We start from the raw sequence: 59,122 nt of genomic DNA on the forward strand, positions 1-59,122 counted from the left end.
AGCTGGGAGGCACCCCCAGAGAGCCCCACAGGGAGGGGCTGTGGTTGTCGAGGCCCTGGAGTAACTTTACCTGGGTTCCAGAACCTTCTGGAACCTTCCCGCCCCCCCCCACACATGAGACAGTCCTGGAAAATTTCTAAGCCTCCTCCCCGAAATGTGGCCCCAGGCTGCAGCTGAGGTTGGGTGAGCGTGAAGTGGACCACAGGGGCCTGCAGCCCCGCGTGAAACTGACTAAACCACAGAGACAAGCCGCTCAGAGAAACGTACAGAAGCTAGGAAAGCGCACAGCGAGAAGGGTGACCCAAAAGTCGAGGCCGGGGAAGCTGGGGTGCCTAGGGAGTGAGCAGAGGAGCTGGGGAAGCTCGGGGAGCAGCCACTCCTGGGAACGGCAGGGACTCGGGAAGAGCTTCTGCGGAGCCGGTGGGTGACGGGTGTCAGGGTCCCTCTGAAGCCACAGCACGGGACGCGTGGTCTCCATTACTTCCCTCCCTCTCAGGGTCCACGGGAAGAAACCCCACCTCCGGAGCCCACCCGAGCAGAGTGGACACACCGCCCGTCGCTAAGTTCTTACCGCAGACCCGAGGCTGTACGGGTGAAATAAACGACTTAACACAGCTAACTCGCCGGGAAGCAGCGTCCACGCATGCTGGGGGCTGGGTTTCCACTCCTATTAGCGGTTTTCCCTCCGCAAGACAAGACAGGCTAAGGATATAGGAAGAGAGGTGAGAAGGAGGAGGGAGGGAAGCCAAAGGAGCCAGAGCGATGGAAACCTGTTTCACAGAACCTCCATCACCGTCCCTAAAACATGCAATTTAAAGTAATAGGAAAACTTGAAGGAATGGGGATGTTCAGCACGACCTGAAGCATGGATCGTCATTCAGGAATGTGTGGCCCTGTAAGAGATGAGAATCTTGCCGAGGTGAGGCTGTTTATGTAAGTATATTCAAGGTTACAGTATTATCTTTAATTGATATATGGGGGGGAACCTTTAATTTTTTTTACAAGCTTCAAGAAAGATGGGATCAAACCTTAGCTGACGAAGACATGCAGCAAGTTGAGTGAATTCCAGGCAGGCATCCCTAAGAATCTCTGGGACAAGAAGGGAGGATGTAAGTGTAGGGTTTTCATGTTAATCAAAAGAGACGGGAGTTTATCCTCTTTGATTTCTTCAGTGATCTCTTGGTTATTTAGTAGTGTGTTGTTTAGCCTCCATATGTTTGTCGTTTTTTTTACCGATTTTTTCCTGTAATTGATATCTAGTCTCATAGCGTTGTGGTTGGAAAAGATACTTGATACAATTTCAATTTTCTTAAATTTACCAAGGCTTGATTTGTGACCCAAGATACGATCTATCCTGGAGAATGTTCCATGAGCACTTGAGAAGAATGTGTATTCTGTTGTTTTTGGATGGAATGTCCTATAAATATCAATTAAGTCCATCTTGTTTAATGTATCATTTAAAGCTTGTGTTTCCTTATTTATTTTCATTTTGGATGATCTGTCCATACAATGGAATATTACTCAGCCATAAAAAGAAACAAAATTGAGTTATTTGTAGTGAGGTGGATGGACCTAGAGTGGGTCATACAGAGTGAAGTAAGTCACAAAGAGAAAAACAAATACCATATGGTAACACATATATATGGAATCTAAAAAAAAAAAAAAAAGAATTGGTTCTGAAGAACCTAGGGGCAGGACAGGAATAAAGACACAGACATAGAGAATGGACTTGAGGACACAGGGAGGGGGAACAGTAAGCTGGGATGAAGTGAGAGAGTGGCATGGACATACATACACTACCAAATGTAAAATAGATGGCTAGTGGGAAGCAGCCGCATAGCACAGGGAGATCAGCTCGGTGCTTTGTGACCACCTAGGCGGGTGGGATAGGGAGGGTGGGAGGGAGACGCAAAAGGGAGGGGATATGGGGATATATGTATATGTATAGGTGATTCACTTTGTTATACAGCAGAAACTAATACACCATTGTAAAGCAATTATACTCCAATAAAGATGTTAAAAAAAAAAAAAAAAGGGACAGGAGTTTTTTTAAGGCTCCAGAGTACAAGAGAGCGGAAGGCGATCCCCAGGAGGTGGAGTGTGTGCAGGTCTCCGTCCGACCACTAGAGGGCGACAGCATGCCCCATCCTGCGCCAGGACCGTCAGCCAGCGCAGCTTGTTTGCTTGTGGAAATGGTCCTTCTAGGCACCCCGCCAGGGATTCCAGGTTTCTACCACCACAACCTTTTTAAAGAGAAAGCGATTTCAGAGAAAACAAAGAAATCCAAATCCCAGAAAGAAAGCTAAGTTGGCCAAAATGTGCCCACGGAGCTGGCAGCCCCGCTCCATCTGCCTAGCCATCAGAACCCGGGTTCTGCCCATCACCTCCCCTCCGGATCATCACATCCTTAAGAGCTGTGCTTCCCAAACGCTCCCTGGAGAAAACTTCTATTGTTTGTGTATGCCGACTGTCATTTTTTAAAAGGCGTACAAATAATCAGTCTTATTTTTATTGTTCGATTCAACAAACATAAAATTGCATTCCAATAAGGATGATCAGAACAAACATCACCCAGAAAAAAAGGAAAATGATCTCCGCACGCATTGTCCATTGGAAGTGTGCCTACAGGCACTGAACACAGACAGTCACTGTTCTGTTTGTGTGTTCTGTCCTTCCTTAATTGAGATTCAACAAAAATTACGTGTGAAATGCTGATTACCCATAGTGAAGGCCTATGAACATTCTGAAAGAACACTGTCTCCCTCCAGGGTTAAAGTCTGCTTTGTGCTTGTTAGTGTATCCAAGTCAGGGTGAGGACTGTGCTACCTGCAGGGAATACTAGGTACTTAAACTATGTCTGTGCTTTGCTTCGAGAACACCTATAAGGCAACACAGTCTCACCAGGATATCCACAGAAATGAAAGAAGAAAGGTTACAAACAAACTCGTCAACAAACTCAGAATCTTCTTTTTTAGCTTTTATACAAAATGAAGAAAGTAACTCTATATTTTTAGATTTTGTCTTCATCACTTCCTCAGTTCCATCAAGCAGTGGTTTCATGGGAATTACCCTTCCATGAAAGAAACAGACTCTGGATCTGCATTTCCTATGCACGGATTGTATTTGAAGGAATTTAAAATTCGAACAGTCTACCCACGACAGAAGCTGTTCAGTGATCACTTTTTGCTGCTGTGCAGTTAATTTAGGAAACATGCTGTCAGGGTCTGCAGAACTCTGTCTTCCAAGTGTTTAACTGCCCTTTGTTCTCATGACTGTATCGCCGGAAAGTATGAAGATCATTAAGAACATGGCCTGTAGCAGGAATAAGCAGTTCTGGCTGGTCAGTGGCAGTTTTAGAATACTGTGACTAACCTTGTTTTTTAACTTACAGAAAAGTGAAGCGTTTTGTTGGTTAAACATTTTTGACAGAACTTTTCCTGTGGTTCACATGCAGTGACAGTTGTTTATGATCTTTGAGATTCTCACATTGTAAAAATAACCATTTCAAATTTACCTCATTAGTCTTGACATAGCTGCATCTCTAGTGAAATAATGTAAATTTTCCTGAAGGGAGAGGGGATTCCACTTCCCTTCAGAGAGGCGGAACGAACAGGTCCTTCTGCCGCTTCAGATGGGACAGCATCACGTCCCAGGGAATGGAAAGAGAGACTGTGACTCAGGTCCATTGAGAAAAAAAAGAACCGTTAATTTTTTTTTTTTTTTTTTGCGGTACGCGGGCCTCTCACCGCTGTGGCCTCTCCCTTTGCGGAGCACAGGCTCCGGACGGGCAGGCTCAGCAGCCACGGCTGACGGGCCCAGCCGCTCCGCGGCGTGTGGGATCTTCCCAGACCGGGGCACGAACCCGTGTCCCCTGCATCGGCAGGCGGACTCTCAACCACCGCGTCACCAGGGAAGCCCAAGAATCGTTAATTTAATGCAAGAAAAATGACATTATTAACTTTGGAAAGTGACATCAGGTTGACTTGCTTCTCTGATTGGACTGATATGAGAACGATACACAAAAACAAACACACACGATTCCAGAGCACGAGGCAGACTTCTTCACTAAATAACCTTTCTTGGAAGTTTCTAGGCTCTGTCTTTTTTCGTTCTTTAACAAGAAAATTTTAAACTATATCATCATTTTGCTTTTGCACCAGCCTGCGTAAGATCCATAAGACGGGTCTTTTGTTTGTTTGCTAAGCAAAGTTTTCTCAATCACTGAGTTTATTTGACCTTGATGTGGCCTTTAAGCCATCGGCGAGTCTGAAGTCTGCTGGAAAGTCCTTCACATGTTGAAGGTGAAGAAGGTGGCAGAGCTGCTTCTGAAACCGTGTCCCTGCCCCCTGAGACACCTACGCTCTGTGACCAACTCTCAGGCGTGTCATGGGAGTTTAGAAAACACCATTCAACGTCTACCAGAGGGCTTCCCTGGTGGCTCAGTGGTTAAGAATCCACCTGCCGATGCAGGGGACACGGGTTCGAGCCCCGTTCCGGGAAGATCCCACATGCCGCAGAGCAACTAAGCCCGTGCGCCACAACTACTGAGCCTACGCTCTAGAGCCTGCGAGCCACAACTACTGAGCCCACGTGCCACAACTACTGAGCCCTCGTGCCATAACTACTGAAGCCTGTGCACCTAGAGCCCGTGCTCTGCTACAAGAGAAGCCATTGCAATGAGCAGCCCGTGCACCACAACGAAGAGTAGCCCCGCTCGCCGCAACTAGAGAAAGCCTGCGCACAGCAATGAAGACACAACACAGCCAAAAATAAATAAATTAATTAATTAAAAAACAAAAAAACAAAGTCTACCAGAAATATTCACATAGTAACAGTCTTGACAATTTTATTTCTACCTGTCATGAAATCGTATGTATGTGTGGTATATGTCTGTGTGGCATGCACACGTGTGCACATGCATGCATGCATGTAGCTGTGTGCACACAGGAGCAGGTTTGGGAAGCAGCAGTGAGACGACTCTCGCTCCAAAGCCCGCACAGAGCTCGCGCCCTCGTCCTGTCCACAACTCAGCTCACGGGCTCCCTCCTCAGAGATGCTTGCCCTGACCCACCCTCGAAACTACCTCCGTCATGCTTTCTGCTGCCTCGGTTTTCTCACACACTGATTCTTTCCTGCACACGCGCACACACACACACACACACACACACACACACACAGGTGTGCACCATTTGTGTCTGCTGTCCATCTCTCCCTCTAGGTTAATCTCATCCACTACAGTAAGTGTTCCAGTATCAAGGGGCCCTGGTTGTCCTCGAATTGTCTGAGTCGGATCAGAGACAGAGCCACCACTTGTCCAAACAGGGGGGCCCTGCAGGAGTATCGCCGGCTGGGCTGCAGCCCTTGACCACAGCCTCGTGCCCCCTGCAGCCTGGACCCCGGGGGAGCAGTGAGAGGCCTCGCTCGTGGGCATCTGAGAAACCTCTCCAGTCTCGCCAGTCACGGCCTCCAGACCGAGGATCCCGCATCTCACAGCAGTTCCCCATGTTGGCAAATGGACCCAGGCCCACGCGTGAAGCGGACGGCGTGATGGTGCCAGGGGGCAGCCCCGCACCCCTGCTCATGACCGACCCTGGGGCGAGCAGGGTCCCAGACACACAGCAGACGGTCAACGGACGTCGTGGGATGAATGGACCAACCAGTGATACTTCGATTCAAAGGAAATGGTTGACGTCCAAGAACGAAAAACTGTGTTGGCTGTTTAAGAGTAATTCACGCACATTTATTCAATCAGAAAGGCTCCTTGTTAACGCTGTTTGTGCCCCCCGCCCTGGTTTCCGTAGCTGTGACCCACCCCCAGGATTGTTTGTAAAGCCCGGTGATGGCTCAGAACCTCAGAGCAGGGCGGGGACATCTCCCATCTCACCTCCCCGGCCCTTATGTCACACGCTCCTGCCCAGCCCCTGTTTCCTGTGCCCGCTGCCCGCGTGTCCTGGCTGGTGAGAGGGCAGGCCTGGGCCACAGCACGGCCGCCGTGGGCTAGGAGCTCCGCAACTGTTTGCCCGTGAGTAAAGGGAAACAGATCCGTGCGTGGCTGGCTCTCCTGCTAATTATCTTGGATAGGATCAAGCCCACAACATCCAGGTTGCTTCCACTGACCTCACAATGAATCCTCGTTCCTGGAACCCAGGCACGCCGTGGCACCGTGGCAGGCGACATGGTCACAGCATGAATCGGAACAGGATAATAAGCGGCAGAGCTGAAAGATGTGACCTGTCTTTCACCTGGGGCTTCTCAACCTCAGCACTGTTGTCACTCTGAGCAGATGGTCCTTGGTCCCGAGGGCTGTTCCCTGCACCGTACGATGCTTAGACGCTTAACAGTATCCTCGGCCTCGTGCACCAGATGCTACTAACACCTCCCCCTGGCTTATGACAAAAATGTCTCCAGAAATTTCCAAATGTCCCCTGGGAGGCAAAGTCAGCCCGCGTTGAAAACTCCTCTTCTAACTCAGTCTTAGAAGTAAGGGTTAATGTATTAAAAATGGGAAATTTGCATTATTTCACTAGAGGTGCAGCTCTACAAAGACTAATGCGGTACATTTGAGATGATTATTTTTACCATCCAAGAACCTCGGAGACCGTAAACAACTGTCACTGCGCGTGAATCACAGGGTCATCAAGAGGAAAAGTTCCGTCAAAAACAAACGACTGTGCCGCCATTCGGCCCGTCTTTCCACTGCTCCACTGGCCACAGGGGAGGATGGGCACATCCAGAAAAACCGAGGTCCGCGTTCTGACTAGGTGTCCAACAGCTGTTGACGACTAATAATGTATTTTCACACCTTGACCCGAAACAGGACCCGTTGCTTCTTCTGCCAACACGTGCTGCACCCACTTCGCGATGCACAACGGTGGTTGTGAGCGCTAGGGGCCTCCTGCCTCAGTTACCCGGACAGCATATGTCTTGAAGCTCCTTCTAGCCCAGGGCCCTTGAGGAACGCTTTCTTTTCCAGAGCCTGAGTGCCATACAGATGGTCCAGAACCAATGTATACTGTCATCTCTGAGACGTCGCTTCTCAGAAAACACCCTCCCTCCCTAACTGCTAGTAAACTCTTGGGTTTCTTAGAGGTTGAAAAAGGCCTTTCCTTCAGAACAAAGGAGCAAGAAAGATCTGGACCAAGGGGAAAAAAGGGAACAAAACGAAGCCCATTTTAGATAAGGGGACAGATAGCCTTCAAGCTTTGGCTTGAATACCTCCTCGAAAGGAGGTCTCACTACCCTCTGAATGGCCACCCGAGTGTTGAAACATTTTACTTACTAGAGCTTATGTCTCACTAAAATCTGCCCCTTGCTTCAAGTCTGGCCACCCACAATAATAAAGAACGCGTTCCATTTACCTTCTGATAATAATGGTGACTTACATGCGTGGAGCAGTACCATAGCCTCTCATTTATCCTACACTATCCTGTGAGCTGGACTTTGTCACTCTCCACAGCCTTGAACGGTGGGAAACTGAGGCTCAGAACGTTTGAATGACCGCCTTGTCCAGGATCTCACAGCTGGTGGGCGGTCAGGCAAGGACTTAAACCCAATCCTAGACTTTACTGAGGACACCACGCAGCCTCCTTCGCTCAGCAAACCCTCCCAGCACTGGACGGATGTCTGTGTGCAGCTCCTGAGCAGCTGCTCCCCTGGGACAAGCACCCCCCAACCCAGGAACTTCAGATCCTCCTGCGAGCTGCGGTCTCAACCAGGAGAGATTCTGTCTGGAGACAGAACGTCTGGAGACATTTTCAACTTCCACGATGGAGGGTGCGATCGGCATCCAGCGGGTCGGGGCCAGACGTGCCCTGAACACCTCCTGCTACAAGGCACAGGGCATCTCCCGCAGCAAAGAACTACCCAGTCCATCTAGCTTTTTCTGGAAGCAGAACCCCTGAGGGCAAAGAAGAAACACGAGGGCTGCCTGGAGAAAAGCCACAGCACACTCAGCCAGCCTTAATCTGGGGGAAAACGCCGGGGCTTCTCCCAGGGGAAGGCTGAATAGTGGCTCTCCACGTGCATGGCTGTCCCTCCAGCCCTCCACACTCTTGTTCAGAAAGTGGATTTTGTACGGGACTGCGTCCTTTCTGCGGCACAGGTACGGCAGTCGATCTAGAAGGCCCTTGGAACGTTGCGACGAGCTCTGTAAGCTTATGAGCACACCTGCCTTTCCAGCCCCTCCCAAACCCTGCCACAGCCAATTCCCTCCAGAGACCCGGGTCCTTCCTGTGCAGCCGTGGGCTGGGTCAGGGGCCGTAGAGACGCTTATTACCACCATTTTACAAATGGGGAAACGGAGGCATGGAAAGTTACTTGCCCGAGGCCACCTGGTTCCTCTGGGAGGATAACCAGGACAGCAGGTCCACCATGCTATACCGGACTGCCTGGTCCCGTAACCCAGCCTGGATGCAACGAAGGCTTCCTCGGCGCATAAATTCCCCGCGAAGGAGAGGCTTCATCCCACGTTACAGACGAAAACGCAAAAAGATAAAGGACCTTAGAGATTGTATGGGCCAAACTCATTCTTTAAAAAAAAAATTTTTTTATTGAAGTATAGTTGATTTAACATGTTGTGTTAGTTTCAGGTGTACAGCAAAGTGATTCAGTTATATATGTATGTATATATATTCTTTTTCAGATTCTTTTCCATTATAGGTTATTACAAGATACTGAATAGTTCCCTGTGCTATACAAAAGGTCCTTGTTGTTTATCTATTTTATAAACTCTTTTTTTTTTTTGGCAGTACGCGGGCCTCTCACTGTTGTGGCCTCTCCCGTTGCGGAGCACAGGCTCCGGACGCGCAGGCTCAGCGGCCATGGCTCACGGGCCCAGCCGCTCTGCGGCATGTGGGATCTTCCCGGACCGGGACACGAACCCGCGTCCCCTGCATCGGCAGGCGGACTCTCAACCACTGCGCCACCAGGGAAGCCCTATAAACTCATTAAAAAAATTTTTTTTATTGAAATATAGCTGATTTACAATGTTGTGTTAGTTTCAGGTGTACGGTAAAGTGATTCTGTTATATATACATATATATATTCTTTTTTTACATTCTCTTCCATTATAGGTTATTATAAGATATTGAGTATAGTTCCCTGTGCTATACAGTAGGTCCTCGTTGGTTATCTATTTTATATATAGTAGTTTGTATACGTTAATCCCCAAATCCTACTTTATTCCTCCCCCACTCCCCTTTGGTAACCGTAAGTTTGTTTTCTGTTTTGTAAACTCATTCCTTATTTTTTAATAAATTTATTTATTCATTCATTCATTCATTTTTGGCTGCATTGGGTCTTCGTTGCTGCGCGTGGGCTTTCTCTAGTTGCGGCGAGCGGGGGCTGCTCTTCGTTGCGGTGCGCGGGCTTCTCACTGCGGTGGCTTCTCTTGTTGCAGAGCACGGGCTCTAGGCACGCAGCCTTCAGTAGTTGTGGCACGCGGGCTCAGTAGTTGTGTCTCACGGGCTCTAGAGCGCAGGCTTAGTAGTTGTGGCGCACGGGCTTAGTTGCTCCGCGGCGTGTGGGATCTTCCCGGAACAGGGCTCGAACCCGTGTCCCCTGCACCGGCAGGCGGATTCTTAACCACTGCGCCACCAGGGAAGCCCTATAAACTCATTCTTAATAAGCAGGAAACCAGGGCCCAGGGAGGGACTTGCTGAGGATTCTGGTTGCGCCCTTGTTGGAGAATCTGGCTTGGTTTTCTACCATGTGGGTAAGCGCCCAGCAGCACCTGTCTGGAGACAGTACAAGCAGTTTCCCACGATGAGAAAGCCTGGCTCGTGGATAACAAGCAGGTGGTGTGCAAGGGGTTTGGAAAAATAGATCCAAATGGCAAGAATTGTGTAGTTTTTCCAGCTCTGCTTACAAATGACCAACACGTAATATGATCGCTGTTAGGAGTGTTCCCAGAAAGGTGTTGCTTATTCTCAGACATAATGTCTGGCACAAATATTTGTCTGCGATAAATATTTGTTAAATAACAAGAAAAAAAGAAAACAAAAACAACCCAAAGTCTGGCTCAGAGCCAGTGTGTTTACTGCAGGCATGTAATAATTTACTGGGGACCCAGCACCCAGCATTCACACTGACCCTGGCCTTCCATGGGCTTCACCAAGGGGACGCAGCTCTGGGGGGAGGAGGGGAAGGCAGGGGTGCCGGGTAGGCAGCATCCCCTTTTGTCCTGCTAAGACAGCTGCTCCAGGACTGTTCGGACACACTCCGCTCTCAACACTGTTAAAAAATCATACCTGCTTTAGTGCTGGACACGTTGCAAGGAAGTTGGATTTTCAAGTCCACAGGTGGCGGCGGAGTGGGACTGTGTAGACCCGGGGCCAGGACGACCTGTCTCCTGCCTGGTCCTGATGCCCAGCACAGGGGGGCTCGCCTGCCCAGTAGCCAACCTGAGGCGCTCTGAGCTCCATGGCTTGAGAGCAAACGCCACCTTCACCTTGCCAGCCTGGTGGGAACTCCAGAAGCCACGTGGCCTGCGGGGAGATCTTGGATTCTTTCTTCTCTCCCCGGTGTTCCCGGACACCTCTTTCAGACTTCCGTGTCCTGGCCCTGCCCTACTTAGGCCTTCACCTTGTCCTCCTATCCTTCCTGCCCTCGTGGGACTATACCTGGAGCAAACACCAGAAGAGGTCAGCACCCTTCCGACCGAGGAACCGTGAGGTCCGACAGCTCATCGGAAGCATCACACACCATGCAAACGTGCCAGCCGTTAAGCGGCACCCAGAAGAAACAAGTGGCTATTTGATGGGACATTTCTTCCAAGCCAGAGTCAGTGAAATATCGTATTCATTGTTGTAACATTACCCCTAGCATGAGACCTTGCACAGACCCTAACAATCAGGTACTGGATGGATGAGTGCACGCACAAGCCCGAGACCAGTTAAGGATGGATGCGTTTCAAGCAGCCGCTGAGCCTCCGTTATGTGCCAGCTATTGTCATGGGCTCAGCGTGTAGGACATTCAAAGACTCACTGTTCTAATACGAAGGTGGTAAACAGACAGATGACGCTCGCTCAAGGCAGACAAACATAAAACCCTGAGAGCAGTATGAAATACAGTAAAGACCCCGAAGGAGGAAAATGTCACAGCTATTAGGAGATCAAGAAAGGGTCACGGGCCTTGACGGATGGACAGAATTTCAACTGTGTGTGTCCCGAGAAAAGGGTCTCCCAGGCCCAAGTAAGTAGCCCAAAGGTCTAAAAAGCAGGAAAAGCAGGATCCAGAGGGGGTCAGTGAGACTAGAGCAGAGAAATAATGGGATTCGGGGAGAAATGGAATATAAACCAGGAAATTTGATTACATCAAGGAATGGGTGTCTCTGAATATCAGGTTAGATTTACTTCCAAGACAGGAGAGAATATTGGGGGTTCCTGCAGGCAGCGGCCTACTCCACTGATTCCTTTTGCAGGAGAAGCAAGTGGTCCCTTACGGCTTAAAGTCATGATTCCTGCCCAAACATACCTTACTGCCGCCTGGAACAAACGTTATCTCTCCTGCTTGGGCAAGTCATTGGCCGCTGAGACTTAGGTATCATCCTCTCTTCAATGGGACTAACGGTACCCAGATCACAGAGTTGTTTTGGAAGTTAACTGTGACTATAGCTAGGCACGTACTTGGCTTTTTGCAGAAGCATCTTTTCGTCCAAGGGAGCACAACAACCTTCTCTGGTAGGGACCTCTTTGTAATACAAACACACCAGCAGTGAGGAATGCATTCCATAATTTTCTAGCTGGCGAAGCCTCCATCTCACAGATAAGAACTCTGCAGGTGGAGAGCAGTGGCATGCCAAGGTCGCACGGCCAGTAACCCCCAGAGCTCAGACCAAAGCCCGGTCTCCTTTCTCCTCCACTGGCTTCCCAGAAACCAAACACCAGAGATATTTGTCTGCAGCAGAAGAGGCTGGCCCTCTATGTTCACTCCCAATCCCCCATCCCTTTAAAGACCCGAGTACAGGTGTTGAGAACGACACTCGCCAACTCCTCAAGATGCCTCTTTTGTTGTCTTGCTATGGATCGGGGAAAGGGGGGAGTCAGCCACCAGGTCAAGGTCACCTGCTGCTCCTGGGACCCTGCCTCAGCTTGGGAGGTAGCGACATCCCCTCAACCAACCTCCGGTAGGTAGGGTCCCTACCACCCGAGTGCACGGCTGTAATGAGTTGTTGGGAGTCTTTTGAGCATCCACTACTCACCATTTTGCAGATTCAGAAATAAAGGCTCAGAGAGGTTAAACAACTAGACCAAGGACACACAGCTGGTAACCTCCCTTGTATCAGTGTCCTTGGTTTCTCCATCCACCCCTGTCTGGTGTGTGTCGCACACATGTAAGTTGCCTTCACCCACGTAACCAATTACTTCTGTGCTGCTGAAATCAATGGACATGTTTGGTCTTCCCTTAACTAAACTCCTTCTTCCTGGAAGCCCTTCTTCTTCCCCGGCTTTCATGACAGCACACTCCTCTGGTTCTGTACCCTCTGAATGTTCTAGCTCACCATTCTTGGTCAGATGGTCCAACTCAACTAGACCTTAAACATCACAGTCGCCCAGGGATATCCCCCTGGACCTCTCTGCTTTCACTCTGCGCCCTCGCCCTGGGGAATGACATGCACCCCTCAGCTTCAATGGCTACTTTGACTGTGATCTCGACTGCTGATGACTTTCCCATCTGAACCTCCCGCTTAGACTGAACTCCAGATTTATAAATCCGCGCTCGGATGGCCCCGTGCTTCCGAAACGCCACATACCCCAAGCTCAACCCCTCACCTGCACCTCCTCCTTGAAAATGGCAGCCCCATCCCCTAGGGGTAATACGCGCTTGACTCTCCCTCGCTCCCCACACCCAAATAAACCTTTTGATGAATCTTTTGATTCCCCCTCCTAGCTGGGAGACCTAAATGGGACTGTTACTTTCTGCCTTAAAACCTTGTAATAGGTGTCCACCAACCAATGACTGGATAAGCAAAATGTGGTCTATACATGTGATGGAATGCTGTGAAGGCTTAAAGAGGAAGGAAACTCTGATGACGCTACGATACGGATGAACCTGACAACACTGTGCTCTGTGAAATAAGCCCGGCACAATAGGGCGAATGCTGTGTGGCGCCTCTTGCAGGAAGGACCTGAGGCAGTCAAATTCATGGAGGCAGGTCACAGGGCCGGGAAGGGGGAGACTGGGGCGTCACTGTTTAATTTCACTTCGGGACGATGACGTTCTGGAGATGGATGGCGGTGATGGCCGCACAACGGTATGGATGTACTTAAAGCCACTGAACTGTGCACTTAAACATGGTTAAAATGCTGACATTTATGCGATGTATATTTCACCACAGTAAGTACTTTTAAAAGACACAAACCTTTCGCTGGTTTCCCATTGTCCTGGAGGGAGGTCCCAAATTCTCAGCAGGCCTCTAAGCCCTTCCCCCTGCCGCCCTCATCCCTTCCCGTCACCCTGTCACCTCCCAGCTCTTGCTGTAAGGCACCTCTGTCGCCTCCTAAATGCAATAATGCCGGTCTGTCCCGTTCCCTATTCCCGCTCTTCCCCTCTCTCTCCCTGTACCACTCCTTCTGCCTGGACAACCTCTGCTCATCTTTTCAATCTCAGCGTCAAAATCCCAAGCTCTAAAGGGACTAACCTCACACCCAAATGAGGCCCGAGACCCTGGTCTCCCATGGATGCTACAATATGTTCCTCTTGCAGAGAATTTAATACGTGCAAAATTATTTAATATTTGTGTGTCAGGCTAAGAAAGAAGGCTCGTGTCTGTCTTGTCCATCTTTTTTTTTTTTTTTGGTGCTGGGCTCCACATTGATAAAAAAGCCTTCCAAGCGTCTGTTGGATGAATAAAGTGGTAACATGCAGATTATAACCAGAGTCCAAGCTCTTTCCTCCACATGGCATTGACTCTGATAAGTCCCTTGGGTGCGTGAGGGCCATAGAGCGAAAGTGGGAAGGAGGGGAAGTGGGTCCACTACTAACCCCCAGGTCAGAGCTAATCACTCTTTCCCCACGGCTCCCATGGGCCCTTCTGGCGCCGCTATTTGAACCAGCCATGGGTACAGCTATGTCCCCACGAGCCTCTGAGCTCCTTGAGATGGAAACCAGTTCCTTGTTCATCTCTGCACCCCCAAACCTAACCCAGCACCTCTCATGGGGAAGATGCTTATTATTAATACTGACTGAATCAATACATCAATATCCTGCCCAACCTACTCGAGTCTGCTTCTACTGGGAAGAGGGGATAAATACTTCCCCAACACCTGCTTTGTAAGGTTGCTGTAAACATAGAAATGAGATGAGGTGGTGTTGCCTTAATTTAGAAATACCACTGAATGCAACATTCACAATTCTTTAACCACTTTTTTTTGATGGGGGGAGGGAAGAGTCCTTACATTCATTGCTATCATTATTATATTATAATTTATTATATTTATGTTGTTATTAATGATCAATTGTAAGATTCACCCCAACTTCAAAATGTTAAATGGAAAACTGTGCATTGGTGAGTCTAAGGACTATGGCAGGTGTGTGAGAGCACAGAGCACGTGGTATTGCCTGAGCCTCGGTTATCTGGGGAGCGTGTTAAAAAGATAGACTCTAGAGTCTCACTGTGGGCAATTCTCATTCAGGAGCTATTTTGTGAAGGTGTCCCAGGTGATTCTGATGGGCTGCCTAGTTTGGAAACTGGTCCCTAAAAAAAAAAACCCATATAATTCACCCTCTTCTTTTACCAGATGGGAAACCGAGGATGGCGGATGGCCTGTAACATATGAGATCCTCCACGCCCAGATGTACCTGAGCCCTGATTCAGGAGGGTCCCCGCCTCTTCATCCAGGGGGGCCTCCCCCCAGAACACCCTGCCTCCTTACGGCTCCAGCACAGGCTTTCCCAGATCCTGATGACTTTGGCAGCTCCAGATTTCTGACGTCATTAAGCATTCTTATGTCTGGAAGGTCAGCGCACCAATTACCCGTGGGAAGAGCTGGTTACAGCAGGAAACGATGTGGGGGAAACGTCTGATGGGAATGGATAGTTGCACACACAAAACTGGTTCTACTCCCTTTACGGTCTGGCAGGTCTTTTGCTCCACACCCAGAATAAACTGGATGGACCAATCAGCCCCCGCAGTTTCTGGGATGCGTCCAACAGCCTTTGTTCTCAACAATGGTAACGCTAAAAATCAACCTGGCAGGTGTTCGGCAACCGGCAGGTATTGTTCGCTGTCGTGTGAAACAAAAGCAGGTCCCATATATCAAGGACATTGGCGAGCCCTGTGGGCTCACCTTCAAGGGTGAAAAGACTGTATGGCCTCCCTGGGCGGCACGGCCCTCCCTAGCTAGACCGGAGAGCCAGACCCAAGTGCCAGGCGGACACACACGTGGTCAGCGAAACGCTCCTACCCCCCAAAAACCCCCATTTCCACGGGATGCAGACATTCTCCAGAGTCAGCGCTGGAGTCCCTTCCAGCTCAGATATCGGGAGGCTACAGCTGTAACTGGTAGCAAGCGGCCGTTCTGGGCTTCCTCGTGAAAAGGGGACACCTGTGACTGACCAGCAGGCTCTGCCCTCAGTCCCACGTGTCAGAGCACGTCTGCCCCTGCCTGAGGGGAGCACGAGGGTTATGACCTTAAATGGTACCTTTATCGTGTTTATATCCAGTGAGGGACACTGTCCCACACTCAATTCTGGAAAAGAAGCCAGAGGCATCGTAGCACATCCCAGGAGGATTACTAGGCAGGTGGGGTGGGAGTTAAGAGCATCTATTCACGACACCGCCATCTCTGAGGTTTGCCCTACTCAGTAGAGGAAGAGGGTGTGAGTGCAGAAAAGACAGGAGGTCGTTTACTAGAGATTTTTCTGGATTGTAGCATCACTCCCAGGGAACTCTACTCAATATCCTACGATAAACCATAAAGGAAAAGACTATTTTAAAAAAAGAACGTATAGATGTACAACTGAGTCACCTTGCTGCACAGCAGTCATTAACACAACATTGTAAATCAACTCTACTGCAATTTTTAAAAATGCCTTAAACAAAAAAGAATTACTACCCGTCTTGTGTTTCTTCAAAGTGCTCCGAAATATTATTCAGCCTTCAAAAGGGGGGAGATTATGACACATGCTACAACGCGGGTGAACCTCGAAGAATTACGCTAAGTGAAATAAGCCAGTTGCAAAAGGACGACTACTGTACGATTCCACCTACATGAAGTCACTCATAGGAAGTGCTTAGAGTCCTCACGGAGGGACCAGATTCACAGAGACGGAAGGTGGAAGGGTGGCTACCTGAGGCGAAGGGCAAGGAGGAGGCGGCGTTCCTGTTTCCTGGGCACAGAGTTTCCCTTTGGAGGGATGAGCCGTTCTGGAGATGGACTGTGGGGACGTTTGCACTACAGTGTGGATGTACTTAAGGGCCCTGAGCTGGGCACTTAAAAACGGCTACATCGGTCAACTTTATCTTATGTATGTCTTACCAGAACTTTCAAACGTAAGTCAATTTTCCAGAAGTATTCCACTGTCCGTGGAATTCACACATATTGTACATGTGTTATAAAAATGAAGTTGATCCAATGATACAGAAAGAGGTCCAAATGAAAAGTGGGAATCAAGCATGCTGCAGACCTGTGTTACAGTATGTTTCCTTTAAGATATATACGTATGCATAGAGGCCTGGTGGAGAGATACCTCCGTGTGTACACAGGACAATGGCATGGACTGAGAGAAACCAAATTGTTAGCCATCCTTCCTTCTGAGGGAGGTAGAATTCCAGGCCGCTTTCATTTTCTGTTGATACGCATCAGTGTTGTTTTAGCTTTTTGCCACGTGTGTATTGTTTTTGTAAATAAAACCAACATCGGGGATGACCTCCAAGAAAACACTCAGCACGGGCAGCTTCTGCCTGGGGTCTGAGTTCAGTCAGGACGGCTGTGCTACACCGATGCTCTGGGTTCGATCCAGGACCTACTGCCCATGAGCCGTTTCTTACTCTCTGCCCGTCCAGGTGTGTCATCCAGGCAAGTGGGGATAACGATGCTTCATAATGTTAGAAAGAACAGAAACAGGAGCTGTAAGAACAGCACTTACTAAACCCTCCCGCCTGTCAATTACTTTCTAGGCACAAACGTATTAAAGCCACACAACCCTCTGGTCTATCTTTCCTGCGGAGCAGAAGGGCAGCTAAATGCCATGTCCGGTTGGCCCGGCCTCTAGGTGGAGGTACAGAACTGAAATCCAGTCCGTCTGACTCGGGGTCTGATCCAGCTCCCCTCCAGACCCCTCGTGGTTCGCTGCCGGCGCAAGGGTGGGAGGCCCCGCGGCGAACCTGGCCTGGGGTCGGGGGCTCCGTCCGGTTCTGCCCGTCAGGCTAGCCAGCTCTAGCATCCACAGCTGAGACCGGCTCCAGAAGGGTCCCCAAGGTGGGCCTGAAACGAGCTCAGCCGCACGGAGTCGGGTTCGATCTTCAGCAGGTAGGGCCCAAGGCAGGTGCTGCCATCAGGCCCCTGTCCCACCGCCCCCCGACCGGGTCTCATGCTCCGAAGGTGTGATCAACACCTGACACAGGCAGCTCCTGCCTCTGGGAAGCGGCGGGCCACGCAGCCTGCGAGGAGACGTATCCTAGAGACCAGCCAGCCAAGGACGACGACCCCGCCAGCTGTCATCAAGGTCAGGTGACAGCTAGAGAACAGGGGCAAGTGCTGGAAATTCTGGGCCACATGCAGCCTCAAAGCAAAACGTGACATCCATCAGTGGAGTAATCAGAATGAAAATGTACAGCGGGAATACAGGTAGGAACCCCCTTTCCTTTCCCAGAAGCAAATACTGGTAACGTTTGGTGATTTTCTTCTTAGGCTCTGGACTTTTCTCCCTGCATTTACAACTGCGAATGTGCACACACACACACATAGCGTTTCTTTTTCTTTTACCCCACACAAATGTGCTTAAATCTCAAGTTTCTCCCTGAAAAGAGCCTGATATGTGCCTTTTATGGTAAACTGTGTTGATGATCGCCTTGCCCCAGAAGCAGTAAGGAATGCAGGCCCTTCAGAGGTGGCCTCAAACTGGAAACAGAGAACTTGAGTCTGTTTTCAGACACAGGAGAACAGTATGAAAATAGCTATCATGGACCCACAAAAAAAGGTAAACCAAGGCAAGCTCAAAACTGTCAAAAAGGTGAGTTTATTCAGGAATAGCAGAGGAATTGCAATTCAGGACACGTGAACTGTAGCGAGCCATAAGCGAGTGGGTTAAGGCTGTGGAGCAGGCTGTATTTACGGGCAGGAAACGTAAACAGGGGAGAGTCCAGTTAGCGTCTATTAAAATAAAAACAATTTTTAAAAAAGGGACCAGTCCTGAAAGTCCCCTGAGCAGACCAAACCAGTCCAGGCAGGCAAAGCTCAATTCAGCCCAACCCAGGTCATTTCTTTTCCAGACCTCCAGAGATCATAAGCAAACTTTCCAAGGCTGATATGAGGCAGCCCTTGACCAAGTCCCTGCTCCAATATTGTCGCTTTTCTGTAAACGGGGCATTTACGGGAGCTCTGTTTCTCAGTCCTTCAGTTTTCTTTTTCTGAGGACACATGCGTGAGCTTTTCCGTTTTATATCCTCTGGTTCCATCTTAGATTGAAATCCTGGCACGCTATTAGGATGCAAACAAATGCGGGCTGTGACGTTTAGAGAGGGAACATCATCTGGGTGCCGGGACGTTGGGGTGCTGCCAGGAGTGAGGTCCTAGGAAACGAAGGGTTAACCAAAGTGCGGACACTTGTATCAGTCAGCTATGGCTGCTGTAACAAAACACACAGGCTGGGTGCTCGAACAACAGAAGCTTATGCCTCACAGTTCTGGAGGCTGCCTTCTCCCCGTGCGCTCATCTGGCAGAGAGACGTGGTGCTCTTCCCTTCTTGCAAGACCACCCGTCCGACGGGATCAGGCCTTGTGACTTCATTTAACCGTAATTCCCCCTTAAAGGCCCCGTCTCCAAAGACAGGGCCTGAGCACAGGAATTCTGGGGGACACCTTTCAGTCCACAGCAGCACTCGTTTCATTCATTTCCTCTGGCGACTGGTTATCTATGCCGGACACCAGAGCCTGGGGGGTGGAGATGATGGGGATCCCCACTCAGCCCCTCCCTCAAACCTCACAGCAAGCATGCAGAGGACATGACAGTCACTGTGACAGGGAAGGAAGGTGCGATGGGGCAGCTCGGAAGTACCAGGCGCTTCTAGGACAAGGGGAGGAGGTCAGGGAGGGCTTCTCAGAGGAGGTGGCAGGGGACAAGGGCATGGCTCACCCACAGGAGCGACCAGCCCCCCAAGAGCAAAGCACGTTCTTCACTCCTGCTGTGCTCAGGAGTTGTTGTTGTGATGTCATAAATATTGTTGAAATGCAATCAAGTGTGACTCTGATAAGGAGTGATCCAGGTTGAATATTCATGCAGGGCATGAGGGCTGGCCTGGCTCCCGTGAGCCGTCAGAATGTGCCTGTTTTTATTCTCACGAGCTCAACGCAACGCGAGGTCGCTGCCAGTCCCTCCAGCGATCTGTGCAAACACCACAAACGCCAGCTGCTCCGACCTGGGGGGCGCTGTCTGAATCTCCCTACTTCACAAATGGGGCAACTCGAGCCAAGAGGTTGTCCCGGCCTGTGTGGGCCAGGCCCAGCCGGTTCTGAACGGAGAACAGCAGGGAGGGAAACGAGGAGGGCCGGGCCTCCCCAGGAACCGTGATCTCGAACGTGGAAGCCTGGAGCTTCCTGATGCTGATGAGAACAGGGAGACCAAAGGTTAGAGGCTCGCGTGCAATCACAGACTCTGTGCCGTAATCCCTTTAATCCAGCCTCCTACACCCCCATTCGACCACACGCCCCGCCCCCAGCACACCCCCAAATACACAGCCAAGGGCCCAGGTTTCCGCCTTATTCTGCGGCTGAGACGTCTCATCCCCTTCAAATACACGGAACGTTCCCTTTTCTTGTGGCTCCTTTGCAGCCTAGGCGGAGGGCCGGCGCCGGGCGGCCCCTCCCCTGACCTCAGGCTCCCTGGAGCGGCGTCCCCTCATCACATCCACTTTGGAGCCGGCCGCCGGAGCTTCCGGCCGCTGCTGGACGCGGGGACGCGGCCACGCAGACCTGCCACCCAGACACGCCGTCCTAACCGCATAGAAGGACTGCGGAAAATACCGAAAGCAAATGTCACGACAGCACCAAGAGTGAAAGAGTGGAGATGAAGTCCTCCGGTGTCAGCAGTAAAGGACAAACCCAGAGCCGGAGTGGAAACAGAGAAGCAGGCGCTTTTTTGCAGGAGAAGTTTTCTGCCTCTGACAGAGGTTGCCCCTCCCTACTCTAAAGATGTTCCCTCCCCTGACTGCTACCCCCTCGTCCATGGTTTTCTCCCCTCCTTCCTCGAAAGTCAGTGTTCTCTGGGATTTTAAAAAAACTTTATTTTCCTAAGGATTTCATTCACTCCCAGGGCTTCAAGCGACCCACAGAAGCTGATAAGTTCGGAAGCCAGGTGTACCTTCCGACTCTGTCGGCAGAGAGCCAAGCCCATAGGTGTGATGCCAGCAAGACCCCCATGCGGATACCCGCGCATCTCGTAGCAGCAGACCCTTCTGGGGCTCCCGTTCCCCCAGACTCCACGCAAATCACTGCCTTCCAAAAGCCAGCCCCTGCCTCTTGGCCCCAGGCAGCTCGCCCCTTATCCTTCTGAATGTTGGGGTCACGACGCCTAGGAATTAGCATCCCGCTAAGAGCAGTTTTAACCACGGAGTAAGAGGCATTGGGGGTACAAAGCTCCTGTGGTCAACGGTGGCCTTAATAACACACTTCTATCTGCTTCCTCTTCTTCACACCGACTCTCCCCTCACCTCATCCTTTACGTCTCCCAAGTCCCCATGTTCACTCAAATTCTCGGTTCACACTCTTCTAGGGGAGCCCAACGTGAGGCACTCTTTCCGTGCAAACGTATCTGCAACTCACCATCATTTCCCTGAATCACTTCCTCTTCCTGTTTATCCTGCCTCGGTCCGTGACATCACCGAGCCAGAAGGGTCGCTCATTCTGTCTCCTTCCGTGTCTGCTGGACTTTTGCTTCTTAACGTCCCCTGAATCCACGTGTCCTTTCATCTCCCCTTCACGACCTTAGCTAAGACCCCGCACCAGCTCTTCCCTTGTCTTGCAGAGTCCAATCCTGCCCCTCTCCATCCACTTCCACACTTCCCTGAGACACTTTCTAAACCAGCAACTGCTTCATGTGTTTCCTCTGATTCAGGTCGTCCGTGGCCTCCCTACTGCTTAAGGAGAAAACCAAAACTGTTCAGATGACACTGAAAGCCTCAACTCACATACACTGCCTCAGATACTGGCCTTGGCCCGTGGTCCCCACATGCCACCCATCAGAGCACCTAGCAAGCGTCATGGCAACCGTCTGTCCCCTCATCTGTCTCCCCAACTAGACTTTTGCAGGAAACCACTAGAAAGCTTGTTCCTCACTGCACCCCAAGCCCCTAAAGATCGCCTGGTACGTAATGGGAACCGAATACATACACTTGAATCAGTGAATGAAAGAATGAATGAGTTTGAGTGTGATGAACGCTTGCATTTCTTTTGTCCACGTGACGGCTTCACCCCTTTGAGTGTTTGGGGAATTCTTCACTGTCGGAGCTTAGCGGGAGGCTGAAAGGACCCTCCGAAGATGCTGAATATGCCACATTCTTGCCTTCCCAGGCTCTCCTGCCTGGTCCTATGCCCAAGGTTCTGCCAACCAGACCCGGCAAGTGGGACTCAGACCCAGGCAGGTGGTACAGTGGCGTCAAAGGTGGGGCTCAAGGTGAAAAGGGCGGGGAAGAGACCTGATCCTGCGCTTCCTTCTCTCTGTCTCTGTACGTGTGCTTCTCTATTTCTTTATTTCTCTCATTTTATTTCTCTGCCTCTGTCTTTGTTATCTCTTGTTATTTCTCTCTCTTTTTAGTTCCCTCTAACTTTCTCCATTTCTCTCTGCCTTGATCTCTCTTTTTCTCTTTCCTTTTCTTTCTTTCTCTATCTCTCTCTGTTTCTCTCCCCCCAGCCTCCCTCCCTCCCTCCGTCTCTGTCTCTCACTGGTAGGGGTGCAGTGGAAGTGTCCGCAAGGTGCGTGGCGTTGTGGTACAGATGGCGCTCTGCTCGCGGCAGCAGCAGCTGCAAAGTCAAGCTCCTCTGTCTCACGCGCAGTGGCTGCAGCACAGTGTCCTCCTCGGACCAGTCCCTTGCAGGAGGTTGGACACTGTTTCTGGAAGCAGAGCTTATAAGCCAGGTTCTTCAGGCACCCAGTGATTCTGTGAGCTACCCCATACCCTCTTTTTTTTTTTTTTTTTGTGGTACGCGGGCCTCTCACTGTTGTGGCCTCTCCCGTTGCGGAGCACAGGCTCTGGACGCGCAGGCTCAGCGGCCATGGCTCACGGGCCCAGCCACTCTGTGGCATGTGGGATTTTCCCGGATGGGGCCACGAACCTGCATCCCCCGCATCGGCAGGCGGACTCTCAACCACTGCGCCACCAGGGAAGCCCTACCCCACATCCTCTTAACAAACTCCTCTCTTGCTCAGTCAGCCAGAGCTGCTTCTCGTGCCTGCAAATAAGAACCCTGACAGAGACATCAGGAAAGTTGCCGACAGAATTACAATGAAAATTAACGATAAAGAAAATATTTTTTAAATCTTTAGAATTGATGAGAACTTGAGAGCTGCTTAGAGATTAGCTAACACAACATCCCAGTTTGACAGTTCAAAGAATAAGTTTCAATCCAGGCAGCTCAGGAAGACTCAGCCCAGTCTGGACCCCGGGCCTCCTGACTCCAAGGGGCCACATTAGGGATTCGCCTTCTGGGAGAAGCCACAGTTGGAAGCTTCCTGGAAACACATTTCTTGGGAGAAAGAAAGGCTGGATATGAAAAGATGCTCCGTTTCATACGTCATCAGGGAAATGCAGATTAGAACAATGAGATACCACTACACATGTTTTTGAATGGCCAAGGTACAGACCACAGACAACACCAAATGCCAGTGAGGGGCTTCCCTGGTGACACAGTGGTTGAGAGTCCACCTGCCGATGCAGGGGACGCGGGTTCGTGCCCCGGTCCGGGAAGATTCCACATGCCGCGGAGCGGCTGGGCGCGTGAGCCATGGCCGCTGAGCCTGCGCGTCCGGAGCCTGTGCTCCGCAACGGGAGAGGCCACAACAGTGAGAGGCCCGCGTACCGCGAAAAAAAAAAAAAAAAAATGCCAGTGAGGATGTCGAACAACAGGAACTCTCGTCACTGCCGCTGAGAATGCAAAATGGTGCAGCCACTTCGAAAGACAGACAGTTTCTTACAAAACTAAACATACCCTTACCATACGATCTAGCCATCGCACTCCTTGGTATTTATCCAAAGGAACCGAAAACTTATGCCCAGACAAAAACTTGCACACAAATGTTTATAGCAGCTGGATTCATAACTGACCAAACTTGGAAGCCTAAGTAGGTGACTTGATAAATAAACTATATTACATCTACAATGGAATAGTAAAAGACATGAGTTATCGAGCCATGAAAAGACCTCGAGGAAATGTAAATGCATATGTTTATGTGAAGGAAGCCAATCTGAAAAGGCGAAATACTGTGTGGTTCCAACTATATGACGCTCTGGAAAAGGCAAAACAGTAGAGACAGTAAAAGGATCAGTGGTTGTCAGCAGTTGAGCACACACGGGAGAAATGAAGGACAGCACGGAGGGTTTTTAGGCCAGCGAAGCTATTCTGTAGGACGCTATAATGATGGCTACCTGTCACTGTCCATTTGTCCAAACCCACAGGATGTATAACACCAAGAGTGAACCCGAATGTCAACTCCAGACTTCGGGTGACAATGACGTGTCGGCGGAGGTTCGTTACTGTAACACACATACCATCTGGTGAGGGCTGTAGATAGCGGGGGAGTCTGTGCATGGGCAGGGATGGGGGTATATGGGACCTCTCTGTACCTTCCCCTCAATTTTGCTGTGCACTTAAAACTGCTCTAAAGAAACTGTCTTGATAAAAAAAAAAATAAATTTCAGTGATAAAAGAGGCCCATAGATTAAAAAGGATTTCAGAGATATCTCAATTTTAAAAAACACAGAAGCTCAAAAGGCTAGTATTAGTCAACCTTGGGCCTGATGAAAATTCCATCCCTAAAGGTTAAAAGAACGGGCTCGGCTTTTATAAGGGAAGAGGGTGAAGTCTGGGGTCTCATCAGCTAAAGGGCCTGACACTGGATGGCAGCCGGGCAGCCACCAGTCTCAGTGCCTCCCCGGGGCCGCCTCTCGGGGCTCCCTGAGCCATCCCAGCGACAGGGGTTCTAGCAGGAGCTCCTGTTCTGGGAACGGCAGCTGAACTGCCCAGCTGAGACTCAAAACAGAACCGGAGGACTGCCTCCACGCCTGCAGGCCAAGAGCTGGGTCCAGCTGCAGCCAGACAGAGAAAAGTGTGTCCACGTGACTCCCGGCTGACTCAGGGCTTGCCGTGAAGGGTTATTTCTTAGCGTTTCACTCTAAGGATTGCGACACCACCCTTCATCAGTATGTGCGATTGTGCAATCCTCTAGCCCTATAAATACAGTGACACTGCAGCCGCTGGAAGCCTCTGAGAGCTCAGCCTCCAAGAAGCCTCTGCCCTCCCCGGGGATCCGGGCCACCTGCCACCACCATGAGGGTCCTCTACCTGCTGCTGCTGACTCTCGGCCTCCTCTTTTCACAGCTGGCCACAGGTGAGCTGGGGACCTGCTGCAGCGCCCACCCCGGGGCTGGGACTTGGGGCTGAGTCTAAGAACAGCGGCCTCTGTGTCCCCAGGACAGATCAGCAGGAAGGCATCCTCGAGGCTGAGCGGCCTGCTGGGGGCAGAAGGCCGTGGGCAGAAGCCTACCGAGCCTGCAGGGTCTGGGCCATCCCGGCCGCTAGGGGCAAGCGCGCCTGCCTGGAGCATCCCCAGGCCGATTCTCCCCGGTGCCTGAGGGCAGCCGAGCTGCAGGAGGGCCAGACTCCCGTCTCTCTGTCTGTCCCTTAAGGCTCCCTTCCCTCTGCACTTGGCAAGGATGTGAGGTCCATGCCAGGCAGCTCCCAGCACCTCCCAGCCCTGTCTTTGTCTCGGGCATCCTGAAAGTATCCTATGGGGAAGGGGATCACCTATTCCCTCTGCAGAACGTCTCCTCACCCTGAGAGGTCAGGGTCCGAGGCAGCCGAGAGGTGCAGGCTGCCACGCCATCTCTCTCCAGGTCCCGGGGTGGGCTCTCCCAGGTGGCCTGCTGCAAGCAGATGCTTCCCGCCCCGCCCACAAGACCAGCTCAGCTGGAATCCTTGACTCACCTGTGTGCAGGCAGTCAGATCCACCTTCCTTGAGAAATCGGTTCACATCCTCCAGGGTGGGCCATTCCCCAGTGCAGAGCAGGGGAGCTCTGTGGCAGGCCCAGCTCCCCTGGGTCAAGGCAGCAGTGCCCCTGACGTAAGAGAAGGTGAGACTCTTCTGGCAGAATCGGGACACATTTTACCCCAGCCCCGTCGCTCACTCACTAAGTGATCTTGAGCGAGTCTCACATTCTGGGTTTTAGTTTCCGCATCTGCGAGTTGAGCGCGCTGGGGCAGGTGGCTCTAAAAGTGGTAGAGCTCTGGAATTCTCTGAAAGACCCACTTGTGCTTTTCTCCAGGCCATCATTTTAGTGTGCAGACGTGCCTAATTTGCTCCAGGGGTGCCTCAGTGTTCCCCTCGGACAACTGGGTTCAGAGGTATTCCAATGCAGAGTTTTAAGGTTTCCAGGTGGAATGCATAAGAGAGGTGGAGAAATTAATTTAGTGAGTTGCAACCTTGTTTTCTCAAAAGAATAGAAAATACCAGTGCATGCCACGCAGTCAGCGTCTCCTCTGTTTGATCACACTCATCTCATTGCATGTGTGTTCGTACTGAGTAGCCGTGCAAAATCTCTTACTGCAGCTCAGGTACACTCAAAATGTTTGAAAGTCACTCTGTTAACGTGAAGAGCTCTTTTCAGTCTATGACATGTAAATATGATTATGAGCATCTCATGCAGAGTTCAGAAAATGAAAGTGTCCCCAAGGGTATGTGCAGGAGCAGATAAACTTACTAATCACTCCTGAATCATCAGCTAACATCATGCAGCACTTAGTGCACGCGGGATCAGCTAAGACGCTGTCCTCCGACGCCAGGCAGGCCCTGTCTGGACAGAACTATCAGTGAATGGATTCCCAGGATGGGGACCGGGGCCCTCAGGGCCAGTTGCTGACCCCAGCTCGTCTTCTAGAAAGGCAAGATTAGCACCCACCCTCCACCTCCCAGCTCATGCTGGGAGGCTGCGAGCGGCCGAGGTCCTTGCACGGCAAGCACCACCTCTGCAGTGCCTCTACTGTCCCAAGACGTTTGCATCTTAAAAGAGGGCCACAGGCAAGGGCAAACTCGACACGAGTGTTTTCTGGGGGATGTCGTGCTGTCTGGATGCTGTTATCTGGGTGGAAAGAGCCCCAGGTGTCTTCCGCGTTGGAACACACAGATGCCCCCAGCCTGAGTCCCCAGGGGCCACAGCGCAGGTCTCTGCTTTACCCTCAGGCACCGGTTGCGCTTCTGGTCATTGCGTCCTCACAGCTGTGCAGGGGTTGTCGCAGCTGCTGCAGCTGCCCCTACCATACCCACCCTGCCCGTGGGCCGCACAGTTGCGGGGTCACTGCAGGGAGGGAGCGGGGGCTGCTCAGCAACGCTGAGCCCCTGCGCAGGTCAGTTCACTCCTTTTCTGGAAGAGCCCTTAGACCTGGTCATTTCACAGGTGGGGAAATCGAGGCCCACGTGACCCGGGGGAACCAGTGTTCTGTGGTCACTACAGGAGATCCTAAGACTTGACGTTCCCTTTAGCAGTTTTCATCTCTGTCAGAAAAAAAAAAAAAATACGGGTTGCCCACTTGTATCTTATTCAAATGGTCTTTCTGTGAATGCAGAATGATGTCACAATGACAAGGCGACCCAGGTCCCTGCATCAGCTGGATGGGACCCCAGCCGAGGTGTTGAGAAATCAAGACAGGTTGACATTGTCCCCTCACTGATTCAAGGAGTGTTTGGTTAAGAGCTGCTGTGGGCAGGTGTTGCCCAGGAACAGGGGATGCGCCAGGAAACACAGCCCTGGGTCTCATCTCTACACATTCCAGAAACAGAGCGGGACGAGAAAACCGATTACATAATTACTTAACTAATGGCAACCGTGTTGTGAAATGCTGTTAAGTGCAGGACGCTAGGAGAACACATGACAGTGAGAGCTGACCTGGCCTTGAGGAAGCTAAGGGACGGAAAATTGTAAGTCATTTTGGTGTTCATGATACTTTCACATAAATATTTCTTTTAATTTCCTCCCAACATTTAAAAGTCAGGATATGCCACCAAAAAAAAACAAAAAAGAAAAGAAAATCTGATTTTTATCTTCTCTTTTTTAAAATTTAGAAAAGTTTTAAAACTTTTAATTTTATATTGGAATATAGTTGATTAACAATGTTGTGTTAGTTTCAGGTGTACAGCAAGGTGATTCAGTTATACATATACATGTATCTATTCTTTTTCAAATTCTTTTCCCATTTAGGTTGTTACATAATATTGAGCAGAGTTCCCTGTACTACAGAGTAGGTCCTTGTTGGTTATCCAGTTTAAATACAGCAGTGTGTAAGTGTTATCTTGTCTTAAAAACACAAAAGATGTGGCAACATTCCTACATGGCAACAGTGAGCTGCTAAACTAAACAGCGGCTGTGCCTCCAGACGGGACTCCCTCCCCATGTCACTGCAGACCCCACCGGTCCCTAATGCCTCACCTCAGCCCACTTCACAGATTTGTGTTACCCGCCTGGCTGCAGTGGGCAGCTGGATTTGCAGCCCTGAATTAACTAAACCAGTGAAAGGAGAGAAGTCAAGGACAAAGCAGACGGAAAGGATAGCTGGTGTGAAAGCCTAGAGATGAAGAGAAATAGAAAACCATAGCTCTCGCTTTTAGTTTAGTCCTCCCAGTGGCCCCGTGGGGGAGGAAGAATCATTATTCCCATTTTCTGGGTAAATAACAATAATGAAGTCACATGACTGGTAGCAGAGCAGGGACTCCCAGGCCCTCAGCTGCAGCACTGCAGGCCGCTCAAGGCACAGAGCGTGCCAGGGAGCAGAGAGGAGCCAGGATGGTGATGCGGGGGCAGATCCAGTGAGCGCTGAGGCAGCAGGAAACGCATCTGGGTGCGAGTGAGCCCCGGGGGGTTTTAAACCCACGAGTGACAGAATCAGAAACGGCTTCTTTAAGAGACCAGTTTGCTGGGCTTCCCTGGTGGTTAAGAATCCGCCTGCCAATGCAGGGGATACGGGTTTGAGCCCTGGTCCGGGAAGATCCCACATGTCACAGAGCAACTAAGCCTGTGCGCCACAACTACTGAGCCTGTGCTCCAGAGCCTGTGAGCCACAACTACTGAGCCTGAACTCTAGAGCCCGCAAGCCACAGCTACTGAGCCTGCGCTCTAGAGCCCGTGCACCACAACTACTGAGCCTGCACTCTAGAGCCCACAAGCCACAACTACTGAGCCTGCATGCCACAGCTACTGAGCCTGTGCACCTACAGCCCGTGCTCCACAAGAAGAGAAGCCACCACAGTAAGAAGCCCACGCACCGCAATGAAGAGTAGCCCCGCTCGCCGCAACTAGAGAAAGCCCGTGCACAGCAACGAAGACCCAATGCAGCCGAAAATAAATAAATAAATTAATTTTTTAAAAAAAGAGACTGGTTTGCTGCCGCGTGGAGGTTGATCAGAGGAGAGGACAGTAGATACAGGGGGACAGTGAGGACGGTCTTCCTGTAAACAGGGCCCACAGCTGCGCTTTTGCCAGGTGATCAGCAAGTTAACCAAAATTAATGCCACTGATAGAGTCATGGCCCAATCCTCAGTCCTCTTCTTTCCTTTCCCTCCGGACACGGATACCACGTGCATTCCCGGGAGTCTGGGTCTCTGTTTCCTCACCTTTAAAGAGACAGATGAGGCAAAACAAGTCCCAGCCCAACGTCCTGTGACCCTGGATCTCCACCTGGCCCTGCTCACACCTGACTGTCGCAGAGTGTGTTACTCTGACCTGCTGGCCCGAATTCCTTCCACCTTGCAGAACTCTGGCAACAGCACCAGGAATGTGCCTGCTACGGCCTCGGATCCCATCCGGAAAAACAGGCTCCCTGGTGCCTCAGACACAAGCCCCTGATTCCTACGAAGCAGACCCGACAGAGGCACCCGATTAGCAATGCGGGGGAAACAGAGTCATCCTCAGAAACGCCGGCCACACGGCACCGGCTGTGGTACTTCACAGTGCCACGAGCAACTCCGAAAACATCTCACTAAGTGTCCCTAGCATCTGCATCCGTCATGCAGGGACGACTCTTATCCCCACGTTAGAGATGGTTTTTGCAGGGAATCTCAGAGAGGCTGACTTTTCAAATACTCAGCCCGTGAATACCAAGGACTCGAATCCAGCTCTGACTCGAGCTCCTATATTCTTTTCCCACACCTCCCAGAGACCTCTGGATATGTCACCAGCAAATCAATTTATCCTAAGGATAATCTAGATGGAAGTGACTTAAAGCTTTCATGACCTTAATAGGAGGCACTGCTGGTTATCAGTGGCCGGCAAGTGTTTCTAGGAACAGGGACGTCATGGGTGACCCGTCTGTGGAAGAGGGGCCCTGAGTTTTCACTTGGTTTGGAGTTCTGTTATTTGTTTTGCAGGAGTGCCTTGTATATATTTGATTTCTTCCCCAGATATCTTGAAAAGATCCACAGAGGTGAAGTCCGACCCTCTCTGGCCTCCACTGACCGCCTGAGCCACCAGCACGTCTCCTAAGTGGACAAGCGACCTCTATTGTAATGTCCGCAATGGGAGGGAACCCACTCACTCGTGGGCAACCCTTCCCCTGGCACACTGCCAACCAGCCACCTTGTCCTGACTGGGGAAAGAGCCCAGCTGACTGGCCCAGGCCCACATTCCGAGACGACCAGTCTCACGTCGCTTCCCACGGACCAGTCCGTGTATGCATCACCACAGGTGTGGGACCCCACGGCCAGCGCGGGCAAATCCGGATTTCACCCTATGGATCCTCAGACCTGTGTCTGTGTCTGCTCCTCTCACATCTCAGATCCATGGGTGCCGCCAACCCTGTTCTGGCTCCTGACTTTCTCCACGCCTGTGCTTTTCTGCTGCTTATGCGGTGCAGTCCTCCAGGGCAGGGGGTAGGGGTCCTGGCAGGGGTAGAGCTCAGGCCTCTTCTTCTCCAAAACCCTTGTCATTTCGGCACCTCACTCCGCTTTAGCCTGGTGGTCTTTTAGGACAAGAAATTTATATTTTAGTCAAAAGCTCCCCAATTTTCCCTTCTGACATTGTTCCAAAACTTCACTTGCACCTCCAACTGTATACTGTCAATCCAACTTCAGAGGAGAGTGCCGGGGAACAGGGTCCACTGCCCGTGGCCTGAGGACCACACGCCCAATCTCAGAGCTCCCCGATCCTGTCTCTCTGAAAGGCTCTTTAAGAAATTTTATTTTCGTGGCTTTTTTATATAAAGTCCAAAGATCCCCCCATGTTTCCAATGTATCTTCTTCTCTGTAGACTTTTTCACCTGCCCTTTTCCTTGAACCTCCACCATCTGACCTGCACAGGCTGTGTCCCGTCTCCGCAGCACTGACAGCTGTCCATGCCCCTCAGGCAGATATATTTCCTGATGACTCTGTAACAGTCAAGCCTCTGCTGTGTTCACTGCCGTGAACATTCTTCCTCTCATTTTCTTCTGGGACTGACCCACTGGTACTTATTTTCTAGTTAATTTCCTGCTACTTAATCACAACAGCCCTTCATTCAGCCAACACCTATTATTACAGTTGACTTAAAAAACAGTTGGTGTTGTAGTTGCACTTGGGTGGGATTATTAAGAGTCCAGCTATAATTGGCCGAATAACTGTGTAGTATTTGAGAGTCTCTCTTTTCGCTGCAAGCATAGAAGCTGGTACAAGCCTGCTTTCCTAACAGGCCTGCTCCCTTCACCCCTCCTCATCCTTCATTCTTACCTATAAGCGCGCTCCCTCTTTTCCATGTTCCTCTGGTTCACGGCGCTCCAGAGGCCGCCACATGATGTGTTGGACTGTATTTCTCAGACCAGCTGAATAAGGACCAAGATAAGAATGAGCGCAAGTCTAGAGACGTACTATCATTCTTGGAAAGGGGAGGAGAAGAGCGGGGCTGTGAGTTATCCAAGGAGCTTGCATGCCCGGGGAGTGGACGGAAACGGACCAAGGCATGATGGGAGAGGGTGTAAACAGCACATAGCCCAGGAGGCCCACAGTGCTAGGAATACACGGAAGACCTTTTCAAAAGCAACTCTTATTGTTTTAATTTTTAATTGTAAAATATAACATGTATCCAGAAAAGTACATAAAACTCGAATGTATAATTTAATGAATTATTATAAAACAAGCACTCCTGTAACCACAGTGTGAGCCAAGAACTAGAACTTGGCCAGCACCTAAGAGGCTCTCCTCCAGGCTTCTCGGTCACAAATCCCTCCTTCCCCCAAAAGCAATCATCACTTGACTTTTATGGTCATAACTTCCCATATTTCTTATAGTTTTACCATGTTAACATTCATGCTGAATAATATAGCTTGGTTTGCGCATACATTTCAACTGACTACGTGTCAAGAGGTGGTGGCATTGCTGGGTCGTAGCATGTGCTTATACTACTGAATTTTAATGAATAATGCCAAACTGTTCTCCAAAAGCGTATATATCAACTTACGCTCCTACAATCAATGAATGAAAGTGCCTGTTCTTCCATATCTATGTCAATGCTTGATAATGTCAATCACTTTAAAATTTTAGCCATCTGGTGAGGGGAGTGGCATAGCATTGGCAATTTAATGTGCATTTCCCTGATAAATAATAAGTTGAGTACTTTTGTGTATAATTACTGGCCACTTGGATATCTTTTGTGAAGTACCTGTTTGTCTTCTGCCCATATGTTCTATCAGATTATCTGTCTTTTCTTAATGATTTGTAGTAGCTCTTTATATATTCTGCACAGAAGCTCTTTGTTGGTTGTAAGTATTAGAAATATCTTCTCCTACCTTGTGCCTTAATTTTTCACTCTCTGAATGGAAACTTTCCTTAAGCAGAGGTTTTCCACATTATTTTAATGTGGTTAAACGTGTCATATCTTTTCCTTTAGGGTTAGCGTTTTTGTACCTTAAGAAATCTTTTTTTACCCCAAAGGCACAAAGAAAGTGTTCAGTGGCGTTTTCTGGGGGCTTTTACTGTTTTTCCTTTTACATTTAGGCTTATAACCATCTGGCAGTGGTTTTTAGTGTGCACGTATGGTCCGAGCTAAGAGTAAAGGGTTTTTTTTTCCACTATGAATATCCAATTGTCCCAGAACCACCCATTGAGAAGACCATTTTTCTCCACTGTTCTGTGGAGCCACTGTTGTTCTACTTCAACTCTGCACATATGCATGTATCTCTTTCTGCTGTCCTGCTTCTGTATTTGTCTGCCCTCGTATCCTCACCACACTGTCTAATTACAGTGGCTCTGTAATTAGTCTCAAAATCCAGTAAAGCAAATTCTCCCGCCTTCTTTTCTATGAGTGTCTTGGCTATTCTTGGTCCTTGGAATTTCCATATATGTTTTAGAATCAGCTCATCAAGTTTCACTGAAAGAAATCTCTTGGGATTTTATGGTATTGGGTTAAATCTGCAGCTTACTTTGGGGAAAATTAACATTTTAAAAATAATGAATCCTCCAATGCTTAAACATAGTATTTCTACTTATTTAGGGCCTCTTTAAATTCAAAAAAATACTGTATTCTTTATAGATAGAGGTATTGCACATAATTTCTTAGATTTATAACTAGGCATATTTTATGCTCTTCTATATGGTGTTTTTATTTTATCTCCTTTTTTCTGTTGGTTGCTAATATACAGAAGTAACATTCATTTTTTCTTTTTTGTATGTTGATCTCAGAAAATTTGCTAAATGTGCCTGTTCATTCCTTTTGGATTGCCTACATATAATCATAATGTCTGCAAATAGAGACAATTTTATTTCTTCCTTTCCAACCCTTGTACCTTTTTTTTTTTTTTCTCTTATCCCCCTGGCCAGTACTTCAAGTACAATGCGGAATGGTAATGACAATAGCAGTTATGCTGGTCTGATTGCCAATCTCATGGAATGTTTTCAATACTTGACCATTAACTGTACTGTATGTTGTAGGCTTCTGTAGGTACTCTTTATCAGATTAGGGAAGTTTCCTCCAGTTTCTTATTTGCTAGGAGCTTTTTTTTTTTTAATCGTGAATCAATGTTGATTTTTTTCCCAATATCTTTCTGCATCTATTAAGGTAATATAATCATTGGCTGATTAGATTATGGGAACATTGAATCTCCCTGGGCCTCAGTTTCCCTGTCTGTAAGTTAGGAAAAAGTGATACATTCCTTGGAGGATTAAATGCAACCATAAACGTGTTAGTTCCCCACCAGAGGAAAGATGACCAGCTTCAGAATCTTAGAAATAGATGAGATCACATAATCTAGTCTCCTCAATTTTAAATTTGAGAAGCTGGGGCTCAGAAAGTTTGAGTGCTTTGCTAAAAATCACACAAATTCATTCTAGAACAAGGAATGTAACCAAAGTACCCTGACATTAAATATGTTGCTATTTCTTTGGGGTCCGATAACGTACTAGATCCTCAAAGATAACGCCAGAAATGAGTTCCCGCTGAGCGTGGTGACACCATAATTCACTAGCAGAGAGGTGGAGTGAGAACTGGTGGGGGTCATGGGATCTACCTCTGGTCCTGGCTCTGCCTGTGGCCAACTGCATGCCCTGGGGGGCATCGCCAGACCTCAGCGTCTTCATCTAGGGAGAGAAGCACAGAGAGGTGGAAGTAGTTGAGCTCTGAGGTCCATCTGGGCTCTAAAAAGCCACAGTTGGTTGTATTTGGGTCTCCTGTTTACCCAACAAAAGGAAGGGTAAATATAACATTAAATATACATATATTTAAATGTTGGTATAAATACACACACACACACACACACACACATACCAACAACAACAAGAAAAAGAAAGTGTAGACCTTCTGATTTCAAAGGGCTTTCACATTCACTAGCTTGATCCATCTTCCTAATAACGATCACTTGGAGGATGTACTGAAGGAAGGATTCAATCTTGCAGCAGGGGTTGGACTGAGTATCTTTCCAGCTCTGACATCTTCCAATGAAGAGCAACAAAAGCTGGAACTGGAGATTTAGAGAGTCTAGTTGACTATGATCTTACTGGAGGTCGATATTGTGGTGAGGCTTTTAAAACCTGGAACAATCTTGAACAGCCTTGGCGGGAACCAATACAATGTACAGAAAGAATACAGGCTGGAGGTCAGGAGACTGTGTTTTGTGTGAGCAACTGTGTGCCCTTGGCCTAAGATGCTTCCCTCGGACGGTGGGACCAGCGTGTCTCTCAATGCCCTTCCATCTCCATGGCAACACAGTCCAATGAGATGTTCTCTGATGATGGAAATATTCTACCGCTGCATGCTCCAGTGCAGTAACCACTAGCCACACGTGGCCATCGATCACTTGCAATGTGGGTGATGTAGTTTCGATTAATTAAAATATGTGACCGCACGTAGCTGGTGGCCACCACATTGCACAGCACAGCTCTGTAGTGAACAAAACGAGATGAAGCCTCTTTTTGCTCTCGGTAGACGGGACACGTCTAAAGTATTTTGTGTTTATTCCAGGCCTCAAACTTAAGGAAGTCTATCCATGAACTGAACACATCCAGAGGAGAATGAACAGGGTTGTGAAGTGTCTGGAAACTAGACACTGAGAAAAATGAGAAAAAGAAGACTTTTAAGGCAGCAGAATGACTGAAAATGGGACAGCCTTCTGAAAGAGTGCTTAGACTTGCCTGTATAAAGCAGGAAAAGCGCCACTAGCTGGAAGTTACTGAGAGGACAGTTTCCATCAGTATGAAAACCAAGTGTCCGGCAGGCAGAGATTAGAAGCCTGTCTCCCAGGGTGTCTGCTCCAGGGTGGGCGGCGTAAACAACAGACGCTCGTTTCTCGTAGTTCTGGGCGGTAAAAGTTCAAGATCAAGGTGTTGGTTTGGTTTCTCCTGACGCCTCCCTCCTCGGCTGACAGAGGGCCGCCTTCTGTCCTCACACGGCCTTTCCTCTTTGTGCTGACACATCACTCGTGTCCCTTTGTGTGTCCAAATTTCCTCTTCTTACAAGGACACTATTGATTGGTGATCACCCATATACCTCCTTTAACCGCAATCAGCTCTTTGAAGGCCCCATCTCCAAATACAGTCACATTCTGAGGTCCTCGGGGGCTTAGGGCTTCAACTATGAATGGGGGGGGGAACATTGTGGGGGGGTTTCAGGCCATAACACCTGGCAACAGAGAGACACAAAACAATGGCTAGATAGCTGCTTGCCAGGGGTATCAGAGGGCAGCTTTTTCTGCTGGATACGGTGGAAGACGAGTCTAGAGGTCTTCAAATTATGAGATTCTGTGACGGGGAGGAAGACAAAATAAATTCCAACTGGGAAAATGATGAAAGCTTTATAGAGTAGCTATAATTTTAACCTGACATTAAAGGATCATAGATTGCAGCAGACACGGTGATGGGGGTGGGGGTGGGGGGTGGGCAGGGATTCAAGCTGGAGGGAATGATGTAACTAAACAGCACAGGAGTAAAAGGAAAGTTCAGGAATGCTCCTGGAATTCGAAAGATGCTTCTGCATTTCTGAAACAGAGGATGGCAACTGTACAAAGTGGTCGAATACCTATCTGGGGACTAATGTGAATTCCCTGTACACCAAAGCTCCCTGGGCAGGAGAAAGCCCGCTCAGAACCCTGCTGTTCATCTCTGGCTGCCCACTGTTTGGCCACAGCTGGCACAGACCTCGGACGGAGGGGTCTCTTTAGATGCCTTATTTCATGAGCAGCCTCACAGATCAACTGAGTGCAAAGCTCTTGGAAGGGAAACCCCTGTGACGTGCTCTGCAAAGGGTTGTCTGTTCTGCTTTCACCGAGTGTTCTGAAGTCCCTGTGGCTGCAAGCCCGGAGTCTGAAGTGCTCTCTTTCCCTTCTCATAGGTGTTAACCTGCTTACGGGTTTCGGCCAGAGGTCCGACCACTACATATGTGTCAAGAAAGGGGGGACCTGCAACTTCTCCTCCTGCCCGCTCTTCCAAAAGATTGAAGGCACCTGTTACGGCAAAAAAGCCAAGTGCTGCATCCGTTGACTTTGGGCTGGAGCATGGGCAGAGGGGACCCAGAAGCCAAGTGAAGTACTTGTAACTGTTGTTTGAATAAAAGAAGGTTTTTTCGAGGCGTACGTCCTTCAGACCAATATGAGTCTTGTGTCTCCTTTTAGAAGAAGTTCAGAAAGTATGAAGGTCAGAAGGGCAGACAGGCTGAGCCACAAAGCCTGTCCAGGATGGGACTGGGGGATGCTGACTAGGCTGTGACCTGTTTCACTGCCACTTTGTTTCATCAGCAGATCTACACAGGAGGGATGCAGGGGGTCCACGTGAGACTAAGGACACCTGATGACGAGATGACACAGCTTCAGGCCTCCCTCTGTCCCAGCAGAAGTTCACCCCTGATTCAGCGGTCTCAGCTGCCTGCCCATCTGCAGAGGCCAGAACCGCTGCCCTTTCTCCTCCCTGGGCCGGGGGCAGTGGGTTGTGGGTTGGTTAACCTCAGCATTTGGGAACCTTCGCTGGGACCATAAAGCTATTCCTATTTCACTCTGTAGGCCTAATAGTAGGGCTCCCGGGTGTCCATTCTTCACTCCAGCACAATCACGTGGTCTATTTACATGTCACTTAGAAAAGCATCCTCTACGACCACTGCCCCGCCTTTCATCATTTCTGCACCTTTAGGCCTGTAGACACCCACTGATGGGGAAGAGGGAGCTGCCTTCCCTTTTTTCCAATAAATTTCTTACAACTCCTGATGATCCGTGTGCTTCTGTCCTCTCCTTCATCAGGCAACAGCAATTCCACATTCCACTTCGATAAATTGCAAGCACAAATAAAAATCAAACATTAGAAAAACTTTGGGGGAATTCCCTGGCGGTCCAGTGGTTAGGACTCCTCGTTTTCACTGCCCCGGACCCAGGTTCAATCCCTGGTTAAGGAACTAAGATCCTGCAAGCCACGTGGCACAGCCCCCCCCCCAAAAAAATTTGCCCCCATCCCCCAGTGATGGATTTAGACACCACACCCCTCTTTTGTGAGGGAAAGGCAGAGGAGATGCCATTATGCTGTGCACACTAACCGCTACTCGGGCGTTCTCTGTAACAGGAACACGGCAAGTGTTCATTACACTGCGTCCAGGCCTCCCCCGACTCCTGAAAGGCTAAGAAATCATCTGTTGACTTAAAAAAATATTCACACCCTAAAAGTTGAGAGTTATGTTTTGTTTGGCGGGAAAGTTTAGGACTTCAAGCCCGGGAGGCAGCATCTCAGGTAACCCTGAGAGAACTTCTCCCAGGAAGCGAGGGGGGAGCCAGGTTATACAGAAGTTTTGCAACAAAGGGCAGGTAGTCAGGAACGTCAAAAGATTATTGTTAATTAAAGAAAACCAGATATCCCAAGTTAAGGAATTTAACTTAGCTCTTTTCTGTGTATGGGAAGATGCAAGAGTCTGGGCTCCCTGAAATCATTCCTTTGATATGCACCTCAGCTATCTGGGGCCAGTATCCTGTGTGTTCCCATCCTGAGTTTCCTCAGGGCTCATGGTAGGGAGTGGCAGCAGTCTGATGGCGGCTAGATGGCAGGCATTCTTTCCTTCCTGAGTTCCCTCAGGGCTCAGCAGCTCCCCCGTTGGCTGTGGTTGCAATCGCTGATGACTGTGACATCCTTTGTTTACTGACATGGTAGGCGATATTCCACTTATCCCCAGCCACAAAGAGGTCACTGACCATCTCGGGAAGGTGGCGGCATCACATCAATAGCCCTGTTGCCAGAGACTACAGGCTCAGACCAGAATGACTAGCAGGGTTCTTACAGCCCTTCCCAGCCCAACAGCATTTGGCCCCAGGACTTATATTCCTCAGGGGGTAGCAAGTTTTAAAGGAGATGTCCCATCTCCTCTCCGCCTTCTCTCCTCCACCCAAATCTCCTCGGAGCTTTTGCATTCACCTACACCTGTGTGCCAGTGTCACCCTCCTTTGGTGAAACTGGAACGCAAAAGATATCGCCTGAACCAGCCTGGAGGGAAGATGGCTTTGAAGTTAAGCTGGGGGGTGCGGTGCATGGGGCTGCCTACAAGGCACCTCACTCCCGAATGACTGAAAGGCCCAATTTCATGGTTCCTATTACAGCAACTGTCTAGATGAAGGGCAAGTATGGATTTGAGTAAGCTGTACATACAGACCCAGATCCAACCCTTTATCACCGTGGCTGTCATTAAGGAATTGCTGAATCACGTACCTTCACAGTCATTAAACACGCTGACAGCTCTGAGTGGGAAAAGTGTCCACTGGAGGAGACCGGTGTTGCCTGAATGCGTTTGAAGGACGCCCTCCTCTCTTAACTACTGTTGCCTTTTAGCGTGCTATGGTGGATGGAAGCCTAGTTTACATTAGTGAGCGAGTCCGCACTTGCCTATCATGAGCGATACGCTGGGTACTCCGGTCAAGAATTACTTGAATGCCAACATAAATTGATTAGTGAGGACCTCTCCCATCACTGCAGTTGTGTCAGCAAAGCTGGACATGGCCGCCCAGATCTCTGGGAAAGGATGCAACGCATAATCACCGCTAAGGCACACTATCTACCTGCACAGACAGGCACGGGAGCTGCAGAGTCATCCTGCCAATCCCTACCTCAGTCACCGAGGTACTTCCCAGGAAGGCGGCGTCACGCACAGGGCAAAACGCACCCTCGCTTTGCTTCAAACCAGCGTTTGATAGTGAATTCGTCTAGCTCCACATTGGGAACAATGTGGCCTCCTGGCTTCCATGGCTCGTGGGCCTATAAGGCACGTCACCCAATCAAGCAGAGAGACCTGCCATGGCATTCCACGCGTTCTTGTTTTCACGGGCACTAGCGAGTCTCAGCCATTCAAGGTTTCGTCACAAGTTTCCCCAAAAGGGGGAACTTTCTCCGATAAAAAAGAATGAATAAGGGGAGAACTGGAGCTACTCACATACATGTTAGCCTTCAGAGTAAAGGCATCTGTGTTAGTCAGGGTTCTCTGCAGAAGCAGAACCAACAGGATGTGTGTGTATATACAGAGGGAGATTTACTTTAAGGAATTGACTCATAGGACTGTGGAGACTTAGTGAGCCCAGAATCTAATGGGGGGGCCTACAGGCTAGAGATACAGAAAAGAGCTGCAGTTTGAGTCCAAAGGCAGTCTGCTGGAAGAACTCCTTTCTTCTTGAGGGAGGTCCGTCTTTCTTCTATCAAGGGCTTCCACTAATCAGATGAGGCCCACCCACATTACGGAGGGCAGTCTGCTGCACTCAGAGTCCCCTGATTTCAAGGCTGTGTTGTATACATTTTATTTTCTGTATATTATGATGGTTTGGTATCTTTTTAAAAAAGCTACAAACAAACAAAAAACCCAAAACAAAAAAACACCTTTTCTGGCTGGGAAGAAACTGGATTTCCTGGTGCTAATCGATGCTTAGAGCAAAGGGTCCAGCTGGGAGCATGCGTTTGCTATGCCAGCTACGCAGTCCGGAGCCAGGCCCCCTCTATGTGGCTCCCACTTTACAGGAGATGACATTCTTCTGCCTGCATCATGCCAGGGCAACTAGAGAGAGCTAGTTGCCTGTGACTTAAAGCTCACCAAAATTATTCACACTAGCCGATCCTCACCTAATTCCCTATCCTGCCTTGTTTTCCCATGGAAACCCTAATAAAGGTTCTGGACTCTGTCTCCTGCCCACACTACTGTTTCCCCATGTGGCCCTGTGGAGTGTGCTCTCCTCCCACCTCTAGGACCTGTGAGGATAATAAACTTTTTCTTCCTGAGCCTCTCCTCTGGCCTCACCTGACTGACCATCTCATAAAAGAACACAAAACAAATGTTAATCTCACCCCGAAATCACCTTCATGGAAGCACTCCCATTAATGTTCAACCAAATACCTGGGCACCGTGTTCCAGCCCAGTTGGCACAGAAAATCAAACATCAAGGCATCTTTTTTTAAAAAACTTTTTTTTTTTTTTTTTTGCAGTACGCGGGCCTCTCACCGCTGTGGCCGCTCCCGTTGCGGAGCACAGGCTCCGGACGCGCAGGCTCAGCGGCCATGGCTCACGGGCCCAGCCGCTCCGCGGCATGTGGGATCCTCCGGGACCGCGGCACGAACCCGTGTCCCCTGCATCGGCAGGCGGACTCTCAACCACTGCGCCGCCAGGGAAGCCCAAGGCATCTTTAATGGCACCTTAGAGGAGTTCTCATTCTGCTGGGCAGACATCCCATATTTGTGCTTGAAAACAAAGATCTCTTATCAGCATGACCTATCCGTGTCAAGGTTCCCACTTGGTTTTGTCTGTCAAAGAAAAAGCTTATGAGGAAACAGGTCTTCCAACAGAATACCTTAGGAAACACACTCTTCCTACCTAGAACACAACGCAGATCTTTATCCTTAACTGGGAACACACAACCAAGAAAAAAGAAGACAGGTGAGGCCAACCACAGGCACGATGGAGAAAGCCACCTTAAACAAACGCAAATTGCCTCTGAGAAAGTACTGTTAGTCCTGGAACAAAAGAGAACTTGTAAAAATTGTTATTAGTATCATCAAATGGATGAAAGGAGATATTGTAGTCATACAGTGCTAATAAAATGCCCTGGGGAAACCTCAGAGAATGCAAAGAAGACAGCCACTTATGGATTGTTGACAAGATAAAGTGGTTTAGTTCAGTGCAATATTTAATAAAGCGGAGAAATGCTGTGATGCCTTTAAGAAACATTTCCATCCCAAATGGTTAACAACAAAAAAGAAAATTTGACATGTAGATGAAGGTCCCCTAAGTTCCCTGCTGTGATGCCTTTAAGAAACGTTTCCATCCCAAATGGTTAACAACAAAAAAGAAAATCTGACATGTAGATGAAGGTCCCCTAAGTTCCCCAAGTTCCCAGAGACCACAGGAGCTGGTGGAGCCACCAGAGGGACAAAAAGTCCTAAATGGTGACGTGGAGAAAGTCCCCTCCGAAGCAGGAACAGCCACGGTATGTTCTCACATGCGCCAGGAAAGCACTTCTAGGGTGTTAAGTCACTAAACTTTGAAAGTTTATGTGTTATTGGAGCCAAAGTGGCCCTGACTGTTAGACACGGGTCCATACACAGCCTCTAACCCAAGGCTGATGGAAAGTGAAATCCCCAGGCGGTGACTCCACGGACCTAAGGACCAAGCAGGACAACCTGAAAAAGGAGATCTGAGTTCTAGGATGGACTTCTGTGGGTGGGAGGGACGCCATGTATCGGATTGTAGGCTAAACAGCTGAGGAAATTTCACAAGATAATAATGTAATACACACACACACACGCACACACACACAATATTTAATAGCTTCTGGAAAACATCTCCGTGACATAACTGTGGTCCAAATATACGATTATTTCTTCCTTTTCAACCCTTAGAATCAACTACGGACGATGCGGCGAAGATTTCTTTAAGGTTACAGGTTAGAATACAGTTGTTAACGACATGGCTGCATCAATGGATAACTGAGAGCAGTTGGAAGGTAGATGGGGAAGGAGAGACAGGGAGAGGCGTCTTGTTGTACATGGTGGGTAATCAGGGACGTTGTCTAAAGTTGTTGCATGAGAAATAGATGTAGAAGTGCTATGTCCTCCCCAAATGTACACGTGGAAGCCTAATCCCCAATGTAGTAGAACTCGGAGGTGAGGGCTTTAAGAAGGGATTAGATCACGAGGTAGAGCCTCATGAATGGAATTCTCATAAGAAGGGACAGGAGAGATGGTCGCTTTCTCTCTGCCCTCGAAGGGAACAAGGAGAAGGCAGCTGCCCACAGGCCAGGAAGCAGCTCTCGCCGGAACCTAAGCATGCTGGCACCCTGATCTCCAACTTCCAGCCTCCGGAACTGTGAGAAATAAATGTTTCTTGTCTAAGTCACCCAGCCTACGGTATCTTGCTATAGCAACCCAGACTATGACAATGAGCATATTATATAAAGGCATAAACTAAACCAATAAAATAACTAGAAATAATAACATGCCCTCTTATTTGGACGTAAGAGGGGGAGGGGGTTGGGTAGTATCAACTAAATCCTCGTGGTTTATGGGATAACAGATGGTGTTTAAAGTTAATAAGTGAAAACAAGAGGTGCGAGCATGTCATTCAGAAAAGGAGCAGAGCTGAACGTGAAAAACGGTGAAAGGTAGTTACTTCCTGTTATACTTTTTAAGAACTTGGTTTTCATAAAATACATGTACAATTTTTGTAAAATGTATGCAGAGTGTCAAATGTCTGTTTTGAAGATGTAAGACATTATTGTTGTCCAATGGAAAAACCAAAGCCGTGTGAACCCGCGCCCCTCCTCAGAGCAACTTCTACAAGAACTGCGTCAGTGTTGGTTTCCCGCATTGCCATTCTGTGGAAGAATGGCCTGCTCCTAGGAGGTATGTGCTGAAGTATTTAGGGCTGAAATGTCACGGTGCTGGCAACTTCCTCTGTAATAGCTCAAAGCCAATACAAGTTGCAAAGCGATTACAACTGGTGGATCCAGAGGGAGGGTGTACCGGTACCCTCTGTACTACGCTTGCCTGTGTGTGTCTGTCTGAAGCTTTTCAAAACGAAAGTTGGGTGGGGGGGATGAAAAAAATCAGAACCAAGATTTTCGATGTAAGAAGATTCATATAAAGTTAAAAGGTTATATTAAAATCCCGTAGTCTTAAATTTGAATTGGGATTATCACTCTAAAACCCTGGCTTTTTTCCCTCTTAACAGAAGTGTGTATTTCTCAGCCCCTGCACCTAAAAGTGCAGTGACAATGAGTACCCCTAGCACACAGGCCATGGGTCACTACTCTTTCCCACGAGGAAGAACCAGGATGTCTTACAGAAACAGAAGAGTCCAGGTCTGGAGCATAAGATGTACAAGATGAGCCAGGGGTATGTTGTTGTGCTCGAAAGTAGGGAAGCTACAAGGCTGATGGGTCACGGCCGTAGAACACTGGCTGCAAATTGACGGGGACTCACTGGGCAAAAGGATGGAACATTTTTCATCACAGCCGAGAATCATGACTACAATTGATTAAGTATTTAAAATATATAAACACATTAAATATATAAAAGTATAATATTAAATTATATTTTAAACACATCAAATATATGAGGTCAGAATGATACTTAAGAAACAATATTATTTATAATTGGAGTTTGTTAAGGTGCCAACTTCACTCTGGAAATTGGTACATAGGAGAGAAGATCAAGCATTTATTCTGCCCTTCCAGTACAAACTGCATTTTAGGATAAGCAAGAATTATACGAAGGAAATATCTTATTTATAGAAAATTTCCAGCTAATAAATGAAGAAGGGATTGAGCAATGGAATATTTCCTGCCGTATCAGTAAACAAAGGATGTCACAGTCATCAGCTATTGCAGCCCTCCAACGTGAGCCCGGAGGAAACTCAGGAAGGAAAGAATGCCTGCCATCTAGCAGCCATCAGACTGCAGCCACTCCCTACCATGAGCCCTGAGGAAACTCAGGATGTAAAAACACAGGATACTGGCCCCAGATAGCTGAGGTGCATATCAAAGGAATGATTTCAGGGGGCCCAGATTCCTGTATTTTCCCATACACAGAAAAGCGCTAAATTCCTTAACTGGAGATATCTGGTTTTCCTTAATTAACAATAATTCTTTGACATTCAGACTACCTGCCTTTCGTTGCAAAACTCCTATATAACCTGGCTCCCCGCCCTGGCCTCCTCTGAGCAGTTCTCTCAGGGTTACTTGAGATGCTCCCTCCCGGGCTTGAAGTCCTAAAAATTTCTGCCAAATAAAACACAGCTCTCAATTTTTAGGCTGTGCGTATTTTTTTTAAGTCGACAGGATGGTAGAATTGGAAAATCACTTGTTTTGCACCCCTGAATGAAATCATAGATCTAAAACAATTGTCAATGGATGGCTTTAAAACCATTTGTTGGAAAGCTTGGTGGGGAATTTGATAACAGAGGGTTAAGGTTAACACCAACTAAACTCAATGACTCACCTGGTCCCCTCACTAAAAGTGGCAGGACCAGAGGTTCAGGGACCTCCTGTTGTGATATAAAGGAAGCACACACCACCACCTATGAAATATTCTGGCCAAAAGCATGAAAAAAAAGGCACAACCTGAAAGTTGAGTGTTATGTTTTATTCGGCAGACGTTCTTAGGACTTCAAGCCCGGGAGGCAGCCTCTCAGATAAACGCCGAGAAAACTGTTCCAAAGAGGAAATGGGGAACCCAGGATATATGCCAGGATATATAGGAGTTTTTAATAGGACCAGGTAATCAGAACAAAAAGCTACTGATAATAAAAAGAAACTAGACATCTGAAGTCAAGGAATTTAGTGCTTTTCTATGTATGGGAAGACGCAAGAGTCTGGGCTCCCTTCTGAAATCGTTCCTTTGCTACGCACCTCAGCTGTCTGGGGCCAGTACCCTATGTTTTCTCATCCTGAGTTTTCTCAGGGCTCACCGTCAGGGGTGGCTGCAGTCACTGATGACTGCAGGCCATATTTTATTTTTCAAGCAGCTGAAACTGCAACTAATCGACTTGCCACATATAATCAATAATTCACAGGAAATACAAAAGTTAGAGAAACAAGTAAAACGACAGCTCGAGGGAACAATCAGTCAAACCCAGAGCATGACACGTTATATGGGAAAAGCGACCTGGTTTCTCCAACAAACTCAAAGGCATGAGGAAAAATAAGAATTACCATTACAGAAAAAGAGAGGAAAGAAGCAACCAATGGGTGGGCCTTGTTTGGACTCTGTATTGAACAGACCAATCGCAAGAAAACATTTCTGAGCTGGTCAGGTAAATTTGAATATGGCCTGGGTAATATCAAAGGCTTCTTATTGATTTAATTAGGGGTGGCAGTTATGTTGGAAGAGAAAGGGCCTCATCAGTTAAAGATGCTGACTGAAGTACTGATAGGTGAAATGACATGATATCTTGGATTTGCTTTAAAACACTCCAGCAAAAAGAAACGAAATAAAGAAATGAAAAGTATGGACCTGAAAAAGGATCTGGAAAATGTTGAGAAATACTGAAGCTAGGAAATAAGAATATTGGGATTCATTATATATTTGACATGTCATAAGTGAGAATTTAAAAAAGAAAGAAAGGAAGAAGAAAGAGAAAGAAAGAAAGAAAGAAAGGGAGGGAGGGAGGGAGAGAGAGAGAGAGAAAGAAAGAAAGAAAGAAAGAAAGAGAGGGAGGGAGGGAGGGAGGGAGGGAGAGAGAGGGAGAAAGAAAGAAAGAAAGAAAGAAAGGGAGGGAGGGAGGGAGAGAGAGAGGGAGAAAGAAAGAAAGAAAGAAAGAAAGAAAGAAAGAGAGGGAGGGAAGGAGGGAGGGAGAGAGAGAGAGGGAGAAAGAAAGGAAGAAAGGAAGGAAGGAAGGAAGGAAGGAAGGGGAAGGGAGGGAGGGAGGCAGGGAAGAAAGAGCAGGGAGAAAGGAAATGTCAGGGCTTATCATTATAACTGCCCCTCTCTCATTTTGGCCAGCACCGTTTTTCTCTCTTGAAGCCTTGGTTTGAAAGTCATCAAAATGGTTATTGTTGGTTTTTAAATTTAGTTTGTTAAGTGAAAAGAAAGGATGAGAGTGGAGGTATAATGTAATATGATGGGGGGAAAGTACGCTTTGTCTTAGTAAGAATTTCTTTTGCTGGAACTTGCAGGGAATTAGACTCTGGTGAACTGGACTGTCCGTGGGCACAGCCCTCCCACTGCAGCTCTGTTAAAGAATGTTTCCACAAACATAAGTCCCAGACCTTCTGCATCAGTGGACCCTGGTGACACTTCTATTCAATGACTTGCCGGTTGTCACCATGTAGGATTAGATCATGATGTCAGTGGTTTAGCACATGGGTCTGCAAACATTTTCTCTAAAGGGACAGATAATAAATATCTTCAATTTTGCCAGTCATGTGGTAACTGTCACCACAGAACTCTGCCACTGTAAAGAGAAAGCCATGGATAATACATAAACAAATGGGAGTGGCTGTGTTTCAATAAAACTTTATTTACAAAAACAGACAGCATGGCAGATTCGGTCCAAGGGCCATAGTTTTCCAACCTCTGGTGTAGGAGACTATGCTGATTCTGTCCAATGTTTAGACTGAGAACTACTATGGAAATGGGTGTTTCTAACAAATATATATCTATTATTACATATGTATATAAATTTACATATATATATATGCTTTTTCAATGAATACTTTAGAAGTACTTCCCAAAATATAGAAGTATCCAAAAATATTGAAAAATAATAATTTGTAAAATCATAGTATTATGAAGGCTTAGGAGAAATACCTAACTCCCCAGCTTTTATTTCCTCTGATAGATCACAGGCTAAACACAACTTACAGACAAAAGCCACCTAAGGTCTTTATTACTGTAAGTCCCAAAGCTTGGACAACAACATGTCTTGATGGGAATTAGGTCCCCTTTCAGTGGGGGGTACGACCGTCCTGCTTGGGCAGGTCTGAGAAAGCGCGCTCTCCACTGATGAAGTTCTTGTACCATTACTATTTTGATCAAGGCTGTCTTACCCCAACCAAACCCTGAAAATTCACAAACATGAGTAGAAAAATATTTTCCTGTCACAATCAAACAAATTACAAAACAGTAATGAGAAAAAAAATTGCTTAAAATACCACTCTTCCAATCAAATCTGCTGTTGACCTATCTTTCCCTCATACTTCTCCAGTCCTGGATGGCCCGTGTACTTTACTTCAGAATCGCACTCATGGCATATGTGCCATTCTGACTCCCGAGTACAGTTTAGGTCCACAGCCCACCTGCCCCACCCCTGTGGCCTCATCAGAACCACCATTCTACCCCTCCTCAGTGAGTACAGAACACCCCCAATCATCCTGGGGGCAGATTTACATCCTCTCCCTCTCCTTAGATTAAGGAGCAACATATCCCCCCTCCTAAGGGAGAGAAGGGAGGGGTCCTTTAAGATCCAGAGAGGGGGTTTCTTGGAGTAACTTTAGGAGATGCTGGGCTCAGAGGTGACCTGTCTAAGGAAAGGCTGCTGAGTTCTGCAGATGCTTGAGGGATGTAAAGGGAAATGTTTTCATCTAGAGCAGCCCTTGCCTGGAGCACACCCAACCTGAAGGCTGATTGCAATCCAGCTATTTCTAACCAACCAGAACTGATCACTGACTAAGAACCGGGAGTGACCCAGTGTGACAGCACCTCACACACCTAAATTCAGACTCTTCTGACCAATGAACAGTGTGGCTTGTTTCAACCAACCGAGTGCAGACTGACAGCCTCATGGCGCCGGTCCAGAGTGCAGACCTCAATCACTCATTAGCAGAGTCTCTGCGAGCTCACACCTGCCTTTGGACATATTAGACCTCCGAATCTTCCCTCTTTCAACATCCCAGGGACCTGATTCATTGGTGTGAATTCCCTTATCGACAAGCAAACAGACTTGGTGGCCCCTGCAGTGGTCACTGTGTACAGGAACTCAAAGAAGAGAAGGAGATTCCAGGACAGGACAGGAGACAGGCTCTCCTCGAGAGGCAGAGCACCGTGGTTCCGTCCAGAGCTCACCAGCTGCGGATGGGACCAGATGGGACCACAGACCCACCACAGGGCTGGGAAGTTGCCCCCTCACTGTCAGCCTCCCTCCCGGGTTCGCCCATCACTCCCTGGCCCTGGGGGCAGCCGAACAGACCACGACAGGATGGCTGTGGGGGCGGCAGGAGCTACCCGTGCAGTCCACTCGAGATGTCGTGTTTTTGTCACTTGTCAGAGAAAGAGCCGTCGGGTCAGACATGTGCGCCCTGGAAGCAGAGCGAGCGCCTCCCCTCCAGCCCTGCGGGCTCGCCTGGTGGCCCCGTGGGTGGTGAGAGGGGCAGGCTGCCCGGTCCCACGCCTGCATCACCAAAGTTGGTGCAGAGCAGAATGTGGACTTTGGGGCTTTAGCACCGGCCCAGTGACTCTGCCTATGGAAACCGGGGTACAGTGTGGTTACAGACTCCCTGTCACCCAGGACATTGGTGATCCATCCCGGGACAGCAATCATGCAGTGGCCGCCGCACCACCACATTCACCATTCACCCCCGAACTATTCCTGCCTCTGCCTTACCCGGAGTTTGGGTTCCATTTGTCCTCTGTGCCCAGGTGGGTTTCTTTCACCGTCTCCTTACACTTTGCGCTTGGTGAGTCCATCTCCCTTAGATGCACTGGGGAACGCCTGGCCCCAGCATCCAGGACCCACCACCAAAGTAGTTCACACAGAAATCCAGGTGGTGTTAGAACCACACGCTGATTTCCAAGTCGCAGAGACCTGGGTCTCTGGACAAGCAATGTCCCTGATGCTTGGCTTTCTTGAGAATATAAAAAGGACCAGGAGAGATTTACCCGCAGGGTTGATGTGAGGACTCGGTGGGCTACCTCACGTGTAGACTGGTATAGCCCAATCCCTGAGACACAGGGACTCCCGGGACTCGCTGGTGCAGCTCTCTGCCCTGTGCGAGGCCTTATTCTTGGAGGTGCAGCCGTTGCAGGGAGATGTGTCATCCTCTTGTCCAGCAGGTCAGAGCTAAGGAGCCCGGCCAGCCCAGCTTCTCACGGCTCCTCCTGTCACTAACAAGCCGGTTCTTCCGCTTCTGTGGGTTGAAGAGCTTCCCTCCGTGGCACAGTCTGACTCAGGGCTGAATCAGAATGCGTGTGCAATCAGAGACTCAGAAGATCTCAGAGCTACAGAAAGCCATTGTACAGTTCACGCTGAGAAAAACCTCAGAAACCATTCACGGTGCAGGACGGGGAGGGCACCTGGGCTAAACCCCTCGTCCACCACCTCCCAGCCGTGCCTCCTTGGAGAGAAAGAAGGAAGGAGGGGAGGGAGGAAGGAAAGAAAGAAAGGAGAGAGGGAGGGAGGGAGGGAAGGAAGGAACAGAAAGAAAGGAAGGAAGCAAGAAAGAGAAAGGGAGAAAGAGAAAGAGAGAAATAAAGGAAAAGCGGGGGGAGAGAGAGAAAAGGCATGAGTTTTAGTCTTGTTGCAATGATTATTCTTTTCTCTTTTTTTATAAGCAACGTCCTGGCTGGCCATTTGCCATAACAAAGGACACAGTCACAGAGGACTTTCCACGTCCCTTAATCTACGGGGTCACTTACACTCCTACAAGCCCCGTCCCTCAGGAGCTGTCCTGCTTCACCCTCCCAGGTCCAGATCCGGGTCCAGGTCCGGGCACGCTGGCATTTCACGCGAGCGAGTGCACGTCTGCACGTGGTGGCACTGGCCTCTCCTGCTGTCATCGGAATGGCCGCTTTGACTTGGGCTCTTACAATATTTGCACTTGAACCTGCCCCACAGGATCGAACTGTCCCCCTGTGTTTTGGTATGAACCTCTCAGGGTCCTCTCCCGCTCTCTACACTTGCCAGTGAACAGCCCTGGTAGCTGCCACTGGACCAAGGGAAGAAGCAGAAGCTGAACACTCTGCAAGGAGCCGGGGGTTTCTGAACTGCCCTCGGTGGCTGTCCCTCTCCATGGCTCTGCGTCCACACCGCCCACCAGGCCCTTCCTATGTCAGTGTTGACAGTAACGGCCCGCTCGCAATTCTTTTTCACGGCACGTTTTTTTTTTTTTAAAGGAGGAGCCACAGGTCTGAAATTCTGCCTGTTACTAACTCTGCAGTTTCGAGCGAGCACCTGAGTTTCACTGGCTCACGGGTCCGTCTGTCCAGGCTCTTTGCAGAGGCTCAGAGTCCATTTCCACCTGGTCCCAAGGGCAAGTGGTCCAGGCTTTCCCTTCTCTGGCGCCATCTAGAGACAAATAAGTGTAACCTGGGTGCCACCTGCCAACAGCACCCTTTGGCTTTCTCAGTAAGCTGAAAGGCAAAGAGCTCTGAACGATCAAGTCTCCATATTCTAATTTTCTAAAACCAACTCCCTGCTGCTTCCAGTTCAGGACCTTGAGGAAGACATATTTCAGACCACTGAGGGACTTGATGGATTCCCAGCAGTCAAGTCGGAATAGCTTTGTCTGAAGAACACACGGTGGTTCTGCAGCCAGGAAGGTCTTGCCGGCTCCCTCCAGCTCCAGTGCCTCGATGGGGCTGGCCGTGCGGAACTCTCTGGAGTTCCGTGGGCTCCCCTCGTGGTCTCCCCCCAGGGGCCGCTGCCTTGGAACAAGAGCTCAGGGCTGGAGCTGCTTTGGGTGCAAGTGCCCTGCCTCTCTGCTATCTGGGTCGAGTCCAGAGATTAGATAAACCATGAGAAACGCAGTGGCACTGCATGGGGACAGTCAGAAACACGTCCTTCTCCGGCCCTTGGCAGCTGGCCGCAGGGAGAAGCAGAGAGATGCTGTAGGAGAAGCAACGAGGGCCCTGAGATTCAGAGCCTCACGAAACGCCCATGATTTTACGAGAGCTGCATCCCAGCATCGATGCGGGCCGGAAGCCTAGTCCTGACCCAGCTGGAGGTGGGTCACTTTCCCTGGAGGCAACCCAGTGCCGCCCAAATATTCCTGGGCTCTGGGAGGAGCCCACACAGAGGCTCATGTGACAAGTGACTCACAGTTAACGTTTATAAATCAGATTGCTGAATAAGCTCCTACCTCCTACCCCTCCCACGGAACAGATACACGTCCACAGCAACCTGGCCGGCCAGGTGAAACCAGGATCCTCGGACTCCTGAAAGCCCTCAGGATGAGCCGGGGGCCTTGGCCGGCAGCCCCTCCCTTTCTTCCTACACTCCAGACCACCCCTCACCCCGGGGGTCTCCTGCGCTCCCACAAGGAGGCGGCGTGCTCTCCTGCTGGCAGTCAGTAATTCTGGGGTCACCAGAACCCAGAGGATGATTTACAGGGGAGAAGGGACATGAGAGGAGAGGAGAGGAGAGGAGACCCCCTTAAAGCCGAGCCCCGGGGAGGAACCCCCTTGCCTGGGTCTTCTGCTGGTACTGAGACGGGCAAGCCCGAAGGAGAGAGTTTCCAGTTGGCCCTAAAGGTTGTGTCCTGAAAGCTCCCCAGGTGGAGAGGTGGGCAAGGAACTGGACCAACTTTAATCCAGCTGGGTTGAAACAGACTCCCGTGAGCGATGCCTCGGCCCTGCTACTGTAAACAGAAAAATCTAAGCTCAGGGCGTGTGCACGTGTACGTGAGTGTGTGTGCGTGTCCGCGCACGCGCGCGCGTGTGATTTCCCCCTCCCAACACCAGGCTTGTGTTAGCAGCTAGACTCTGAGCTCTGCGGCCCAGGGGACGCTCAGCGCTGACCTCTGCGTGGGCCTGCAGGCTGGCTCTGCGTGTGGCCTTCATCAAGGCCACCTGCAGACTCTCAGAGGGGGAGGTTGACAGACACTTCTGCCCATTTTCTGGACGCTGCTGCCTGCGGTGTGTAAAGCAGGTTGAAAAGCCTGTTAAACTGGACCCGTGGGCCTCCCGCCGCAGAATTCCATTTTCCTGGGTCCCTTTCTTCCTATAGAAGCACTTTATAAGGATTTTTCACCCCTCGCATTTGCTGGTTTAATTTCCAAACCATGCTCTGATATAAACCTCGTGTCCAGCTGCTTTGGCCAGACGTGGGAGCGGAGGCCTCGGAGCTCGGAGCTTTGGGACGGGTCTGGGGGCCGTCCCAGCCCCCCTGCAGCCACGCCCTGCTGTGTGCCTCTCCTCGGGCAGACATTAGCACCCGATCAGAGACACGCTGTGCTGCTTAGAGGAAAATTATCTACAGGCTCACCACGGGACTTTCTAGAAGATACCAGACCTGCCCAGACTTCTCCCTCCTGCAGTGACGCTTCACCCTCATACAGGCGACTCGTTCCTCTCCGGGTCTAGGAGCACCTGCTTCCCCCACACGTCGAGATATGTCACCTGAGCCAGGTGAGGACGCACGGACACGCCGGCAGGAAGTGTCTCTGGCACCTTGCCTGCTGCAGCAGATTTGAGCTGCTCTCTTGGTGGGGAAAAGTGGGCCCATTCTTGCCGTGGTGGAAGACTTTGGAGCAGAAACCCCAGCAGTGAGGATGACTGTCATTCCACTCAGCAAACCTGCGGCACGGCTTTACCGTAGGAAACGTGAGATTGTAAAGAAAGTAAAGCACAGCCCTTGCCTTTGGTGACCTTGCTCTGCCCTTGATGATATCATCCTCCTCTGTGTGCCTGGACTGAGAACGCTTTTCACTTCACTTTAAAACTCGTGCGACCATAATCACCCATCCAAGAAACAGACCTCTCATTCACACATGGTAAAAGGGGGAAGAAATAGAGCTCCTGGCGTTCCTGGGGGCTTCTTAACAATGAAAGGAATAGAAAGCTCGCCTTCCTCCAGCTCTCTGGAACTAATAGATCTATCTGGCCGTTTGACCGTGGGAGCAGCCGACTGCCGGCTCGAACACCACGATAAACGTCAGTCACATTTTCCTCTGCCAGCCATCGCTTGTGCAGCCTTGGGAAGTGTGTTCTCCTGGGAAGGAGAGTCCAATGAGAGCCAGAGCATTCAAAGCAGGGCCCAGTCTCCCAGTTTGAGCTTCAAAATCGAAGCGGACCCTCCGCTTCCTGATGCTTTCCCTGGAGTCACCAAGCAAGAGGCCATGGTGTCCCGGCCGGGGGTTTGTATTCTCCAGAGCTCCCACCTTCCCGGCCTGGGGCAAGAGGCAGCTCCAGAGGCTTCTCTGGGTGTAGCTGCCGCTCTGGTGGGTGATACTTTGCTGCTACCGCCTGGGGCAGATGCACCGCTGTGACCACCAAGCCTTGCTTCCCGGACTCGTTTGCCAACAGAACGGCCATTATCTGAAAGTCTGTGGAGCAGGCTAAGAGCCACCCACGGTGCCAGGCCCTAACCTCTGGGTCCTGCGAGTGTGACCTTATTTGGAAAAAGCATCTTCGCAGATGTGATTCAGGTAAGGATCTTGAGATGGGGAGATGATCCTGGATTCTCTCTGGTTGTGCCCTGAATGCCAGTGCATTTGGCATAAGAACGTGGCATAGCAGGTGAGACCCACGCGAGAGGAGGGGCGACGGGACCACGGCGGCCAGGATGGGAGCGACGCGGCCACACGTGACGGATGCCAACGGCCTCCAGAAGATGGAAGCAGTGAAGAAAGATCCTCCCCTAGAGCCTCTGGGGGCAGCGTGGCCCCGCCAACACCTTGATTTCAGCCCCAAGCTGATGGCAGATTTCTGGCCTCCTGGGCTCTGAGAGAATAAATTCCTGTGGTTTTAAACCACCAAGTTTGAGGGGAGTTATTTATCTCACCATCAGGAGATGAAGACAGCCTCCAAACCCAGAAAGAAGTGACTTCACATCCTGGTTGAGGAGGATCCCATCTTGTCCCGACTGGCTTATCAGAGCAACTGGTAACAAGGAAGGCATGCATCCACTCTTCTAGAGACCACCGTTACATGACAAACCTGCTTATACTCCAGACTGGAAAGACAGAGGCACCTCACATAAATGTGCAAGAGAATATGCAGCTGGGATACCTTCCCCAAGCATTTCCAGGGTCCCCCCAATTTCCAAAGGGAATCTAGAACACACACACCAGCCCCGTTGCAAATGCTGAAAGTGTTACTACAGCTATCAGTACAAAAGCAAGCTCTACCCCCAGGGGCCTCAACAACCCTCCCAGTGCCCCCATCGTGGCCAGGCCGCACCGGGGCATGGAGATGGCGCCCTGGCTTGGAGCCCCAGATCACGCACTGTGCCAGCCAACACACCTGCAGTTGCAAACAACCGGAAACTCGGTTCAGATTGGATTAACCAAACAAGGGCTGCTGTCTGAAAGATCCAGAGTAGGAAGGCCAGGCTCCAGGGTCTCTGGATCCAGTGCAGACCCAGTGTCACCAGGAACCTAGTGTATTTTCACCAGGGTCTGATTTATTCTCAGACCCACTTCCTTACAGTAGCGAGATGGCAGCTAAAATCCTGGGTGACATTGGTTTTATTTGTATCCTTGCAGAGAAAAAGAGCTTTTCCTTCTCCACCAACTGAACAAACACAACGGACTTCACGGTAATGGATGTCTCCACCGCAGCCCATGCCCAGTAATCATTGTGACCCAGGGAATGTGCTGTCCAGTTTGCTGAGACCTAGGTTAGGGGTCCAGTCTGGAACACCTCTGCAGTCAGGTGGGTGTGTCGAGCATCCAGCCTTGGAGCAGGGAGGGAGACTCTGCCCACCTGTCCCACCCAGTGTGGGACATGGCGCAGGAGTGGGGCAGCTCCGTTGGCATGCGTCTCATGGACAGACAGGGATCCTTCTGATATAATTAGGATCATCACGTTTCTGGACCACGTGCCTCTTGCGCAAGCGCCTGGAGACCTGCAAACAGAGGCTGCTCCGGCCCCGGTAGCTCGTGGACCTCGGCCGCCGGCTCCCCCTCTTTCTTCCTCACCACCCAGGACCCTCCGCGAGGCGCCTCTGCTTTCTGCTGCTGGCCTCCTGCACCCCCTTCGCTCAGTCTGCCTCAGGTAAGCCCTGGAGCCAGGCTTACGGGGGCCATGGGGGTCTCATGCCCAGGGAATGGGGACCAAGCTGTACTGGGGAGTGGGTCAGGGTCTAGAAACAAGAAATAAATCTGGACGTCAGCCAAAGAGAATGTCTCAGGGGAAACGCTCATCGCTTTCTTAACTGCCTGGCACACCGCCCCTCAGCATCTCCACAGACTGAGAGGGAGGGTCGTTTCCCGGGAACGACGGGCGGCAGGGAGAGAGTGAACTGAGTGTCCCTGCCGTGCTCTCGGGACAGCAGACGTGGTTGGAGCTGGAGCGGGCCTTGGGGAGAAGCCCCAGGTCGGAGGGCGTCCCTGGGGCTCCTGGGCTGTCTGCCGCGCCCGGAGCGAGGCCGGGTGTGGGAGGAAGCTGGACCGAGCAGACACCAGCGTCCTCCCCGGCCCCACGCCTCCTGGCAATGTGCCTTCAGGTGGGCGTCCTAACACTCAGTCGTGTCCCCTGCAGAGCCCGGAGGGGCCCAGAGGCTCTGCTGAGGACCAGTGAGGTGAAGCAGCCCAGACATTTAGGGGGTGGTTGCTGCCTCTTATTTCTGCCCTTTTTCATCCCTTGTGTCCTCTGACTCCCCACCACGCCAGCCCTTCCTGAGCCCCCGGATGCAGGGGCGAGGGCCCCTGACCCCGCTGCTTCTTCTGCCCAGCGCCTCTGGCCACACGTCCCCGCGCTTTCGTGTCCGGGGGCGTGCAGTGCACAGCGTGCTGAGCTTCTCATCAGACGGCCCGAGGTTGCAGATCCCCCTGTGCCCCTCGAGCAAGGTGGACCCAGGCCGGGGCGCTCAGCATCCGTGTTCGGGGCAGACACTTCAGTATCTGGCCTTTTTGGAGTCAAGCCTGTCCTGCCAGCCAGGAGGCACGGGCAGCAGAGGCAGAAGGGAACACGGGTTCCGAGAGAGCCACCTGCAGAAGGGGCCACCCGGCCGGCCGCTCAGGGCACATACATGGCCCAGCTTTCACAGGTAACATTCTTCCCTACAGAGCAGCTGACGTATATTTTCCTCTCCACAGCCTATGTCCAGGCCAGACAGAAAATCTCTTAATGCTCCCAGAATGGGGCCCATGTTATTGCGCGATACACCGGACACCCGCCAGTTCCTGTTTCGGTGGAAGAAAGAAATGCTGTAAGGGCCGATGAGGGCCCGGAGGACAGGGGCCCGGAGAATGAAATAGAGCAACTACTTAAACTCTGTGAGTTCTATTGTATAATTTCCTGAAAATAAAGAAATGACCTGGTGCTGTCTTTACAAATGGTAATTACTGTGCATAAGAATATTTGGGAGAGACGTGCGTGTTGAAGCCGAGACGGAACGATGTGTGCACAGCGGGGCGTGTGTGTCGGGCGCGGGCCTGGTGCACCTGAAATGGGGGATGCCTTTATGTCGAAATGGCAGGGTTTCCGTTATGTGCTACAAGAGAGGTTTCTATGAACATAATGCTGGGGAAGGTAGTTTTATGTGGCCTGTGGTGTGCTTATACCAGGCAGACGTGTATGCAGGGGAGAAAGCCAGGATATTTAATTAGGAATTTACCTTGTTCTGTTTTCCATATATGCTGAGCCATTTTCTGGGTCATTTAAAAGTTTATCAGTTGACTCTGTAAGACCCCATCCCCCAAAACTTAATGGTTTAATACAACCACCACCTGCTTAGCTCATGATGCCAGATTGGCAAGTGGGCTGAGCTCAGCTGACAGATTCTTCTGGTCTTATCTGGCTGCCGCAATCACTTTCCATTCCCTCCATGTAGGACTCCCCAGGTGCCCTGGAGGTGACTGTGCACCTGACGAGGGGGAGTCACAAAGACCAGCTGTTCCTGGAGAAGCAGCGATTCCGCACCCCTGCTGGGCAAACGGTGCTGGAAACCCAGACAAGCCCCAGGGACACACACGTGCACGCACTGCACCTTCTCCTGATGGAACTAGAGCCATCTGTCAAACGGTGCTTATCACGCTGGAATGGCAAGTCGTTTGTCAGTCTGAATCTATTTTAAGTACCTGAGGCAAATTCCAGGAGTAACTTTTAACTATTGTGTAAATAGGAAGCTGTGGTAGTAATCTGCATTTGGTGCAAATGTCTGAACTTTTGGAACCTGGCTAAAGGGCCCAACGCTGTGCTTTGCAGAAGGTCAGCAGTGCCCTGTCCTGAGATGAGACTCGTGGACTCTGTGGAGTCTTTCACTGTAAATCACGGTGGGGACACTCCCACGGCTCTGCTTCTTATGTTTCATAAAATGTTACTATAAAGCTTTGTTTTCAAATTTTCTTTCAATTTTAATAAAGTTCTACCGTATAAGACATGCTGTACGTGGTTTTTATCTCTAAGCCTTGAAGATCATCTTAACGTTTATTTTTACTGATCAAAGCTCATGTAACTGAGAAGAAAGAGAAGCTTGGGGGGAACCTAAGACTTATTAAAAATATAGCATCTCAGGCCCTCACAGGTCCACTGATCAATAGATACACATCGCGCCTTCAACCAGCTGCTCTTTGCCCTTGAGGTACACAGTTCCGCAGTCTCTCACTTTGCTTCTTGAGCACAGGTCTGATTGGATTAGGGACCCACCCTAAAGGGCTCACCTTAATCTCATCACAGTTTTAACTCTGTGTCCATATACATTCACGTTCTGATGAATTAAATGTTAGAGCTTCAACATATGAACTTGGGGGAGGGGAACAAAATTCAGTTTATACAAGTTGGTTCATTCTGTTTGTATTTTTATGTTGTAAAAAACTTACTTTTTTTTAACATCTTTATTGGAGTATAATTGCTTTACAATGGTGTGTCAGTTTCTGCTTTATAACAAAGTGAATTAGTTATACATATACATATATCCCCATATCCCCTCCCTCTTGCATCTCCCTCCCTCCCACCCTCCCTATCCCACCCTTCTAGGTGGTCACAAAACACGGAGCTGATCTCCCTGTGCTATGTGGCTGCTTCCCACTAGCCATCTATTTTACGTTTGGTAGTGTATATATGTCCATGCCACTCTCTCACTTTGTCCCAGCTTACCCTTCCCCCTCCCCGTATCCTCAAGTCCATTCTCTAATAGGTCTGCATCATTATTCCCGTCCTGCCCCTACGTTCTTCTGACCATTTTCTTTATTATTTTTTTGGAAAAAACTTACTTTTTTTTAAATAAAAGAATAATATCCATGAATTAATGGAGACAAAAAATAAGATTGTTTGAGGTGAGGAGAAATGTAAATTGATGGACTCTGCCCTCAAATTGGATTTTAAAAGTGAGAGGGCAGCTATTGGGAATAAAAGGACTTCAAAATTTTACCTTTTTTTTTAAATTCAAATTTAAGGTTGAGTGATACCACAGCATATTTAAATGGTAAGACGAGAGTTCAAAGAGAGGGAGTGGTTTAAAATAAGGTGTACATGTTGTTTTACAGCTCATACAACTCAGTATCAAAAAAACGAACAGCCCAACCGAAAAGTGGGCACAGGACCTGAACAGATATTTTCACAAAGAAGAAATTCACATGGCCACACGCACATGAAAAGATGCTTAACATCGTTAATCATTAGAGACATGCACATCAAACCCACAGTGAGCTATGACCTCACACCTGTCTGAATGCCCTCATAAAAAATTCTTCAGCCAGAAAAGGTTGTCCAGGATACGGAGCAAAGGGAATCCTAGGACACTGTTGGTGGGAATACAAATTGGCCTAGTACTATGGAAAAGAGTATGGAGGTTCCTAAAAGAACTAAAAAATAGTACTATATGATCCAACAATTCCATTCCCGGGTATACATCTCAAGAAAACGAAAACACTATTTTGAAAAGATACATACACCCCAATGTTCACAACTGCATTATTTACAATAGCTAAGATATGGAAACAACTTACATGTCCATCAGCAGATGAATGGATAAATAACAAGTGTTGTATATATACAAAGGAATATTACCCTACCATAAAAAGAATGAAATTTTGCCATTTGTGACAACATGGATGGACTTGGAGGGTCTTATGATTAGAAAAATACGACAAACAAAAAAAGACAAATACTGTACGTAATCACTTGTATGTGAAATCTGAAAAACAAAATGAAATAAGAAACCAGAGACAGACTCACAGATATAGAGAACAAACTAGTGTCTACCAAAGCGGAGAGGGAAGGGGGAGAGGAAATTAAAAACATGAGATTAAGGGATACTAACTACTATGTATAAAAATAAAAAAAACATAGCTACAAAAATAAATTGTACCACACGGGGAATATTTCATTATAACTTTAAATGAAGTATATATGTCATGAAGTATAATGTTTAAAATAATTAAGTCACTACGTTGTACACCTGAAACTGTAAGGCCAATGGGCCCGAGGCA

The 59,122-nt window shown here is 49.3% G+C and overlaps 1 protein-coding gene and 1 long non-coding RNA gene across 4 annotated transcripts; one reads left to right on the plus strand and one right to left on the minus strand.

The window, feature by feature from the left end:
* Nucleotides 1-9,270: 9,270 nt before the first annotated feature.
* On the minus strand, nt 9,271-10,552 carry LOC125962838 (uncharacterized). The gene is made up of 2 exons (XR_007474638.1): nt 10,248-10,552; nt 9,271-9,734 (listed from the first exon to the last, which is right to left on the minus strand). It is a non-coding gene; the product is annotated as an uncharacterized LOC125962838 (long non-coding RNA).
* Nucleotides 10,553-24,604: 14,052 nt separating this feature from the next.
* On the plus strand, nt 24,605-37,069 carry DEFB1 (defensin beta 1). 3 transcript variants are annotated; one of them, XM_033407800.2, is made up of 4 exons: nt 24,613-24,761; nt 29,820-30,102; nt 36,205-36,506; nt 36,608-37,069. In XM_033407800.2, the coding sequence occupies exons 2-3, from the start codon at nt 29,925-29,927 to the stop codon at nt 36,351-36,353; spliced, it is 327 nt and encodes a 108-aa protein (XP_033263691.1). In that variant the 5' UTR covers nt 24,613-24,761; nt 29,820-29,924; the 3' UTR covers nt 36,354-36,506; nt 36,608-37,069. The 3 variants fall into 3 exon arrangements, with proteins under 3 accessions (XP_033263692.1, XP_033263691.1, XP_033263690.1); XM_033407799.2 differs by having other exon boundaries at nt 36,611-37,069; XM_033407801.2 differs by lacking the exon at nt 29,820-30,102 and having other exon boundaries at nt 24,605-24,761; nt 36,611-37,069.
* The last annotated feature ends 22,053 nt before the right edge of the window (nt 37,070-59,122 follow it).

This window comes from Orcinus orca, chromosome 21, assembly GCF_937001465.1.
Source record: "Orcinus orca chromosome 21, mOrcOrc1.1, whole genome shotgun sequence".
In the NCBI taxonomy this organism is placed as follows: domain Eukaryota; kingdom Metazoa; phylum Chordata; class Mammalia; order Artiodactyla; family Delphinidae; genus Orcinus; species Orcinus orca.

What these genes read in the sequence shown, in the direction of transcription:
- DEFB1 (XM_033407800.2), top strand. Translation starts at nt 29,925, where the DNA reads ATGTCCGCAATGGGAGGGAACCCACTCACTCGTGGGCAACCCTTCCCC. An exon ending in CCGTGTATGCATCACCACAG is followed by an intron (nt 30,103 to 36,204) that starts GTGTGGGACCCC and finishes CCCTTCTCATAG; the next exon opens with GTGTTAACCTGCTTACGGGT.